The 72,089-nt window shown below is 39.7% G+C and overlaps 1 protein-coding gene across 1 annotated transcript; it reads right to left on the bottom strand.

Annotated features, from left to right (window-relative positions):
* Positions 1–14,568: 14,568 nt before the first annotated feature.
* Positions 14,569–55,259, bottom strand: PCSK1 (proprotein convertase subtilisin/kexin type 1). The gene is made up of 14 exons (XM_081131664.1): positions 54,868–55,259; positions 51,351–51,455; positions 47,787–47,897; positions 45,674–45,820; positions 44,331–44,407; positions 38,919–39,007; positions 36,173–36,345; positions 34,963–35,175; positions 32,169–32,269; positions 24,495–24,728; positions 23,190–23,347; positions 21,431–21,564; positions 19,567–19,728; positions 14,569–18,987 (listed from the first exon to the last, which is right to left on the bottom strand). Exons 1-14 carry the CDS (start codon positions 55,045–55,047, stop codon positions 18,610–18,612), a joined length of 2,262 nt encoding a protein of 753 aa, XP_080987790.1. The 5' UTR covers positions 55,048–55,259; the 3' UTR covers positions 14,569–18,609.
* Positions 55,260–72,089: the final 16,830 nt, after the last annotated feature.

Raw genomic sequence — 72,089 nt, 5'->3', positions numbered from 1 at the left:
ATATATATATCCAGAATCTGACCACCTATCATTACCTCCATTGCTCTCAATCTAGTCCAAGCCATCACCAGTCCCCTTCTGGACTAGGCAAGACCCTGTACTCCTCTCTGGCTTCACAATCTTGTCCTCTTACAGACACTTCTCCACAAAACAGCCAACAAGAATTTTTTTAAGTATTTATTTTTTAAACATTATTTTAAAATTATCTATAGATCATTTAAAGAGTCAAATAATTTCAAAAAGTTGTTACTAAAACAGCAGTCCCTTATCACCACCCTCCCTCGATTTACTGCTTCCCAGAGGTAGCCACTTTGAAGTCCTTTATCTGATTCTTTTGATAACGACCGCATTTTATTAAATCAACAATGTCTATGATTAGATAATGCAACAAATGTCACCAGTTACACTGTGACACACCAAAGGTTGAGACACATCTAATTATGGAAATAATGAAATGTGAAAAAATAATGTGTCTCAAAATTGAAGAAATGTGGTATGTTCATTTCCTGGAATAACATGCTTATATTTGTGTATATGTATATTTACATATATACATATATATATTCTTGGTGCTTGGATTTAGGCATTAAACATTGACTTCCCACTATGAAGGTAAAGATCTATTATGCTTTTATAGCCTCTCCCCAGTGTCCCCCTCATCCACATATAATGCAACTTGATTATATTAATATTCAACATTTTCATAGTATGACTATATAAATATCTTCACAGCTGGGCCATATAATGCTCTATTTATCCTTTCCTTTTTTTCCTTTTACTTTCTCTTTTTCCATGGAATTACTAAGCATCTTTCCATTTTTAAAAATGCTTAAATTTTTACATAATTATTCTCCAAACCCTCTCCACGGAGTATAAATCTCATAAACACTCTGTACTCCCTCACAGAGCCTCCCACCCACTCCATTCTGGAGGAACTGCCCTCTAAGCCCGCTGCAGAGCTGCAAGTGGCATTTCTTTTTACCAGCTTTCTGGGAGTCTTGTTCCCTCTCTCAGCAGGCCCCTGTGCCTTGGATCCTACATGCAGGGTGGGCAAAAGTAGGTTTACACCTGTGAGTATGCAAAACACAGGGCTTATTCTTATATTATTATTTATTAATTATTGTATTTTCCATACAGACAACTTTTTTTATTTGCTCCCTTGTATAGAAACTTGTTGTATTACTTTTCTGAGAAAGTTTCAAAGTAATGTTTTGAAAACTTACTTGTCTAAAACTAATTTTTTTAAAAATATATCTTTATTGATTTCAGAGAGAGGAAAGGAGAGGGAGAGAGAGAGAAACATTAATGATGAGAGAGTCATTAATCAGCTGCCTCGCCTGCAACCTGGGCATGTGCCCTGACTGGGAATCGAACCCCGATTGCCTGCATCCTAGGTCGACGCTCAACCGCTGAGCCACACCTGGCCAGGCTCTAAAACTAATTTTATTCTACCCCTACATTTAATTGCCTGGGTGTAAAATTTTAAGCTGGAAAGAATTTCTCCTAGTACTCTGTAATTAGAAAGTATTGCTCCATTTCCCCCCTAAAGTCCAGTATTGCTGTTATGTGAATCCTGTTTTCTTCCCTTTTTGAAAGTTCTCATTTCTTTGTGGTCAGGATTCTGATACTTTACAAAGCTGTGTCAATAATTGATGATTTCATTCCTCTTCCCAACATTTTCTCTCCTTTTAGAATTTTATTATTTGTGTAATAACACTGTGGATTATTCTCTTTTTTTACCTACATGTTTTATACATTTTTATTGCTGACTTTTATCCCTTTGCTGACTTTTTTATATTTTCTTATATTTGACTTACTTCATGAAAAATTATCATGCAACCTTTTTACTGAGTTTTTCCCTTTTTTTTTAGCAGTTTTTTATTTCTTAGAATTTTTTATCCTTTCAATTTGTATATAAACATTTAAGCATCTATTTCTTCTCTCTCTGAAGACATAAAACAATTTTGATGTTTTCTTCTCCTTCTAAAGTCTTTGTTTCCTCTAAGTAACTGTTTTCGCTTACTGGCTTTGTCTTCTAACCTTGAGATTAGTGGCTACCCTAAAATATCTGATAGTCCCAAGGCCTGTTCATGTTGAAGCACTGGATACCAAAAAGCTCTCTTGGAAGCTTGGCTTCCCTCTGACATGATTTGGCTGAGCCATTTTGTTAACAAATGCCCACGGTGGTATCTTTAGATCTTTCTTCTTAGGGTAGTCATATTCTTCAGAGAGGAGCTCGTGTTAATCTCTTTTCTAATATATAATCATGCCACTGCCAGAAATTTGGGAGCCAAGGAAGGGAAGATGGCTGAGAGCCTCAGCATTCAGTAGGTAACCTTCACTCAATCCCTCTCTTTTCAGAATTGTATCCCTGCCCTCAAGTGACTCTCTATCTCTTTATCCCACTTTCCTTTTTCTTCTTAGTGCCCTTCACTGACTGACCAATTACACTGTCATCTGTTAATTTGTTTATTCTTTGTCTTCCTCAACAAGAATGTAAAGTCAATGAAAACATGGCTTTATGTCTTTTTGTTCACAGCTGTATTCCCAATATCTGACAATAATGCCTTGCACATGAGAAAGAAATGCTCAGCGAAAATTTATGTGATGAGTTAGGTTAAATCATATGAAATTACTGCTATTCAACTGTTTTTTGACTTTCAAAATGTATCTTTATATACTTTAAACTGAATATAAGAGGATCCAAATGGCTAAGGAGTAGCTTCATTTTTCTAGTGATATGAAAGTGATAATAGGAGGTATTGAATATCTTTTATTATAGAAAAATAATCCAATACATAGTGAGGAAACTCAAGCCCAGAAAAGTCAAATTGTTTGCCCAAAGGCTATGTTAGGCGGTAATGGAAACCAGGCCCATAATGTTGTATGTTGTATGTACCAGACACTCTTAGAGGCTCGGGGATAAACCGTCAACTAAAACAAACATGGTCTCTGCTGAGTATTTCTGGAGTGAGAAAGAAAAAAACACACACAAGCAAACAAGTATAATAGGGTATTGGGTGGAATTGTTTTTGTTATCTTGCAATTTCAGTTAAAGGCCCCAAACTGGGGACTACAGACAATAAGAGCTCTCATAAACTAGAGCTGCCAAACACCCCTGCAGGGCCAGACTGCTCCTTCACCTCTCACCCCACAACTGTATCCTTCCTATATACTCAGAATACTGAACTTCACAGGGAAAGGGGCACTGATTCACAGTGAAGGGTAGGCTTTATCTGTGCCATCTCCATATTTGGGCTGGAAATGTGGTAAAGAATTCAGATTGTAAATGCCCAGGCTGACTGCTTCTACTGCATGGTGCAACTATTACTCCCGAGAGATTTAATGTGGTGAAATTATGAGGCCACATAAATAACAAATCTTCAAGCAAAGTGATGAAACAAAACACGTATTCCTATGTATCATATAGAAGAGTGATGCGAAAGCTTGAGGCGCTGAGTCATATATTCACCTGTTCAGGGTGTATTTGGAATTGGAGGGCTTTCCAACCATGTAGGCCTTAAAAAAGAGAGTTGATGTCCATAGCACACTTGCTTACAATCCCAATTCCTAATATCTATGTTCATAGTTAAAGGAAATGAACAACATTCATTGGGCAGATGGCAGTCTACATAAGGACCCATGAAATACACCCGTGTCTCACAGGCCACAGTTGCAATGCAAACAGCTGTTGACCTGGACTAGCGTGTGTTAGTTTTCCATTAGCTCACAGTGTTCACTAGGCCATCTGTATCTCAGAGCTAAGTAAATGGAGTCATATTCCCTTGGTTGGCCCAATTCCATAGGTCGTTATGTAGAAAAGCTGATAAAGCATGGTTGCTTCAAAAGGGTAGGGATCCCTCAGAGATTCCGCCAAAGTTTACAGGAAGGTCAGCATGAACAAGGCTATTCAATAAACTCTGCCTGTAGATACTTATTAATCCTGTGGCAGCCTGTGGGGGAGGGAAGGTCTACTTGGGTGGCTGTCAAGTGTCATTGAGGAATGGGGCAGAGGCCTGGCATATTCACATTTATTTTATATTCAGATGGCACACTTTCTCCTCTCTCTCTCCCTTCCTTTGTTTCTTCCTTTCTTCACTCAAAAACCTTTTTTGCCAGTGATGTGATGAAGAAGTATTTCATAAGGTGACTGAACTGTCAAGATGCAAAATGGCACTTCCCTGCAATTATCTTGCAGTAGGAGGCTCTGTGTCTCTTTCACCTATTGAACTATATAAATTTCAACCAGGAAGGTATGAGGGAAGCCCCTGCAGGGATTGTTGCTTCCAGGAAGGGAGAAACCATCCTGAGTATTGGGTCCTTGTTGCCTGTAGTCCCCAGTTTGCCTGTCATAGCACATAGTAGGTGCTCAATAAATACCTATTGGCTGAAAGTATGAAAAAATTATATATATATATTGGGAGGAATTTTGGTCATGAACCTAGATGACCAATCTATATTAGTCTTTAAATAGCACACCAGATTTATAGGCTGAAAATAGGTAAAAAAATGAAGACAAGCAGAAAAAATTTTAAATAGAGAAATTTTGTAATCAATATAGAGGATAGGGCACTTTATATTCTAATACTAAGGCAGTATACCTGGCTGCCTTTGTTACCTCTGATATAAATTCTTCTTGCTCACATTATGATGTTTTTCTTCCAATAAATTGCCCTTGACTAAATTTCTTTTAAGAAACTAACATTTATTAAGTGAAGACCCTGTGCAGAGATGCTTTACATTCGTTTTGTCCTATCAATTACAGGAAACAAGATCATCACTATTTGGGAGATGGAAAAATTGAGGCTCTGATAATTTAAGTAATTTTCCTGCAGGGGGGTAAATGAAATGGTTAGGATTTGAGCCTAGGTTTATTTGACTGCTACAACCCACTGTCTATTAAACATCAGATGGTTCCTTCAGTGAGCCCTAGATATACCACTCACATTTCATTTAGGATAGAATTTCCTGAGAACTTTGTTATTCAATCCTTCATTTTTTTCTTTTTCCCACGATTTGATGACACTTAATTTGCACCCATGAGTTTTAGAATTTCACTGTAAGAGCCAGAGCTGGCTCTTATATCCAATGAGGACTATAGCTGTCTGCAGAAGCCGAGAGAACCTACAGGGGGATAACTTTGGGAGGATGAGCCCCAGTTATTCAAGGACACAGCTAAACACTCCTTGAGACACTAGATCTGACCAGAGAGTGCTGCATTGGCCATGAGTGTGGATATCATGGACTTGGGTGGGGGATGAACAGATGTGATGCCAGCTGAGGGGTAGCCTAGGGCCCTAGCTATCTCCAAATTTAAATGGTGTCCCTATCTCTACAAAAGCAACAGACCCTGCTGGGGCTTCCCTCCTACCTTCCTGGTTGAAATCTGCAACATTTCTGCCTTTCCTCAGGCTGCACCTTGGGAACCACTCTCTTATTTACTTCCATTATCTTCCTTGACCCTTCTTCTTTGCTTTAGTAATGACCTTAGCCGGAAGCCCCATCAATGCACACTGAAGAAAGCTCATTCTATGTCATCATCTTAGAAGATTAGCTCCTGGATGTCTCTTACATCAAGTTATACTCAACCCAATGAAACAGAGCTTTACTGATTTCCTGACAATCTGTGTCTCTGCACCTCTGCCCAGATTTTTTTTTGTTTGTTTTGCTTACTCCTCACTCAAGGATATTTTTTCCATTGATTCCCAGACAGAGTGGAAGGGAGGGATGGAGGTGGAAAGAGAGAGAGGAGGAGAGAGGGAGACATCGATGTGAGAGAGACACATTGATTGGTTGCCTTCCACATGTGTCCCGACTGGAGTTGGAGATAAAACCTGCAACCAGTGTATGAGCCCTTGACCGGAAATTGAATCTGAGACCATTTGGTGCACGAGCCAATGCTCTAACCACTGAGCCAGCAGCCAGGGCTCTGCCCAGCTTTTGCATAACAAGTGTGGCACCATTGCCTAATGCTTCCTGTGAGCTCACAGTTACTCTCAGTTCCTCACATCACTGAAACTACCCTTCCAAAGCCCATCCTTCTCTTTGTTCTTCATGATTAGGCTTCTAAGCAGAACTGTAGCAGTTTCTTCCTCAGTGGCTTTGGCATTTTATTTTGAATTTATTTAGTTACAATATCCAGGCACAGCTAAGAAAGGAAATTGTTTCTTAATTAGAACATGCCTCCCTCTCTCTTTTGAGCTGATTGTCTAATTTTTTGCTTTCTTTATCGTTAAAGAATCCTTAAAATCTGCTTGAATTCAAACATGCATCTCTTTCCACTGTAATCCTTTTCTTTCCATTTGACAGGCAGGGCTGTCTTACAAGGAAAAGCTGAGCACTCTGACAGCTGATTACGTTACATGTCTTTTAAAATTTTGCTCCTCAAAGAACACTGGATGACAGTGATGATGACCTATAAAAAGCAATTAAGGCTTCAGGATCATTTCTACTTGTGAGCTGGGGATGAGATGGCAGAGAGCACCAAGAGGCTGTTGGTAATAGATAATAAATAGGCTCTCTGGGTAACGTACAGAATAGGACGTGAAATATCTCAGGTGTGTAACGTGGTGTTGTTTTATTCTGCCAAAAGAGTGAGACAAATGCAATAAAACTCTCTAATGCTGATAGATCAACTTAATCTTCTCTACTTTTGCCAAAAATATTCCATAGAGAGTGTAGCCATTTTTCTTTTTCAGGAACAGCAGATTTTCCTCTTTTGCTAAGGTATAGGGCTTCTAGAAAGTTGCTCAATATACTGAAGATTTGCAGTCCTGTGGACATCTTCATAGGGAATAAAAGCAGTAGCTTCATCGTCTGTGAGGCTGACTGTGCTAGGTATGGAGCATGTGATTTCATATTGGTGGAATCTGAGTTATTGGAGCAATGGGATGTCTTGTCATTCTCTGAATCATAGGAGGAAGTCACTTTGATAGATTATTTTCCTAACTCAAGTAGTAGTCACAAAGCTTAACAGAAATCTCAATCTACCAGGATTCCAGAAAACTTTGGCCTTACATACTATCTTCTTGAACTGGCTGGTTTTGCTGAAAAGAGTTGATATTTTGCATATTCTAAGCATGGGCAGGAAGATTTGCTGTTCTATTAGCATATGAAGTGATATAAAATGTGTAAAAACATTAAGGTTGGGCTCCTTATGTAGAGAACTTGTTCCGCTCAAAATTGGATAATTGCCAGCTATTCAAATATGTTTGGTAGAAGAAAAGATGAGTTTCCATGACACCAAAATAATGTCTGCCTGAACCATATGTTTTGCAATTCAAATACAGGATTGTTGTTATTAAATCCAGAATGTTCTCCCTCTTTATTTATCTAATTTTTGCTAATCTGACAAGTGTGAAAATAGCTGGAAATACTTATGACCATATAACACAGATCCATTTCCAGAAAACAAGCCAGTTCTTTAAAAAATGACATCCCAGAAAGAAAAACAACAACAACAAAAAACAAACTCCTTTATATGCCCATGAATATTTAATCTATTCTGGACTTTTGACATAGAGAAGGTATAATGGAAAGCATATGGACTAAAATAATTTCTGATTTCCACGCTTCAAGTGAGGAGAGGTAAGAGTGCTGCTCAATGAGAACACTGCCCCAAGCCTTCTTTGTGCCTCGCCATATTACCTGTTTCAGTCTAAACAGTCCATGTGCTGGTGTGTACAGTAGGCATCTGTGGCTTCTCAGTATCTTTTGAAAATACTCTCTTATGTCTTCATAGTTTCCACGTTTTGAGTCCTGCATCAAGATATGATGCAAAAGACCGCATCAGAATCCCTTGATGCGTAAGGTACAAAAGCACATGACTTTGATTTCCCCATTTGGGGGCACCTGGATGAGATATAGCTGAAGAAAGGAACAATGTTAAGATGTGGTCCCACGAAGATCCTGGCAAGTGTGGTGGCATAGGGTTTCTAGTTCTTCTGAGTGTGTGGTGGTGGCATGTCCGGCCACCGGTGTGCTCAGTGCGGAGCAGTGGAGGGTGGCAGGAGTGGTGTTTCAACAGGACATTTCCCCCCAGGTGGATGGGCGTTGTTTCCATGTGCTTTATTACTGGCTACTTAGCATTTTAAGACCAGTTCTCTGTATCAACCTGAGGTTCTAAAGAAGTTCTTAATATACTTTAAAAAAGAATATTTTGCTTATATTAGCTAGAAATCATCCTGTGATTTGCAACTAAACCCCTGATCAGAACAATGGAAACAACACATGGTAACAGAGAAGTAGTTTAACTTCAGCTCAATAGATAAGAAGGGCATTGAAACTGGAAGACTCAGAATGTCCATAGAATAAAATAATGATAGATTTCAGAGGTCTTTAAATTTGGAAGTTCTTTTTTTTTAAATTAAATGGAATTTTCCCCACTTTACCTACCCATAGCTGTACAAGGAAAGGCACTAGGGGAAAAAAACTTGAGTCTTTTCAAGAGTTTGTAAAATAGCATAAAAAAATTAAAAGCGTCCCAAATCATCATCTTGGAAACCTTATTATTAGCTCCCTCCCCCCAGCTTTATTGAAATATAATTGACATATAACAATAAGTTTCAGGTGTGCAGCATGATGATTTGGTATATGTATGTATTTTGAAATGATTACCACAATAGGATTAGTTAACACATGTATCACCTCACATAGTGATCTGTGTGTGTGTACAGTGAGAACTTTTAAAATCCACTCTCTTGGCAATTTTCAACTATACAAATACAGTATTGTTAACTATAGTCACCATGTTGTACATTCAATACCCAGAATTTACTCACCTTTTAACTGAAAGTTTGTGCCCATAGACCACCTTCACCCATTTCCTCCCACCAGCACCCTGTCTTTGTCTGACTTATTTCACTTAGCTTAATGGCCGCAAAGTTCATCCATACTGTCACAAATAGCAGAATTTTCTTCTTTTTACGGCTACTCTCCCACATATATATCAACTTTTCTTTATCCATTCATCTGTCAACGGATACTTAGGTTGTTTCAATGTCTTGGTTATTGTGAATGCTGCTACAATGAACGTGAGAGTATAGATAGCTCTTCAAGTTAGTGATTTCATTTCCCTCAGATATATACCCAGAATTAGAGTTGTTGGGTCATATGATAGTTCTATTTTTAATTTTCTGAGGAACCTCTATGCTGTTTTCCATAACAGATGTACCAATTTACATTCCCACAGTGAATGAGGGCTCCCGTTTCTCCACATCCTCACCAGCACTTGTGACTGCTTGTCTTTCTGATAGTAAGTATTCTAGCAGGTGTGAGGTGATATCTCATAGTGATTTTAATTTGAATGTTCCTGATGGTTAGTGAGGTTGAGCACTTTATCATGTATCTGTTGGCCATTTATATATCTTCTTTGGAAACATGTTTGTTCAGTTATTTCGACTATTTTTAAATCAGAGTGTTTTTCTTTTGCCATTGAGTCACATGAATTTCTTATATATTTTGGATATAAACACCTTATCAAATACATGATTTGCAAATATTTTTCTCCCATTCCATAGTTTACCTTTTTATTTGGTTGATTGTTTCTTTTGTTGTACAAAAGTTTTTTAGTTAGATGTAGCCCCACTTATTGATTTTTAGTTTTGTTGCTGTGTTTTTGGTGTCGTGTCCAAAAAATCATTGCCCAGAACAATTTCAGAGATTTTTCTCTATGTTTTTTTTCTAGGAGTTTTATAGTTTCAGGTCTTACATTTAGGTCTTTTTTAAGTTATTTTTTTGTGGGAGGTATAAATAGAAGTCCAATTTCGTTCTTTTGCATGTGAATATACAGCACCATTATTGAATAGACTGTCTTTCCCCCAGTGACTATTCTTGGACCTCTTGTTAAATATTAGTTGACCTTTTATGTGTGGATTTATTTCTGGACTCTTGATTCTGTTCTGTTGGTCTATATACCTTTTTTTTTTTTTAAATGCCAGTATCATAGTGTTTTGATTACTATAGCTCTGTAGTATAGTTTGAGATCAGGAAGTAAGGTGCCTCCCACTTTATTTCTGCATAATTAATTGAATCAATATTTTCCAAATAACAATGCATGCTGTTACAAAATTATGTGTGGGTAAAAGTTCTATTTAAAAATGCAAAGGTTCTTTGGTTTTTTTTTAACGGGAAAATATTTTGATATTTTGTAGCACAAAAACAATTAAACTGAGACAGGTAAGAGGAATATGAGGGGATCTACAAAACCATACATTATATTGCCTTAAATCTTTTTCTCTCTTTGTTAAAAAATATATCTTTATTGATTTCAGAGAGAAGAAAGGAGATGGAGAGAGAGAGAGATAGAAACATCAATAATGAGAGAGTAATTGATCGGCTGCCTCCTGCATTTCCCTGACTGGGGATCGAGCCCACAACCTGGGCATGTGCCCTGACCAGGAACCGAACCCCGATTGCCTGGATCCTAGGTCGATGCTTAACCACTGAGCCACCCCCAGCCGGGCTATTGCCTTAAATCTTGACATAACCTAGATGCTGAAAATAAACAAGTGTCCTATCAGCAGATTTCCATTTCCCTCTCAAAGGCACAGTCTGGGTGATACATCCAACAAAGAGATCTTTCGTGGGCTCCAGCCCCTGAGTTGTCATTTACTGGTACTGTAATATTTGAAACCACCCATCTCTGCAGATCCAAATGAAAGTCTATCTGCCTGGAGCTCACTGCAATTGCTCCTCACGTCCTTTCAGACAGGACTTCTGATTTCGTCTTTCTTTCTGACCCTGAATTCAGACGAGTGTCTCCCTGAGGCCCTTCTGTTGCCTCAGTTTCTCTTCTTCCTTCTACTTCACACTGAAGTGTTTTTATTGTGCAGATGCCATTGCTCCTTGGCCTTCATCTTCTGACAGTGCACCGTATTCAGGGTAGACTAATGGATTTAATTTTAAGAGAGTGTCTGAAGTTATTTTGATAGGGTTTCAGGGTCTACATTGAAGGAACTACTTGTTGAGTCTTAGTGTAAGTATACTCCTTCCTTTTTCAACTATGGTGTGTCCCCCCAAAATGTATCCACACTTTGAATAATTATTAATTCCAATGGGTAAAATCTGAAAAGAAAGAAACATCAATTGAGCTATCAGCTGTTAAAGTGTGTATACATTTTTTTGAGACACCAAAACTGTGTATATCTATGTGAGGCTTCGTTTTCTTCATGTGTTTCCACCAGTGCATTCTGTAGCAGGTTGAATGCTGAAGTAGATGACAAAATCTAGTTTTCTTCTATTAAGTCAGATATGAAGGAGATTTGCAAAAGTATAAAATGATTCTTTTCACTCATTTTGTTATTTATATTAGTATGCAATCAGATTATTATTGTAATTTTTGAAATAATAAAGATATATATTTTTTCAATTTTAATTTGAAAACATTTCAATATATATAGGCCACATTAACAAGTGATATTGATATTTACTGTGATATTGATTTCAAAAACTTAAGAACTGCTACCCTAATAAATTATTCTTGGGGAATTTTGCATGTGGACACCAAATAAGTTAATGTGTTCAGCACTAGAGTAGGATGACCTCCTGATTTGAATGTGGAATGGGATATAGATAAATAATTGATTAAGAGAATTCAAAAAGAAAAGAAAAGCTTTAGAAAGCCTCTTGAATACTTTGTTATGTGCGCTGAGACTGCTGAGCTTGGTTGCTGCCCTGTGATAGTGACTGCAGCACATGGTCTCCTAGGCAAGCTGTTTGCTTTGCCACGTCAACACACAAGCGCTGTTTTGATCTCAGCTCCTAGTCTTCTTTCTGTCTGGCTTCCTTGTGTTTAATCCATCTGACATATGGTCTTTTTCTTTATCTACCTTTTATTATGTTATTTCATCAGGGTACTTTGAAATCAGTATGGGGAATAATCGGCAGACTACAGTTCAATTTTAAGTGCCTTTCCTTATCAGAACACATAGAATTATAGAGCAGCCTTAGGACTCACTGCTTCCACTGATGACATATAACATAAAGTTGAACAAAATTATATAGCCTGACATAGCGAAGCCTATTATTACCTGATATAGAACATAAAAGCTGAAGAGGAAAGGGTGGACAAGATCTTCATGGATAACTAAGCAGCTGGGTGAAAACAGCCAGAGAAAGAAAAGATGTTTTCCTGCTGCTTTTCTGATGTCAGTGTTTTCCTTGCTGAGCTTTGAATGTTTCCTCATTTCCTCTCTCCCTGGGACTCTGGATTCTCAGAGTTTGACAGAACTTAAGGGTGCAATGCATCTTCACCACCTACTAGCTATGTGACCTTGATCAAGTGACTTCAGCTGTTTGTACACTGTTCCCCTTTCTATAAAGTGGCATAATAACAAGTGGGCCTACATCACTGAATGACGATTAAGTGAAACAATCCACGTACCACATTCAGCCTTCTGCCTGCTACCCAGTGAGTCCTCTATGAGGACTCTTCTCCATGACTCTTCTCTACTTTTACTCATTGGCACTTTTGTCTTAAGTGTATGTTACATGGGTGGGAAAATAAAGAACTATATTAGATAATTCAACAAATACATATTAAACTATTATATACCAGGTACTGTACTAGGGCTGGGGATACAAAGATGAATGAATGCCCGGCTGGGCGTGGCTCAGCCATTGAGCGTCAACCTAGGATCCAGGCGATCGGGGTTCGATTCCCGGTCAGGGCACATGCCCGGGTTGTGGGCTGCAGCCAGTCAATGACTCTCTCATCATTGATGTTTCTGTCTCTCTCTCCCTCTCCTTTCCTCTCTCTGAAATCAATAAAGACATATTAAAAAAAAAAAAAGATGAATGAAAACAGTGTCCGTGAGGGTGGAGGCCATGTCCATATAGCACTTTACTCTGTTTCTGGCCTCTGGTAGAATACCTGGCATATAGTAGATGTGTAACAAATATGTGCCAATAAGCAACCAACCAACCTTAGGAGATAAGTATAATTACTCTCACCATTTTATGGATGAAGAAACTGAGACTTAGAAAGACACATTAGCAATAAGCAGGAAGGCCAAGGAGCTGGGGGAGAAATAAAATTTCCCAGCATAGTAGAAAACTCCTAGAGTCGGAGCCCAGGCTGCAGTGTCCTGAGCCTGCACTACACATAAATTCATCTGGGGTGATTCTTGCTCCCAAGGATTTCTGAGCTATTGGGTTGGCCCCTAAGAGAAGAGCTTTGGTTCATTTGAAAATAAGTGAAGCAGTGATGATTAATGAGGACAATGGCCTCTCTCACTTTTAAATTCCAAAATTTGAAGTGAAAAGGTTGTGTAAAATCTATCTTGTTGTTCCTGGAAGCAAGAGGTTGCCTATTAAGACACCAGTTTGAAAAATGTGGAAGTAGAGCTAAAAAGTGAGACAGAGTGGCTCAAGGACATGCAAGAGGTGGTAGAGCCAGGATTCACATTCCCTTGTGGCTGACTCGAGAACCCACACCTCTAGCCACTTTTTGTTGCTGTTACATTTTCAGTTCTCCCCCTTTAATAATTGGAACAATATAATTTATATCAACTAATTAGTAAGCGAAAATCTTGTGTCTTTTTCACTTCTGGAAGTAAAAATAGCATCATAACAAGATGGCATCAGATTCAGGGCCATTCATTTGTGTTATGAAAGCTTAGTGAATGCTGGAGCCAGGGAATGGATGTTCAGATAAGCAAGATGTGCTTAATCCACTTGCTGGAACTCTGTTGAGATGGATAAGATCTCCCACGTGGGCTTTCTGCATTCTGGTTCTCTCTGACAAGAAAACTTGAAACAACCCATACATTTCTCTTTCATCATAAATCCCCTTTACCTTAAATTTTTGGTTCAAAATTTACACTACCCAAGGAGCATTTTGTAAAGACTATAGTAACTCTTGTCCATACATTGATGATAGAGCAATGTTTATATAATATCTATATGTAGCAATATACAGGCAATACACATTGTACAAATGTATAAACTGCAAGCCAAAATGCAGATGAGCAAAAATTACTTCATTTTTTTATAACAGAACTTTGTTTCTGTTAAAAGTTGCCTTTCTAATAAGTGTTGTGAATGTGCCATCAGCCAATAAGTTTTCTTCCTTTACCCTAGGATTGCATCTTACTTCTGAGGGGACAGTGAGGAAAGCATGTCTGTTCTGAGTTGTCTTCTACCAGTGCCATTACTGTGTTAGGTGAAATGTCCATTCTAGTCTTTGTTACGTCTTGTGCTAATCTATGTTACTCCATGCTACTTGTGGGTATATGTGAATCACTTCTGCTCTCTGCTATTACCTCCTAAATAAACTACCAGTACACAAGTCATTCGTTATTTGTGGCTCTGCTTACCAGAGGAACTAAGCTAACACAGATCTCTAAAAATGAAAATTTCACAGCTTGGGCAGGGTCTTTGTTTAGCTATGGGATGAGCATTAAGAGGTATATGATTAAATACTGGCTTCTTTTTTTTATTCTAGGCTCACCAAGGCACAGTTTGAAAGGGGTGGTATTGGTAGTGGAATGAAAAAACGGAACTTCTGTTTTATTTGTGAGTCTTGTTAACATAGTAAGGCTATGTAACAAATTACACTCAAACTCAGTTGCTTACAACAAGCATTTATTCTCATTCTCACAAGTTGCCAAGATAACAAATTCAGCTTGTTTAGGCTGCATTTATCTGGACAGCTCTGTTTCATGCTGTCAGTTGGCTGGGTTTGGTTCCAGAATGTGGATCTGCTACATATATACATTTGTTCTGGAAACAAGCTGAAGAGGCAGTAGGTGGTTCACCGGATCACGGAAAACAAGAGCCAAGCCAAACCGTGCAAGCACATTTAAGGCCCTTGCTTGCATCACATCCACTCATATTCCACTGACCAAAGCAAATCATATGGTAAAGCTCAACATCAATGGGCCAAGAAAGTACACTTTATCCACAGGGGCAGAGGGAGTGGAGGGAATAGTAATCATTATCATGTGTATTAGTGCTATACCTTGCAAAATTATGAGGCAGTTAGAAAGCATTACTCTTCCTCCTTGCGGGTTTAAATTTGTATTTAAGAATTAATGTTTACCCTTGGGACATGTGTGAATTTGTGTCTGTACTCACAGCTTGCACATGGTTGAAATAGGCATTCAAAGGGAAACAGAGGCGTGTCCTGAACCCTTCCGGTGGGAAGACTTTGAAGATGGCTGTATGTGGAGGGTAAAAGCACGTCAGAACAGCCTTTCTGGAATTCTTGAACAAAATATTTTAATTTGACTGAATAATTATGACTTAGGAGAAAGGAATGGAGTCTGAAGGAAAACCACCCACCCTGGGTAGGAAGGTCATATTCTGAATTGGGGGTGGCAAGTCCAGGGATGGTTTGAAGCAGGAGAGGAATTCACACAGGCACTAAGAAAGACTGACAAAAATATTTTTTGTCTGAACAATATGCTTCAGGTTGGAAACATTAAAACATGACTTTATTTAAATATTAAAGCTTCTCTAGAGTGAAGCTTTGGGCTGAAGGGCAGGATACCAAAGTTGGGCATTGGGGGCTTCTGATGAGGGGACCTCTGGGAAGGACAGATTTAATGCTTAGCTACTATAATCTGGCTATAAACAAAATCATGTTTAGTAAACTGTTGCAAATCATTTCTCTTACATGTAGTAAGTCCCTTTAGGTTTTTTCCCCCTTCAACACTTCAATTAAGACTCAGTCATACAACTTTTTATGTTGTCAAAAAGCGAAAGACTGAGCTATAAAGAAAAATAAAATATACCTATTCAAGTAATTCCTAAATTGCCTTTAAGAAAGCCCCCCCCCTTTTTTTTTACAAAGGAATTAAGTTCTTAATGTTAACCTTCAACTTCTTTTTTTACACTTCATTTGGGAAACACAATAAATAAGAGAAGATCCTATTTTTGTTGGAAACATGAGCTTTTTTTCTTTTTGACTTAGTGAGAAATAATTTATTCTTCTGATTTATAAGCATATTTTACATATTCTGGTTAATACATAAAGTGTATAATATGGGAGTTCCCTTAAGAATGCTAAGACCACAGGTTAAACTCAGCCATACATTGTGCTAGCCTATTAGACAAATGTCACTTTTAATATCACAACACATATATATTGTACTTTTTTTTTTTTTACTGACAGAGGAACATGCCTTTTCAAAAAATATTTTATTGAATGGAACCTTCTTATTCTCAGGAAAATTTTGGTTCTTTAATATAATTTACTATGCCTTTTAAAATTCTGTTTGATAAAAGCATTGCTACATTATAAATACCTGTAAAGAAAATATATTTAAAATTTTGAGGGAAATATTATATGTTTCTTCTTTCACATTTTCACAAAAATTCACACAGGCACTAAGAAAGACTGACAAAAATATTTTTTGTCCAAACAATATACTTCAGGTTGGAAACATTCAAACATGACTTTATTTAAATATTAAAGCTTCTCTAGAGTGAACCTTTGGCTACAATCCAATGAGTTGGTCGGGGTTTTAATCGGAAAAAGTACTGTTAGAAGGATGAAAAAGAAAGCTTCATACAATTAGCACTAGGCTAGGAATGGGGAAAGGATACATTTTCATTTATTACTGTTTATTGTCCTCTCTAGGCCTTAGCTTTGTTTCTTTTTAGTTGAAAATTTATCTCATAAATCCCTGGTCCTTTTTAGTTTTAATACTTTTTGATGTGCTGCAATTTTCAAAATTCTATCCAACACTCTATATCCAACAGCATGTGAAACTTCCAGGAACACAGTGATACTACAATTCTTTTAGGAGAATATCCTCAAAGCTTTATGGGTATTGCTCTGGAAATACTCTTATTCTGCACAAATTCATATGGTAGAACAGGAGGTAAAATTTGTCTTACTAACCATACTTAAAACCAGAACAAGTGACAGACTGGTGTTCTCTTAAAACCAGAGCAAGTGACAGACTGGTGTTCATGTGTAGCCTGATAAAGTTCAAACCTCATGGAAGAATTGCAAACAGCGAACCCAAAGGGAGAATGCCATTGTAAGCGACTAGAGCATTTGTGAGCATATAGAGAATGGGGAGGTAAGGGGTTGGCAGTTAGTGAATTAGCATAAATGGGCAACCAGGGGAGGTGAGATTAAATGAACATCTCAGAGGTACTTTCCGGGAATCTAAAATACTATTTTGGGGCCAATAATTTAATCAAATCATGGAAAATTCTCATAATTATTATAATACATATCCCTCCTGAAAGAAGCTGAAGATATTTTTTCCTAATGCATTTACACTTTGAACATGTTCATAGTGCATGAGTGGGCAAAATAAATACCTATCAAGTACTCACCAGTAAGGGGCCTGCTGTAAGCAGCATGGAGCAGGGAGCCTTGGGGGCCTGGCACTAAGGTTTAGCTGGGCAGTTGCTACTTAGCTCCAGGCAACTGTTGGCATGAGGGAAGATAGGTCTGAGAATCAGGTTTTATGTGAAATCTCACATTTTCAGTAATCACTCATATTTTTAAAATATTTTGCATGCCGAACAAAATCTACCCAAGGGACAAATGTGGCCTGTGGGCTGCCAGCTTGTGTCCTCCCAGTTGAAGCTCAGAAGCCTTTTAATGATAATTTAGATACTATCAGCTATAAGATTGAGAAAGAGCCTTTAGTGGCAAGGAATGAGCACTCAATTTTAAGGATCTGGGAAAACCTATTCTAATGAATACAATTTTAAAAACAAACTAAACCTCCCATTGGCTCTCTCCTTATGAATATTTTACTGTTATTGTTTCTTTGTGTTGTGAGTGGTTTTCTGTTATTATTGCTAAAAAAAATTATGACTAGGAATTTGCCAAGTCCTAAGCGTAAGTTTGTTCTAAGAAAGCAATATAAAATTGTTCTCTCAGTATTAGTTTGCGGCTAAGACAAGTGAGGAAAACCTTCAGAAGGGGAAACAGAGGAAGACCAGAGCACACAGCATGAGTCTCAGCCACCGTTACATCCAGAGAGGCCTCTTATGTGGCACACCAAGCAAAGAACGTTCTAAAACTGCTCAAACCAGATAATGCAGATTCTGAAGTCTGTTTATGGATCTAAATAACCCAGCTTCCCCCACAAATGACCAGATGGACACTCCCTGAATAAGTAGTACTTTGGAATAGAAAAGACAGAGTGGGGATCTAATTGTGAGGACTTTCATCAGAGACTTCCCAAAGCTTTCTTTGGCATCAAAATTCAAAGAACCACAGGGCAAAGACAGGAGACAAGCTACCAGAACAGATTTCTTTCCTCTCATTCTCTGCAGATTACTTTTCAAATTAATCTATTGCCTAGGTTATGATTTTTCTTTTGAGAAATGAAATGGGAGGGCTCAAGGAGGTGTCCTAATGCGGTCCGAGGACCAGGTGTGCACTGTGGCTCTAGAAGGAACAAACGCTTTACTTGTGTAGGCAGAGAAGAAATGTTTTGAAAGAGCTATGACCCATTCAGGAAGTTGGATTTACTGTTTGAATTCATCCCTTTCAAATGTCCAGTTTGGGAAGAAAAAGAAGAAGTATCACAAAGGATATTATAAGCATAGGAATCGATGACAAAAGCAACCACTTCAGACACAGGCAAAATCTCAGGGTAAGGAAGAAGCATGAATATTTCCACCTCAGGGTCAGACTTAGTTTTCCTCCCTCAGAATGTCCACCAGAGCTTGCAGCAGGCGGTCGTCTCTGTGCTTGTAAGGTTTGGTGTTATAGAAAACATCGACATAGTCGTTATACAGACTGTCCCCAGGATCTTGAAGGTGGGGAGGTTTGTTCAGCTTTTCCAGGGCCTCGTAGAAATTTTCGTAAGGGATACTGAGCTTTGCACTTGGAGACGTCTTTGGTGATTGCTTTGGCAGTGAGTTTTTGCTGAAAGCGTTCTGCAGGAGTCGCAGCATGGCCTCGGATGGGGCTCCCTCCACCAGTTCCTCCCTTCTGTTTCCCACACCACTGCTGCTGAGGCTTTTTGCAGCCAGGGGGTCCTCACTCAGCCTCTCTTCTGTGGGCTTCTCCTAAAACACAGAAATCCACCAACAAAGGGAAGAAGGCTCGTTACTTAGTGCCCAGCAGGCCAGCTGCAGCACGTGCCCACTGCTTGCCCCTCAAGAGGCGGTTGGGCAGCAGAGAGAGCACAAGGCTTAGAGTTACACTAACTCAGGTCTCGGTCCTCAGTCTTCCACTTGCTGATATATCCTTGGCACCCGTTTAATCTTCCTAACTCCGCCTGTAGAATAGGAATAAGAGTGCCTCCATTTCTGGGGGTTTGAAGACTGGGTAAGATAACGTATGTAAGTGCTTGTATTTACTGGTCTTACTGTGCCTTCACTTTGATAAGTGAGGTACGATTCATGTTAAGGGAGTTAATAATTTTGAATTCATTAATTTTAATTTCTAAATTCTGAATGAAAGAGTAAATGAATAAAACAAAAGGGTTTCATCCTATGAAAAATAAACAATTTATGACTGCCACTCCCTTTCCTCCTTACCCATGTTTGACTCCCTGCCTAAAAATTAGGGACAGCTTCACTCACTACATGGTCAATTTACAGTTCAAACAAAGAGCAGGCCAGGAAGAGCACAGTTGCACAGACCTCGCCTGAGTCCACCACCTTCTCCACCCCTCTTCTGTCGTTCTGCACGGTGTTGTAGGACGTGTACACACGAGGCTGCTTCATGTGCTCTGGCTGAGAAGAGGTCCCGTGCAAAATCAGCTTCCAGTTCACAATTCTTCCTTCATTTTGCACCCTTCCAGACTGATGAATAAGCACATGTAATTTTAGTGTGTGTTCTAACATAAAACAACCTCCTTAAAAATATCCGAAAAGGATTTCATAGTTAAAATCTAATTTAAAAATTCTGTGCATTCCATGTGTAGAGCTCTGCGTAAAAAGAAATACATCACTGGTGGGGGATAAGTGGTGATGGAAGGAGGCTTGACTTGGGGTAGTGAGCACACAATACCATATATAGAGGGTGTATTATAGAATTGCACACCCAAAACCTATATAATTTTATTAACCTATGTCACCCCAATAAGAAAAAAGAAAAATATTTTTAAAGATAATTTAAAAAAAGAAATAAATCACTGGATTCACTCTTACTATGAAAATTGACAGTTTAGAGGCTCAAGGACTTAAAAAATGGTTAATTGCTTCATTTAGTTAAAAAAGCAGAACTCTCTATATTAACCTCTATATGGGGTGTGATCTTGAAAAGTTGACTGTACCTTTTATAAATAGAATTATATTTACCAATTATCAACCTGTAGAAACATTCCGTTGGGGGAAAAGGCAGCCTCTACGGAGCATTACAAATAGCCTTCAGCATTAATCAGCCCTTAAAAACCATACATTTATAGGAAGAGTAATGCTTTTCAGAGGCTCAAAAACTATGTTTTAAAAATAATGTGCTGAAATTTGAAATATCTAAAAAATATTTAAAAGTATAGAGTCAAATTTTGCAGACTTATCTTGGTAAATAGATTTTCTTAGCTTCCTGATGTGAAACTGAGTTAGAGTGGAGGCTACGTTCAAGAATAGGACCACCTACTAAGAACATTTTCTTCTCCCTGTGAGAGCAGGAATTTTTACAACTTCCATTCATAAATTACAATTTTAGCTGTCTTTAGGAGAAAGCTATTCTCAGAGAAAGAAGTAGCAATAACTGTAGAATTTGTATTAACTTAATTGACATCTTCAGGAATTTAAAATCATTTCTTCTCAAAAAATTATTTAGACATTGAAATACGGTGCTGCTAGTGCTGCTGATAATTAATAACATGTCTCTCTCAGAAGAACTCAGACTGAAACACCACTTATTTATATGCTCACATATAGGAATGCTGGAGAAATGATGTAAAAATAATTCAGCTATAAAAATAATTTGGCTTTTTGCTCAGACACTCCTTGCTTTATTTTTGTGACTGTATGATATAATTATAGAAAGATACCAAAGAGTGTTAGTAAACAATAAAAGAGAAATGCTTTTCAGTTTGTTTCATAACTGAAGCAAAACAAAGTAATATTAAACAAGCAAGCTATTTCTAAATAGCGACTGTAGTAAATATTTTTAATGGTTCCCTCATGTTTCTCCAGTGGAGTATCATAAGCAAAGCTCATCTAGCATTTAACTATGTTTGTGAATATAGCTCATTCTGGTGAGTAGGTCATGTGGCTGGCTACATTCTGAAATGGGACACTTAGATTTGTCCCACAGCCTGTCACATTGTATATCAAAATATCTTCTCTTCTTCTATGGCCAGTTCCTAATTTTTTTAATTTTTTATTAAATCTATGTAGCCAAAGGGCAGGACTTGAAACACTATATCTTTTCAGTACTCAACTCAGGAATGATCAAAGTCCTTAGGACCCTGATTAATGATGACACCAGCCTTAAAACTCCTTCAGTGTGTTTACAAGTAAGCTTGTGTTTCTGTAGCCTTTCCTTCTTACTTACCATGTCTGCAATTCGCAAAGTCCAGGTGCCTATGGGATTCTCTCCCCACGAGTGAACAGACATGAAGTCCCAATTTTTAAAGCCATTAGGAGATGTATCCCGCTCTCTTTCAGCCAACAGAACAGTGCTGGTTCCTATTTTCATACAATAAACACAAGTTAATAAATGCCCTAACAGCTCTGATAGGACCCACTCTAGCATCTGATAACCGAAAAGGAAAGCTGGAGAGATTAGCCCTCCAAATTTTCCTTTTGAGTATAAGAACAGGATAGAGACATCCACAAAAACAAAAACAAAAGATGTTTTTATCCACAGTACTTTGCGCATTATCTGACATATAATAAGCTCTCAATACATACTGTGGAAAAATAAATAATGAATATATTAATATTTATTAGAATAAGGAGAACTCAGGAACTACATTTATAAACTACATTAAAGAAGAGAGTCCAAGACCTAAAATACATTTTTTTTTTAAATGGAAAAAGGTTTTATTTCCCTGTGATGAGAACTCTTAGGATTTACCCTCTTAACAACTTGCATATATACCATACAGCAGTGTTAATTACAGCTACCATGTTATACATTACATCCCCAGTACGTATTTATCTTATAACTGGAAGTCTGTACATTTTGACCACCTTCACCCAGTTTCCCCTCCCTCTGCCCCTGCCTCTGACAGCCACAAACCTGATCTCTTTCTTTGAGTCTTAAAATATATTTTAATGGAACTATAATTTTGAAATTTAAGAGGAAATTTTGAGCATTCAATAGGTGCCTGAGTCTATAATCTTGTGTACACATAAAAAAGTAAAGTAATAATCTCCTGTCATATAAAACTAGTAGTTGGAGTAACTCTAAATTTTCAAATCCAAGATCTCTATAGATCAGGAAATAATATTCCTTTCTAAGTGAAAGGGTCAGATTAACTATATGGCCATCAATGAAAAAGCAGCCCACCAATATTTCAGGCCAATTCCAAGATATCTATAAAGTATAACTCCAAAATTACTAGAACCTGCTCCAAACCTCTAAGAAGTTCATATCATGGAAGCACATTACTGAGATAGTTCACCTTTCCTCACACATCACCTATAGACACTGAATTTAGGCAGAGACTGAATCCTACTAAAAGGTAGAAGAGCGTTGGGACAGCTTCTCCTGGTTGAATTATGGTTTGTGTTCACAAGCTCTTTGCTCTTTCCCATCCAAGATCTCATCTGAATTAGTATCCTCTCAGGAAAGAGCAAATGCCCATATATCATATGGTCTTAATCATGTCATTATGGAAAATTTGTTAGTCTTCTCAATCCTCTTTCATGGATCAGAATTCTCAGTTTTCCAACTGATTCCTTGAATGTACCTGATGCATCTGTCAGCTTTATTAATGAATTATCAGAGTAATTTTCACTAACATACTACGTGAGAGAAAAGAATGATAGATCACCTGGAAAAATGAGCACAATTTGAAAATGTATATTAAGGTATTAATTAAACTCCAGAAAGGCTTATTAATTAAAGTTATTATTTGAATAGACCTAATTCTTTGCTTATCTAAGCACCCATGTGAATAGCAGGGCAGAATTCTGATGTTAAAAAAAGGAAGAAGAAACATAATTTTTAAGACCTGAAAATATCTATTGGGAGACTTAGTTCTATAAAGATACAAAAACTCATTGATTTGAAATAATTGAGTTCACCTTTAAAAATTTAAATAAAATGTTTTAAAATAAATTTTTAAAGTTTTAAAAAACTTTACCAGCAGCAGAAGTGAGTGTGACATGAAGGTCTCCTCTTCGGGAATATTCAATTGTTGCTTCAAATTGTACATGTTCCAGGGACTTGATAGCATTTTCCTGTTCTTCACAAGCTCTTGTTGGAATTTCAATGATAACTTCTCCATTAGCTTTCAGGGCTCTAAATATATTAATGAATCATCACTGAATAAAGTCTATCTCTTTTTCCTTGCACTTTATGCAAATATGTACATATCAATTTTGTCTAGATGTTCAACTAAGCTTGTTGTCTATCCCTATTATGAATAGAACCCAATTCAGGATTAGCTACAAATAAATTTTAATGCATAGAAAGTGGTAAGGTTTTTACATCAATAGAAAAAACACGCAATCCTAGTTACGGAACCACAAAAATGTCACAAATAGCCAAATCAATCCTGAGAAAGAAGAACAAAGCTGGAGGCACCATACTTCCTGATTTCAAAATATATTAGAAAGCTACAATAATTAAAACAGTATGGTACTGGCATAAAAACAGACATAAATGGCCAATGGAACAAAATATAAAACCCAGTTAAGTGTTCTTACCACAATAAAATAAAAAGAAAATAGTAAAGAACACAGATTCTTGGAGAGGGGATGCTATTTACTATGGAATTGAATTCAGGCAGGCTTGCCTTGGACCCATCAAAAAGTGGCCTATTATTGCAGTAGACATGTCCCCACACCTTCTGCCCTTAGGTATTTTGTGTGAGTGGGTCTTCAGTATAATCATGGTTGTCGTGATAACATCAACAAAACAATCATAGCAGATTCTGCTTCTGGGGCTAGATGTGGCGAGTCAGATGTAGTCTGCATGAAAGCACTATGATGAAGATTTTTTTCATGGAAGAAAAATGAATGAGGAGTCAGCCGGCACTGTGGTATGAAGGGAGGCTCTTGAGTTTTGGATAATACTGGTGGGTAAGTGCTATATTTCATCAATTCTAAGATGCATTTTTTTAAACATTTTATCATCTTTGAATTCGGGATAAACCTTAAAACTGATGAGTGATAATTAGCAATGATTGTTCTTAGTGCTACATGAAACAATGGTACACCATAAACTTAATGCTAGATGGTAGGTAGGCTATGAGAGGAAAATGCAAATATGCTAATATGATTTACAGATCTTTGGTCTCAGTATTTCCCCTGGACTCACAGGAAACACTGGCAAATGCTACCTCCATCTACTTCAGAAAGGCAGGTGACAAAAAAAATTCGGCCAAATAGCAAACATCAAAGAGTGCCATGGGCACACATTTGTTCAAAATTCCTGAGACATTTACCTGGGCTCAAAGTCATTGTCCTTTACAACACATTCTTTCTTCTCAGGCACACTCTTCCAGGTTCTCGGATCAGCTAAGTCCACCAGAGCTTTGGCATTTAGCAGCCCGAATCCAAATCGACTGTTCACCATCAAGCCTGCACCATTCTTTTTCCACCCAGGGTTATTGGCCAGTGGGTCATACTCAGAGGTCCAGACAACCAAGTGCTGCATATCTCGCCAGGTGAGATTTGGACTGCATGGAAAGTGACCCAAAATATCTTTCAGGAACAAAATGAAGTTCCTTGCAAAAGCAAGTGCTAAAAACAAGCATCTCTATTCAAATATTATGAAGTACCTTTTGCCATTGTATTTATGTAATTCTAGTTTGCATTACTATTCATATGTCTTTTCATTCAGAATTCAAAATACAGTATGGAAAACTTCTCCATGTGCCATGTAAGTTAAGCTCTTACCATGAGTAAATTTTGCGTTCGGCATCGTAAATGTAGGACTTGGTTCATGATTTCTAATTAGTTAAATTTAACTGGAGCAAAATTAAAAATGACAGCACTTTGTCTTCCAGTCTTTTGCTGTCCTTGGCACTTTTAGCATTATTAACTTATAGATAAAGCCTTGGCTTCCTTCTTAAAAAGACTCAGGTTTTAAAGATGGGCTGGCTACCTACTCAAATACTTTTTGTTTCTATGTATCAAAAGTGTCAGGAAACTCTTAGCTACTTGAGTTTGCTATAGCAAGGCACTATGCTTAATACTTTGGGAATATTCAAAGAGGCAGTCCTTGTTTCTAAGAAGCTTACAGTTCACTAAAAGAACTAAGTTTTTTGTGTGTGTTTTTATATAACTGTAATATATCTGTTGAATGCTGTGTTTATGGCATAATGTACTGTAGAGTTTAGAGGAGAGAGAATTCTTTTGGGATGGGAAGGCCTAAGGAGGCTTTGCTGGGAGGAAATACTTGAGCTGAACTTTGAAGAGTGGGTAAAATGTCAACAAGGAGAGTGAGAGGAAAGAGAATGAGGCAACAGAGCAAAACCTGGGGGAGGAGGTACAGGATGTGGCCCAAGTACAGGGAACAGTCTGGTTTGCTGGAGCAGGAAGAGGTGATAAGGAGTACTGAGCAGATGGTGAGGGCCTTGACTGCCAGGTAAGGGGCTTATACTTTACTGACTTTATTGTTTGGGCAATGGAGAATAATTGAGAAATTCTGAGCAAGGAAATGGTATAATCAGAAGTCTTGGTAAAAATTAATTTAGCAATAATATAAAGATAAATCAGAGATGCACAGGATTGTTGGATCTATTACAGTGCAGACAAAGCCTTTCCTGATCACCCTATTTAAAATTTCAGTTCTCCCCACAAGCTCCTGAGCTCTCCGTATCCTGCTATACTTTTTTCTTTAATAGCATTTATCACCTTCTAACATACTGTGCAATACATTTGTTTTGTATACCATTAATGTCCATCACCCTGCTAGAATTAGCCATGAGAAGAGCTGAGATTTTAATCAATCTTGTTCTGATATGTACCTAGCACTCAGAAGAATTCAAGGCACAGAGTATATGCTGAGTAAATATTAACTGGTTGGATGATTGAATGTGACTTCATGTTAACTAGCCCCAAATATAATTTTAAAACTTACTGCTCTTAGTCATTAGAGTCTTTCAAGATCTCAAGCTTTCTCGGCTTTGAAACCTGCATTGTTTCCGTTAAGCCAATCAAGCATTGTTTAATAAATAAATTCCTCAAGGTTTCTATCTTATCTCTAGGTTGTGAAACAACCCTCAGGGAAGTTTGGTTCAATTGCTGTTTTCTCCCTAGAGCCTTTGGTATACTGGTTAAATTGCCCCCTGGTAGGTATTGCAAAGGCTAGCTGGCAGGCCTCACAGGAAAGCTCCCTCCTCACACCAGCCTGGATGCACAGACCATGCATTCTGGTCTGTCTAGAGAGTTTTGGTCAAGGACTCAGCTCCCCTCCTTGGTCAAGCTCTTCCCATATTTACATTCCTAGCTCCTCATATCTTCATCCTTAGGTCTCTTTATCTGAGGCCTTGGGCAGAGATCTCCTCTGCTGAGGCCTCCTTATGGGGGGAGTGGGGAAAACCTTGAAGACATTTTCCCTAGTACTTCTCCACTCCTAGCCTTCCCGAAGCCCTACCACCAACCCAGAGTCCATAAAACTACCAGACCCTTTTGTTGGGGGTCCCTCAACAATGAGAAGACCCTCATGAATGCAGTGCTCCACCTGACCCTTGACTGGTGCCCCATTCCTTAGGGGGAAACGGACCGGGGAAGTCCGTGTTTCCTCTCGCTTTAGACTCTGGCTTATACCATCATATCACCTCAGTAAGCAATTAAAGGCTTTAACTCTTTCATTTTTGGTTTTTTGCTTTAATTGGCTACTCTCATGCCAGCAGCTCAGTAGGCTCTCTCTCAGCTCAGCTGAGCTCCTGACAAACATAACCAGCCAGAGAGTGACTGATGGAAGCCTTAGAAAGACTCCAATTCATTGATTCTCATGGGTTCCAGATTGCTTGCACCATATAATCTTGTAATTATGGCACACTTGTAAATATTGAAAATTCCCGAGTCCCATCCGAAACCTACTGAATCAAAGTATCAGGGTGAAGCATGATTTTATATTCATATTTGCAAAATAGTGTCTAACCAGCTCTATGTTACAGCTAAAATAATAAGAGTTGAAAGAAAGAACACAGCATATAACTAAGACAATTAGAAGTCATTTCAAATCATGGAGGTCAGAATAGGGAGTAATATAAGGCATATTAAACTACATTCTACTACCAAAGACCTGTGTGGCCCTAAGCAAGTCACTTCATGTCCCTGGGCCTGAGCTGACTTATTTATAAGAACAGAGGGAAGAGTATAATAATTTCCAGAATTTCTTACTATTCAGACCTCCTATCTGTCCAACATCATAAATACCTTATTGTAGATCTTTTCTCTACATTGGCCATCCCACATTCAGGAATAATTAACAAGCTGAGCAGAAAAAGCTATTTTCTGAATGTAGAAATTAATTCTGTCCTATAAAGCATTTTATTGAAATTCTTGCATCCTTCCAGTCTTTTAAAGGGAGTTTTAGGTAAAAGCCTCTTATCAAGGTGGTCAATGGGCAACACACCAGTTTCCCATTTGGACCATCAATGTGAGCAGGTGTTTGGCGGTAGGGATGAGAAAGTATACTAAGGAGGCATAAGGCAGGGTCTTGATAATCAAATACAAAGCATAGACTTCCTACATTTCCTATAGTAGAGCATTTGTTTTGCATTTAGTTGCAAGTTTTATTGGTTTTTATATTTTCTTTTGCCTATTCTTTTCAAAATAGTCAAGGGGGCTTATTGCCATGCAATTTGGAAAATTAAGCCTATTTTCCTAACAGAGTTATTCTTCATTTGTGTGATTGCATTTCATAAGTGTAAAGGAGCTGCTAATAATAGTACATCTCATTCCTGACAGCCTTCTTTTGTTAATTAGTGCTCAACAGTATCCACAATAATTAAAAATTTTAAAGCTGTATTAGGTTGCTAATCAAGAATATGTTTATAGAAAATAAGGGTTGTGGAATTAAACATTGAAATTAAGCATTGCTTCTAATTAGAAGAGTGTAGGTATGGTAATCTGGAAACAAAATTCTAAAGTAAATGAGTCTCAGAGGCTACCTGGTTCAGTCTAATCACACCTCAGTAAGCCTAGTATGTTGAATATTTCCTAACCTGGAGACTTTCCAACATTTCACAACCCACTGAGTCAAGGATTTCTCTGATGTGATTTATCCAAAGGTTTCATGCAGGATTGAAAGTTTATATTCCTTTCTCCAGCCTTTAATGAAAACAGAAGATTGGTTCATCTGTTTATTTAATACCTCCAAAGATGTCAAGGGATTCAATGTTTCACTACAGAATTTGTGTTCTCTATTAAAAATTCTGATTCCTTTGCTCTCTCCACGGAAGACCGAGGTTATTGTCTGCCATCTTGCTAATATATCACTCACTACATGACAATAATGGCGCCATAGGCATATATCCAAGGAATTCCTGTCTTTTTAATGCCTATTAAGTACCCAAATGGGCAGCTTCACAATTATGGCTAGATGAAGTTGCAGGGGAAAAAACAGTTATAAATTAACTCTTCATAGCAGTGTTTCTCAAAATTTGGTTAAGGTAACTATTAGCATTCAAACTGCCAAGGATATTTGCTAAAAATGGGATCCTAGGCCAAACACCAGAAACTTCTGAATCTGAGTTGATGGCAATAGGACCTGGGATTCTCTGCATACTACATAAACTCCCAAAGTGACTATTATGTAAGCTGGTGTTTGAGAAACACTCTTCTAGGGAAGAAAATTCCTCTATACATATTTGAGCCAAAAACCATTCTTTTTCCTTCCCTCTCCTCTTGCCATTCCCCAATGCTCCAACTAAGTCATATTTAATGCAATATAGTAGTAGTTTGCTCATGACAAGGAGTCTTTTCTGAGGAAATCATAAACATATGAGAGTTAGGATGTTCCTTCATCAGCCTCAATCTTATTAACTGCCCTTTGTTTCAGAGGATGATAGGCTACCATTCAACATTTCCTCTCCATTAGGTCCATGGGAAGCAGCAAAGCGTAGTTGCTGATAGTACAGACCTGAGTTTGAATCTCTTTGTGGGATCTTGGTTACATTTCTCAACCTCTCTAAGCCTCAGTTTCTTCATTTATAAAGTGAAACTATTAATTTCTGTGCCACAAGGATGTTGTAAGGATTAGAATTTGTATTGTATATAAAGAGGTTAGCACAATGTCTGATTCATGGTAAGCACCTGACAAAAACTGAATGTTATTACTCTCAATAAATTTAGCCCAGAGTTTTTCTTCAGTCTCCAGTTGTTCCTTGAGCACCAGCACATAGTTAATTGATTTTCCCAATCTTGATTGTCTAGGGACAGTTCCAAAAATTCTGGCATTCATATTTTCTGAAATAATCGTCTTGGTACATAGATAACTGAATATAGTTCAGAAAGCTGTCCATTTGAGAAGACATCTCAATAATCTCTATGTACTTTGGCAGAATGCATATAAATGTTAAGATAATATCCTTCTTACTCATGATTGAATCAAAATAAAAGGAATTAAATTCTTATTATGTGCACCAGAAAGATTATAGAGTTAATGTCTCTTAAATTATGAACAGTGTGGGAATCTGATGGAACCTATAAACCATTCCCTAAAAAACAATGCTATACATGCATTCACAAACAATTCTGCAACTAGTTTCAAAAAAGTTCATGGGCTCCTGGAAACTCATCCATGTATTTAATAGTAATCCATGGAGCCCCTGCTTTATAAATAGTCCATTAGAAATTAAATGAGAATAATGAAGCTAGATCATTCTTAGATCATTTTCTCCTTGTACAGAAAAAAGTTTGAAATTTTAGAAATCATAGATTACAATTTTAAAATTTCAATTTTTAGGTAAAATTAACATTAGATCTATTCACCTAGATGGGTGTTTCTACTATTGATCACTGGACAAGGCTAGTTATATTTCCATGCATCTGATAGGTGTTGGGTAGAGAAGACTTAATATTCTAAGGATGGATTTCTTAATAGCTCCCTGGAACTAATAGCTTATATCCTGAAACTGAATATCATAAGCTTGTTTTACCACTTGTAACAGCTTGCTTTCATAGGACCTTATTTTTTCCACTCAGAACCACTTATCACCAACCTCAACAATTCATGTTGGATGACCTATATATGCTGATACCTTCAATTTCAAATTGGAGAATTTCATATAGGAAAGAGGTTTGAAAAAAACCATCTGACCTGATCCCTCCATTTTATAGATGGTAAATTGAGCCCTCATTAGAGATTAACTTACCTAAGGTCACATAGCTCATGATATGCCTAGAAATGGAAGTCAGTAGTTCTTTGCACTTTTCACTGCTTAGATTACTTTTCCTCAAATTTGGTTTGAATCTGCTGTTGCCAGTCTTAGCTTAGGTACATAGGCTTTGCCCTCTGTTCATCCCCTTCGTGTTACAAGTGAACTCAGATTCTAAACATAGCTCTTCTATTGGGCCCAAGAGTTTTAAATGTTCCTTTGTTTTCGATTGAGCTCTTCCCAGATTTGCTCTTTCCTTACCTGACATCTTCCCAGCCCATCCAAGTCTACCAAGGTAGACTCTTGGTATGAGCCTTGCTAGGCCTGTCTTGCTTAGCCACTGTGGCCATCTCATAGGTATGATACCAGGAACTAAATCATAACTCCATAGGTAGCCCTAGGGCTCCTGGAGCTACTCTGAATTCTCTTGGACAAAGACTCAGCAACTTCCGGGCTCTTCCAGCTGTGGCAAGAGTCAATGTGTTCTTCTCTTCTGCTACTGAACATGATGTGAGGGGTCAGCTTTGTCCTCTCTAGAGACTATGGGTGTTCTCCCAGGACAGCCTCCTTACTGGGAAGGGTAACAGTAGTTTACAAGTGTAATCACTTCCTTTATCATGCAACCACAGCACCTGACTTGACATTCAAATATTTCTCACCACAACAGAAACTAGAAATGAAGATGAATGACAAGCTGTGGATATACAGTGTGAGGCAGCTGGATTTTCCCCTCTGTGTTAAGTATGAGACTGTTGGGTAATTATTATGAGGAAAAAACATTGTTGCTAAATGCCTTTTTAACATCATATGCTAAAATTCCAGGGAGATTTAGGACTTAAAAATGGCAAAGGAATCATAATAAAAGACATATAGGTAAATGTTTATCTCATTTTGATAAATATAAATATAAAATATTGAGCTTCATTAGTAATGAAATAGAAGTGTGTGGAGATGAGATACCATTTGCATGTATCAAAATAGCAAAAACTTTAAAAAGTAAGTAACAAAAGTAGCTTTCATAAGGGTTTAGGAAAATGGCACTTTCACACATATAATGCTGGTGGAAACATAAGATGCTGTAGTCTTTCTAGATAGATAATAACTTGTCAATATATATCAAAATCATATTAAAACATGCATGCCCTTTGACCCAGAAATTCTAGTTGTGAGTGTTTATCCTGAGGAAATTATCGGAGATGACAACCAATATTTATGGACAAGGGTGTTGAAGCATGATTAGGTAACTTTAATAAAATCTGCATTTATATAATAGAATACTACAAAAAGATAAAAATCCTGTTTTTAATTCTCATGTCCTCTGACATGTTATATCAGCTCAAAGACTGGGCTTATATAATATGAAAAAAGGATGTTTTATAAACTTGTCATCCCTAATACTTACCCACAAGAAATTATCTGTACAAAGTCTTTCCTGGTGGGAATAAATAGAAGTGAGAAGGTCTTGCAGCTGAGTGGGAGGAGAATTGGGAGGAAAGCACAAGTTTTTGAAGGTCAAGGAACATTGATTTAGACGAGAAAGTGCTCATACCATATTATAGAGTGGACTTTTTAAAAATCACAAAGTAATATGTATATTAAGATCCCAGTTTTGTAAGATATGTGTATACTAAATCTACTTTGAGATGTTAACAGGAAGAGGTTTATTTTCTTTATTTTTTCTATTTTTTCTAGTTTTCTGCTGTAGACAGGTATTCAGAAAACAGTGTTATTACAAAGAAGGAGAAGCAGCTTAGTAATGGTGATTAGAAGCTTTCTGGGCCTTACTTTGCTTCCAGGGCCAGAGCGAAGATGCCAGCAGCCAGGGGTGCAGAAGCCGAGGTGCCTGTGTGGGTCTCTGTGCAGTCATTGTGCAAGTCAGCACTCGTCTGGGTGGCATCAGGAAAGAAAGAAACACGGGAGAACATGTGAGGAGTGTGATTCTGTCCCTGGGGCTAACCATACCAAGGGCCGCATCTGCTATGATCAGGATCAGGAAACTCAGCTGATTTGAGTCCCTGCTTCCGCCTCTGAACCACAGACGGATGCTTGCCATCTGCTGATATTTTAGTTCACTTTCCTCTACATGAAACTTATCTATAATTCTGGCATCAGGATGCCTTTTCTGGGGATGAAGTGCTCCCACTATGAATATTTTCTCCTCTGAGATTCCCAAACGAAATGCTGTCTGTAAAAAAGGGACTGTTTCAAAATCACTGTGAATCATGCTGGCCCATTAATCATCAGGTCCATTGTGCTTGGTCTGGCATATTTAGAAATTCTGCCTCATGCAAAATTCCCTCTTGCCTTCAGATTGACATTTGACTGTCTTTTCAGTACAAGAATATAAAGCCATTCTGATTTTGGCCACTTGAACGACTTGTACAAAATTTCTCTAGTGTGTAGTTTGCACTCACTGTTGTAATTTGATGCCCATGAGTTAGTGTCCACATTTGCACACTGAGGAAAGTAGCAAGTTTTTCAAGTAGCAAGTGTACTAGACTTAGATGTGGGCCCGAATTATAAAACTACTATTCAGTAGATGTGTCCCAAGGGCAAGTCACTTGGTTTTCCCATCTGTAAAATGAGGCTGACATGAGATCCTGTCTGTGAAAGCATTTTTATACAATATTATTGAATGTAAAGAATTACCCAGGCTAATTTTAACTTAATTGAAGAGGTTGCCAAGATGAAGGGAAGAAATAAAAAAGACTCCCAATCCATCTGCCTTAAGGACCATAGTACTACTGGTCGAGCGAGTAGTTGGGTCAAAGGATTACTAACAAGACACCCACCCAGACTCCTGCACTGTGGTTTTTAGCTAGAGATTTCAATGTGTGGGAGGGAGGTGTAAAAAAATAATTTGTTCTATTATCACCTCCCTTGGCTTCCCACTTGGAGTGGCTGAATTTCTCAAGTTTTGGTGGCTCTGCTCCTCAGAGGGTTGCGGAAGCAAGGTTGCCCTTTTTACCTGTTGACGCAAGTGAGCCCCCAGAGATGACTGTGCTGGGGAAGAGGTTTGCGTAAGGCAGACTGTGTTATTGCCATGGTCTCAAATAGAACTCACCATCTGTCTCTCCTATGATTGATTTACCTAAGAAGGGATCTTTACAAAGATGGACATTCTTCCTCCTACTTCAGAGCAAAGCAGCTCAGATGAGAGACAGTCTATGAAATGGTGACTGAAATGCAGTAACAGGCTGTTTTCTCAACAGCAACTCTGGATACGCACAGGGACAACAGCCAGGAGCTCTGAACACAAGAGGAAAACATGTCTGATATGCTCCTTTCAAAGGCTATAAAAGATGCCCACCGTAGAGCATCCCTGGGTAGCCCTGGCCAGTGTGGCTCAGTTGGGCATTGTCCTGTACACCAAAAGGTTGTGGGTTTCATTCCTGGTCACCGCACATGCCTGGATTGTGGGCTCAATCCCTGGCAGGGGGCATGAGAGAGGCAGTCCATCCATGTTTCACTCTTACATCGACGTTTCTTTCTCTCTCTCTCCCTTCTTCTTTCTCTAAAAAATCAATTTAAAAATATTTAAAAAATAGGAAAAATCCCTGGGTAGACTATCACTATTATTTGTACATTTGAGGATATGGACCTGAGAGGGAGGACAGTGCTTTCAAGTTGAGACCACAGTTTTACTGTCTAAATTAGAGTAGGTTACCAGAAGCAGACAGAGTTCCAGAATAGTGATCCTGTATGAAGGTAGTAATTCTGACAGTTTTGGTGAGATGTTATTAGTATGCATTTTAAAACATTTCAAGGTCTAATAATTATGGGGTTCACCCACAATCTAATCTAAATGACCTGTTATTTCATTGAGATTAGAATATATATACTTTAACTAGTTGGTTCTTTCTGTGTCAGAAGTCAAATTTGGGCCTTTAAATTTTTAAATTAAAAGTGCCTCTCTGTTCTCAAAGCCCCCAAATAGCCCTTCCTCATTGTGCCCTTGAAGGGAAATCCAATAATTGTCCTTGGCAGTCTGACTCATGGAAGTGAAGGCACAGCCAAGCGTGGGCTGGAGATGCTCTCTGAGCATATACCCCTCCTGAGCTGCTTATTCGGATGCTGACAAGTTCACCTCAGGGGAAATTTAGACTGTTATTTTCCTGCGAGTTGTTTGTTCTTAGGAGACATAGCTGGTGTATGCTCAGTATTTTTATCATCTGCTAAAGGGCAAGTCAGACCATATCTCTGCTATTAAAGGATCGACAAGTACAGGGTGATAAAGCCCCTACAACCCTGAAATCTCCTTTAAGGCTGTTTTCAGGGAGGCATTGCACAAGCCGAATAGACATTTGGAGTCTCAGCCTTATATATGACAGGTTTCTGGCTTCTCAGGGCTGAGTTTAAAAATGACCCAGAGGCAATATCGTTTTGACAGAAGCATCATTAACCCTGAGTGACAACTTCCCAATATATGCCAGCCTTTCAAGTGAGTAGAGGATGAGTCTTCCCAACTGAGACATCAAGCTTAACAAGTCAGTTTTATCAAAGGTACTGACCAAAGGATTCTTCTGAATGTAAGCATGCTCTTCTACCTAAGCAGAGAGAGTAAGACAAAAGCACGTACGATTCGCTGGTCAGTGTAATCCCCGCTGCTGTATGCAGTGGCCAGGGTGGAGGAGCACTTCTCAGCGTACCAGGGGGAGAGGCCCTGCTGTGAGGCACTGCTGATGGAGATGGTGTAGATGCTGTCTGTGTACCCATCGCAGTCACAGTTATCTCCCTGACGCCCCCCATTCCCGGAAGCCCAGACGAAGATGGAGCCCTTTCCTTGTCTCCCCTAAAAGAAAAAACAGAATATATCACATCTATTATAGCCTATTGGGGTCACTGTCACACCCCAATTAAATCCCCAACAAATACATGCATGAAGTTCTCAGAGACAACTATTTGTGGTCTGTTTCAACTCCAAGTCCTCCAGCATCAATGTTGGAAATGTCATGAGACTTCCTATTATTAAGCCACTGGGTTCTGGCTCTGCCAGTCCTTTCTCCAAGCCCTCTCTGGGATGGGGCTGAGTTGGTGCTTTTCTTTCTTTTATTTACTATGCAGATTCATAATCTGGCCTTTAACATTTGCTCATATTTTTCACCCTTCCTTTGCTAATGTCACTGCGTTTGAATCTTTGAAATTCCTCTCTTTCTGCTTGAATCTTCTAGTTGACTGATAGAATAACAAAATCCGGCATTATTCAGATCTGCTTTGCAGCTGCATTGAAAGGGACTTTTCCAGTGAATGGAACTCGTCAAGGCTACTCTTTCTATGATTTTTCAATTTATACTCTCCAGAGTTTCTACTTTTATTTCATTCTGTGCAGTACAGGCCTTAGAATCCTGGCAAGAATGCAATAAACCCAAGGGACAGAGCAGTACAGCCAAGGCACACATGCTCACCAGGCACGGGCCGAGCGGGAGGTAGCTCTGCTATATTTAAGGATGCATTTTCAGAGCATTTCAAAGAAGTCTGGTAGTAGTTTATCTAGTGTAAACATTCAAAAGCAGCAGGAAAATGAGAAAGGACATAATCCAGAGTATTTTTTAAGTATATGTTTTAATAGTAATGAATCTGTTGAATGTCAGACCCAAATGGGGAAAAATCTCTCAACGCTTAACTTTCATCCTTCTGAAGAATAATTTGGCTCTTGAAATACATTTCAAATCATGAGCAACTATAATAAGTTCACAACCATTTCTTTCCATATAAGCTGAATGTTCTTCCTTTCTTCACATATCCACAGTCAGGTTTCATTTCACGTGCATCTACGTTAAGCATCTCACCTGTTTAACACCATATTCAAACGCCTTCTGGGCTAGTCGACCAGGCCCCTCCACAGTTTTCCCATCATCGTTAGGGCCCCAGCTCGCACTATAAATATCCACATGTCCAGGATTGAATCCGATTGAACTGGCTTCAATAGCGTCGGTTACGATGCCATCCAACATTCTTATGCCTGAACAGCAAAACAGACAATACATTGATGTCAGCGTGTACATGTAGAATGGCACAATGCTCTTAATATTTATTTTTTAAAAGGACTATCAAAAGAGTCAAAAACAGGGTAAGCACTGGATGTTCCAAATGCCCATGACCTGCTATTAACAGCACAAAAGAAACATACAAGTGACTACCTCCATAAACTTTCTTCTCTGCTCTTTAGAGATAACTATGCACTATGCAGTAGCCATGGTTGCTATGGATTACAAAAATGTCCCCCCTCCCTCCACTACCCCAATAACCAGAAAAAGCTGCTCCAAAGTAGCTTTTAGAGACACCAAACAGTCTTCCCTCGACATACCTGTTCATGACTATACCACGAACGGCTGTGATCCAACCTGTGCCATACAAATGAATGTACGGGAAACGGTGCAGCTTGAAAAGGTGTACCCACAATAGAAAATGAACGAATAGGAAAAGAACTCTTGTTTCTAAGCACTGATTAAAAATAACCCAGAGGCCATTCTTTTATGTGTTTGCTAAGAAACATTTTCAAGGAACATGCTTCCTTTTCTTCTAAATAATCTCAAGGATGAAATCATTGCCATGGATTTTGCTCCTGAGGGAGAATCGTTTTTCATCAGGAGAAGGCAGACACAGTAGCTCTTTGTGCTTTCCAACAGGCTGTCACCCACCATCAGACGCATGTACTCAAGAGCCAGGAAGGCAAAAGCAATTTAGACAGATACAGGCAGCTACCTGGTTATTCTGGGCTTTAGGCTGATGATGCAATGGAGCACACAACCTCAGATTTTCACACTATTATTTACAATGGAACATAGGCAAAAAAACATATGTAATTGACATGATTAGTGGAAGTCTTGTTTATTTTGTTTAAAAAGGCATTTGGAGGTGGGGGCAATCCCAGTTCTTCTTGTGATTTTGAGGCAGATCACTTAACCTCTCTGTGCCTCAGTTTCTTAAACTATAAAATGGGGATAATAACAGCTCACATGCATCGAGGATGTACAATATGCAGCTACCATTTTTTAGGCCTTAAACTTATGAACTCATCTATCTTACCACAACCATCTGAGGTAGGTCCTGTAATTCTCCCCATTTTAGAGGTGGAGAGACTGAGGCAGAAATGGACAGTGACTTGCCCAAGGCCACACAGATTTGAAATTGGAAAGCCAGGACTTGAATCCCAGAAATCTGGTACCCAAATATATCCTGTTAACTTCCAGGATACACTGTCTATAATGTGTTGCAGGATAATTGATATACATACAGTAGATTCTTAAAGATGAAAATTATTATATAAAAATGCACTTGGGGGCTAGACTATCAAAGGGTGGAGTAATGGAAAAAAAACAGTATTATATAAAAATGCACTTTGGGGCTAGACTATCAAAGGGTGGAATAATGGAAAAAAAAACAGTAGACTTGGAATGAAAAGTCTTATGCTTTAGTTCTACAGTCACAAACTATTATCTTGAGAATCTTGTTTCTGATTCCTCCTCTATAAAATAAATGGATCAGATGATTCTATCATAAACTATAGCTACTTATTTCATTATGACTTAAAAAGGGAATTCTTTTTCTAGGTGATTACATAATTTGTACTTCTTCTTTCACTTCTGTTAAATTAACATGGCACTTTGAAGATGCTAGTATCACAGTAATTAGTGTGCTGTATTAGTGAGAGAGGCATTATATATGCCAGGATGGATATTTATTTGATTTCTAAAAAGGAAGAGTCTCTGTGAGCCCTTGCAGGTCCAGACTCCACCACCCTTTTCCACAGGAACTGTATGAACAGGTTCTCTTGTCTTCCCACTGGTTTCCACCAACTGAGGACAGCAGCAGGAGGTTGGGGGGTGAGGAGAGAGCGAGGTACTCATTCCCCTGAAGTAGCTCCATGGTTGTACTCAAGGCTACAGCTCCTGTCCAGTGATTCTCTCCTATGGCCACAGCTTTCTTTCTCCAGTTTCCACTGACTCCTTCCACTTGCTCCTTTAGGCCTAAAGGTGGTAACATCTGCCTACATTTGTCAGGCCTTGTTGGTTTCCCTTTAACTCTTGTAAACAGTTCCTTTACTTAATGGCCCTGATGGAAGTTACCATGTGTTTTCTCATAAAGACACTGGCTGAAACAACCAGAGATTCTAAATTCTTGCTATTGAAGATAAGCTTTGGCTTCTTAATATAATAAGTACGGATTCTTTTTATTCTTAAAATCTTTGCTATGAAATAAAGTACAAAATTGAAAGGCAGGGAAATTCTTTGTCTAAATTTACCTCCTCCTTCTGTTCCCTGAGCAAGCACGCAATAAGAAACCCTTCTAAATCAGAACACAGAGGACATTATATTTGGTTTGAAAGCTAGTCAACACTTCCAGCCTCCAGCCCCCTACCCCCATATGTATGGCATATATTCAGCTCTCATTTTCTAGGAATCCAGGTCTATTGATTCATTTGCAAATCACACTCAAGTCCTACAGCAAATTTTGCATGGAGTCCATGTCTCCCTCAGGTGATGCAAGACTCTAATTACAAGTGCAAACTACAGGAACAGCCCTCTGCTTTACCTCCAACTTTGGAATTATATGCAACTCCGACCCCACACTTGCGGTTATTTGCTTGCATGGCAATTTCTCCTGCACATCTCGTGCCGTGCCTGAGGATTAAAAAATGGGAATTAAAACCATGAATGAGGACAAACATTTGTTCTGCACATGAATCCATGGTACAGGGACATATTGGCTTTTTGTCTGCCTTTTCTCTGGTTTCTTCCTATCAGCATTAGATGAAGTATTGGTATCATATGAAGGGTATGGGTACAGGAGCCAGAGTATATGAGCTCAGGTTCTAGCTTCTGCCACTAACTAGTAGTGTGACCCTGGGTAAGTATCCTCAAAGGGTTGTGAGATCACGATGCTGTGTACAGAGTACTTAGAATAGTGGTTGGCATATAGTAAGAACCCAGTAAATATTAGCTGTGGATACTATTATGAGCAACTCTGACACTTTCAGAAATTGTTTCCAAATGGCTTCTGCTCCATACTTTCTGGGAGTGAAGTGACTTCTCACTTTCCCCCTTAGGGACTTCCTTGGATTAGGTTATCCTGGACCAGCCCTAGTAGGACAGCATTCCCTCTCAAAACATACTTCTCTCCTCTAATGATACACCATACATAAAATATCTGAGGGTTTTCTGGTACCAAGAGGAGTTTGAGATTTTGAGAAGACACTACAGGCTAATTGGGAAATCACGGTGCTTCTGCAACGTTGGTTGGGACAAGAGGACTGAAAAAGATTGGGTTTGCAATCAGGCAAAAGGGTAATAAATGATTTCAGAGTATTTGGAGGAAAAAAATCCATCTCTGCAACAGGCCAAAACCCATCATTAAAGCATCCATTCTGAAATTCTGGGGATAATAATTGTCTTTTCCCACCACTACCAGACCTCAGGAGGGCCTGTAAATCAAGAGAATGTTAGTATAAGTGTGTTTATTTTATGACTGTATTCTATTATGCAAGCACTTGGGAGAATTGTGAAGGCTGTTGGTGCCTTGGAGGAGCTGTTGACCAGATATGCTGACACAGAGGAAAAGAGAAGAAGGGTTAGTTGGCACTGACAATCCTTCAGCCAGAACCTATCACACTAGACATCTATTTATTTAGCCTGGTAAGGAATGTAAAAATGTAAAATTAACTGGGTCATTCAAAATAATTCTATTTCATTTACCTCTTTTTCCTAAAGTACCAAAGATGATTTTCCACTAAATGATATTCCTGCTTCTTCCAAATATTGGCTAGGATTCCTGAGTCAGAACAATGAAATCATCTTTAATTCAAGGTCTTTCCTAGTGCAGCGGACATTCTTTTTCATCTTCTAGAATTTTCCCTTTTGGGGAAATGACCCTCCCTCACTCTTTGTGATTCTCTCTTTTATAGGGCTCCTTCTCCCAGGCAGCTTTCAAGGATTAATGCAGATTCTGCGGAAGAGATTTATAATCTTTCTCCAGAGTCTTCAGCTTTAGGTTCCATCGGAGCCATGTGGATCTTGTTGCCAGCCAAGATTCTGTTGAGACTGAAGCTGAGTTAGGCAAGCAGCACTAGGAGGTAGAGACAGAGTGTTTGGTGTCTTGGTGGCGTATTACTTGAGCTCCTGGATCTTTTAGTGCCTGAAGCTAGACCATCCCTTGGCAAAATTGTTTTTTAATCCCCATATTACTTAATCTTTGAGTTAGGATTCTCTCACTTGCAACTGAAACTATCCTGACCACCACACCCATTTCCTAAGAAATGTGTTCACACTGAATATGCAGAAGGCACTTTCTTTGATGAATTGGTCCTCTTTGCTTTTCTAGAAGGAGAAATTCAGTTGCCATCCTCCAGGAAATGTACTCCCAAAAGTCACCACATTTACATAATATGGGAGACAGGGCCCAGGATAGCAAAACCTCTAGCCTGAGCCAACAGGATCAACCTGTTGGGAAACATCCCTGGCACTGTACCTCTGTCCTAAAAATGATGCAATGTGACATGACCTATTATCTCTCCTCACTGAGGACTATTTTCTTGAAAAGTGCAATAGGATCAGCTATAAATAGGGGGCTGGTGTTTTTTCCTTCTCTTATCCTCAGTTCCCACCTCCATACCTTGAGAAAGAAGGAAGATTTTATCAAAGTGGTTCTACATCATTCTTTTTAGGCCTGTAGCTTTTTTTCTTTCCTTAAATCAGGTTCTGAGATAAAATAACCTTCTATTGTCTTAGAACAATGGTAGCAACTGGAGTTTAAACAAATTGACTTTTAGAAAATTATTCCACAAGAAGTTTAAAGACTACTATTATACTGGTTAAAATATCCTTGTCACATATGTTATTTAACTAGAAAAATAATCTGTAATTGGTATTGAAATACTGAATACGGATTCATGCCAGCTTAACAGTAAGAGTTACCTGCACTTTTAAGATTTTATTATTTAGTGATTCCTCATTTGACTTGCAGAGGGAAATTCAAAGGAAGCTTCTATTAATCTCATTTACATAGTAATAAAGGACAGAAGCAACACTGGCAGTTTGGAGCCATAATGCCCTGGAATTGGGAGATAATAGGTCTCTGTTAGAAGGCCAAGATAACATGGGGCCATTCATTTTCCAAACGTGAGGGACTTATTTCTGACAACCTGCTTGAAGGATAATTCTATTTTTTATAATACCTTTTGATAAATGATGAGGATGCTACCTTTTTGGTTGACAGTCAAGAGGACTCTGAGAGATAGTTGCTTATTGTGTAATTTCAAAATAGCAGATTCTGAATTGGCTTAGAAAACTGACTTGTCTCTGCTATCCCCTATCTCATGATAGTATTTTTGTCATGCTGATTTCTCACTGAAAAGAGGTCTACCTTAGTTGTTAACTGAGAAGCCTCGATCATCATCATCATCATCATAGCAAACACTTAACTTTTTTTATGTATCAGGCACTATCCAAGCCAATTATACATATAAACTCATTTAATCCCCTCTTCATAACCCAATAAAGTAGGTACTGTTATTATCCCTTTTTAATAGATGATAAACTGAGGCCCAAAGAAGTTAAATAATTTACTCAAGGTCTCTTAACTACTAGGTGGCAGATCTGATATTTGATCTAAATCTAGCTACAAAGTTTGTACTTAACTGTTTGGCTACTCCACACTAACTGTACTGTGTGGAAGATCCATGGCAGGCTGTGCTCTGAGCTCAGAGTTTTCAGGCACAGAATAGGTACAGTTATACTCATGGGCTACTTCCTTAGGGGCCTTTGGAGCTCTGTGAGTTGGAAGAATCATATTACAAATACTACATTTATTATAAATACTGTGATATGAGAGTTCCCCTTTTGGGGAAAAGACAGAGGGACATCTGAGTCCCTTTTCTCATGAGTAGACTCTAGAGAATATAATTTCACCAAGTGTTACGCAGCCATCACCCATGTTGGATCCTGGGGCAAGATCCAGGGTACACTGCCTAGGAAGGAGGCTTTCCCCTCTAGTTAACAGCTTCCTCTGCTGCACCCATGTGGCTGCCAGCCTATTTCCTCTTACTCTTGACCAAGCAGGTGAGGTGAGAGTTGTCATGTTTACTAAATTCCAAGAAGGGTGCTCTTTCTTCTAAGCATGTAAGCCATTTCCTTAGGACGTTCCTGCCAGGCGGGAAGGAGCAGATGTCTTGTCACTCACTTTAGGAGGCAAAATAAAACAGAGAGGAAGAGAAGTGATGTCCTCATGTCACTCTCTACTGGAAATAAGCAAAGCCGTGATGACCAGCCAGGCTAACACCACAAGGTTGTGCTTCAAAAGAGCAGATGTTCCTCCTGGTCCTGCATGGCCCTGACTCAGAATATGGCTGAACACTTATCTGGGGAGCATGCTGTAAGTTCCTGAGGCATCCCACTTACCACCAAGGGCATCCATCACAGTTCCTGGTATACTGTTACTGGAATGTCTAACCACTAGTGAGTGTTTGCAGTTAACCCCTTTAAGAAGTAAGTCCCAGCCTGGCTGTGTGTGGCTCAGCGGTTGAGCATCCACCCAGGATCCAAGCGATCGGGGTTCGATTCTGGGTCAGGGCACATGCCCGGGCTGTGGGCTCGATCCCCAGTCAGGGGCATGCAGAAGGCAGCTGATCAATGACTCTCTCATCATTGATGTTTCTATCTCTCTCTCCCTCTCCTTTCCTCTCTCTGAAATAAATTTAAAAAAAAGGTAAATCCCAGAAGAAGTTAGTGGTGCTGAAAGAAGCAGTGTCCCAGGACCCTCCCCAAGCCTCCTCTTCCTCCCAAGGAAGAAATACACACCCAGAAGTTGAAGCCAAGTCCATGAGCCCCACCCCCCCTTCCTGAGTTTTGTTGGCCCTCTGGAGGCCCACATGGGAATTCCGAGAGAGAGAGGAGAAGGGAGAAGGAAAGTAAGAGAGAAGGAGATAAGAGGAGAGAACTTGATTGACCTGAGTTGGGTAACAGCCCAAGAGAGAGAAAGCCGTACAAAGAGGAGAGGGAAGCCCTTCACGAGGCATCCACACAGCTTTTTGTGGCTTGCTCTTTCCATTCCCACCCCTAGCAGCAAGCCCCAACTTTTGCCTTGGCTTTGGTCTGCTTTGGTGTAAGTCTCTTCAGGGTAGAGCAAATGAAGAAAGTGTGACTGTCTCCTTGAAGTCTATGAGATATATCATTATGCTCAAAGATGGGTTCGCACATGGACACAGACATTTGAAGCCAAGTGCCTGGAGGGTGAAGTTTCTTTGGGGTTATGAAAGAAGGCTAAACTTTCTCTTGCCTTTGGGTCTTTATTTGGCTTCTTGCTTTGGCAGGTCTGGCTCTTGGCCTCCCTCATCACTACCCTGTGGCTGCTACAGAGAGTTAATTTAGGAGTCGAAAGATATCCTCTCTTCCCCCGCTGTAGCTTAGAATATCCAGCAGGAGCTCTGGAACAGGTTGCTAACTTAACCAATGCCCCAGAGACTGTGTTGAATTTGAGGACCAGGCGTCGAGGTACTTTTCTCTTGTTTGGTGTCTGACCATGCATTTCTGAAGGAACTGCTGAGCATGGTTGTGGCCACCATAGGAAGTTGTGGGGATTTGTTATCTTGGGCATCTATATTTCTTTTCATGACTAACATCAAGCATGTTGTTAATAGCAGAAGACAAATAGAGGAATAGGGGGGTGGGGTCGGTGGGGCTGAAGGTTATTACTCTTTATGTCCCAAGCATTGTTTCTAAAGCTATAACTATTCAGTAACATTTGAGGGGAATGTTTTATAATATAAGAAGAAAGTTTAATTGAAATATAGTTCTATAAGCCAAAAGGAATATAAAAAGAGAACTTTGGGTTTCTGTTTTAAAAGCAGCAACATATTGTGGCATGGATGGTGTACATGAACATTTCTGAGAGCTCAAATAATATAAAAACATTTTAAAGTGCTACCCCCACCCACAATCCACATTTACTCACTTGTTCTCATTTGTGGGATCATATCGGGGAAATGGATCATGGTCATTATCATTAAAATCATAGCTAGCCTCTGGATCCTGAAAAGACAACAAAAATAACACAGTAGCATCATAAAAAAATGACACAGCACTTCCCAAGCCTTCTCTCCCTACCCCTTTCTACCCTGGTTGATAGCTCAGAAGTCTGCATTTCAGAGTTTCTGGGCCAGTGGCTGGTTATTTATTATACCCATAAGCCAGGCAGAGACAGAAGAGCAAGGCAGCACCCAATTCTCAGTGAATGTTACCAAACCCATAGCTCATAGAAGCTCATAGGATATTAAAACCAGAGGAACCAGTTCAGTTAATTCAAACACCTCATTTTTCAAATGAGAAACTTGAGGCTCAGAGAAGTTGAATGACTTAAATAAATTGTAGAGCTAGTTAGCGACACTTTGACACTCATCGCTCTTATGAATGTAGATGCAGAGAGGTAGCTCAGGTCCACATTGATCTCTTTCGGCTTCCCCAGGTATACTTAAATAAACGTGTAATTTAATTAAAGAGAGTGTGCTTGAAGTTCAAGACAAGCTCCCAAGTTCCACCCCCTTTTCCAACCAGATTGCCACCCTTAAACATCTTCCACACAGGAATTCTATCACCACTACTGCCACTTCTCTATATTTTCCATATCTTTTCATAATTCCTACTTTATGCTGATCTTTATCTCTTCTTTTCCTTCCCCTTCCCTTTGCTCTTAGCTGCAGGATGTGGATGAGTGGAAAGGATGAGATAAAGATAAGGGACAATGTTAAAGATGAAACAGAGACTCTTCTGATCTAAGTAAGGCCTAAGCTATTATGGAGAGCTTCATAAACAATTAAGTAAATACTTTTCATTTACTTATTTCCATTTCTAATCAGCTTGTCCTTTTTGCACTGTGTGTTCCACACTTTGAATTTGCATGTAAGGGATCCCATCACATAACTTCACAGTGTGAGAGATGCTGACCCATAAGGGAGGTGAGGCGGAAGACTGTGAAAATGACCTTGGGCATGAAGCTTGACTTAATGCAGCCAACACTGAGTGGCACAGAGTCTGAAGAGCTTGTAATAATTTAGTTAGTGTAGGTGCCTTTTCCCAACCCCAATGCACATGCTTTTGTACAGTCCTTAGCTCTACTAAATTCTTTCAGTGCTTCCTGATACAATAAAGTCATATGGGCTGGCAGGGAGGTGAGGGAAGTGGTCCATCATTCCCTGGGCCAACATCCGAGCAGCCTCCTGCTTGAGGAAAGGAAACCCTAACTGTATGTCTGCGTAGACAGCTCCCTAAGCTGCAAGTTAGGGGAGGGGCCAGACTCACATAATTGGCATAGATGTCCGTGTGATTCCACTCCAAGCCATCATCCAGTACAGTGATAACAACCCCCTTGCCTGTGATGCCTTTTTGCCAAACAGGTATCACATGGAGATCCAGCTTGGGCAGGGATGCGGTCATCCTAGTATCTTGCTGGTAAAGAAATACAAAGAAACATTAGTCAAATCATAATTTGTTTGCTGCACACTGAGAATTGAAGCAACAGTCTGGAGACCCATCTTTGTTTTTCCTGAGGTCACTCTCCTCTTTAGAAGAAGGCAATTAGGTGAAATAAAAAACAAAGTTGAGGGTAGGGCCAGGTGAATCATCAAGGTGCTGCTCTTCCCGATTGTTCCAATGGAAAATCACTCCAAAGAATGAGTCACCCTGTGCCCCTTCTCTTTGAGCTACGTGGCTTTGAAGATGTTTGTCCCTAAGTTTCTTTCATTTATAATGACATGCTCCAGCTTTTCCTCTACCTAAACTTTATCTGATATCCTATGTTTCCATCTCCCCCCAAATCCCAAGCCTCTATTGCCACAATGAACCTACTTTATATTGTCTGGTCCACAGTCATTTGTGGGTGTTCTTTATAACTTTTCTAAAAGGAAGAGCAGAACCTGGAGTGCCCAGGAGGCTGTGGTCTCACCAGGACTTGCAATTTAATTGCCTGTTTACAAATACGAGTGATTCAGGAAACAAGTATCTGTGAGAGGAGATTTGGGGTTTTCTTTTTCAGATAGCATTTCCGATAGTTACAATGTGTGGGACCGTAGGAGAGAAGAGCTGGACAGCAAGGGAACACAGATCTGAGCACACCCCATGCATTTGAGAGAGATGCATTAGAAGAGTGCCAGGGTCCTGGTAAAGGGGTCAATAAGAAATTTGTAAATAACAACAATCAAAAGTGTCAGTGAATGGACTGCCTTCTAGCTGATGCTCCTCAGAAAGAGGTGGGGGAAAACAAGACCTTACTAACCAACATGAAGCTAAGTTACAGGAGGCTGAAACTACACACAGATTGTTGGCTAAAGCCAGGGACGAAGGCCTCTCTCAGTCTCAAGAACAATCATAGAACATGGTTGTTAAGACTAGGGCCTCTGTAGCTCTCAGTCTCAAGAACAATCATAGAACGTGGTTGTTAGACTAGGGCCTCTGTAGCTCTAAATTATAAGGCACTAGTAATCATGTGATTTTGGCAAGTTATTCAGCTTGCCAATGTCTCTGTTTCTTCATCTGTTAAATGGGCATAATTGCTATATCTACAACATAATGTTGTTGTAAGAATTAAGTGAATTAATTCATGTTAAACACTTAGAATAGTATTTGGCACATAGTAAAGCACAAATGTTAGCCAATAAGTCTCTTCTGCCATGAGCAAGCAATGCTTAGGTTAAGAGAGAGTCGAAAGGAGTTGACACTCTTTTGGGTCCATATGCAACAAGAATGTCTAACTTTAGTTTATGGCTGTCATCAAAATTTATCTTTCATAATATTCTTAACATACATTACTACTGTAGAGGCTTTATATTAAAACAGAAGGGAGAACACTTTAGAGGCTAGCAGGAACGATTACAATTTCTCCACTCAATGCCCACATACCAATAAGGATTTGGTAACTATCTTAAAGGGGGAATGGTTTGCAAGCGTGAACATCTGCAAATATCTTTTCTCTTTCCTGTGTTCCTTCCTTTAGCCTTGTTCAGAAATTCTCGCCTATAAGCATGTAAGAATTGCCACTCAGAGGTTTATATAGTGAATTATGTTTACTGTATTCTTTCAGTGATTTAAAGGGTTCTCAAGAGTAACTTTGACCAAATGTGATATTTGCCATGAATACTGTCTTGGAACTCGAACTTGCAAGACATGATTCTTTTGCATGTACTCCAAGTAAGCTTAAGAAGACAAGAAGGCAACTCCTCCCCACCCCCCATAGCAGCTGAAGATCTGCATTTCAGACACTCTCACCCAGTAAAACAGAAGATCCAGATCATGGAAGGGCCCATCAGCCCTAATCTCCAAGTAACATAGTCCTCTGGTGAATTCTCCATCATTTAAAAAATCTATTGTGCAGACGTAACAAAAAACCAGGGTCCCACACAGTCCTGCAGGTACTTACCAAGTACCACTGCTGATTCCACATCGGATCATTGAAGAGATTTACTGCTGAGTCTCTCAGAACTGAACGTTTACTTCTCTCCTTTTCATACTGTTGTTCAGCCCATCTCACCTGCAAGGAGATTTATAGTAAGAAAATCAGCAGTCAGATAGCCACCTCTGTGTAATCATCTTTCCTCTAACGAGCTCCAATACCCTTCCCATCAGAGCTCAGGCAGCTCCGTGATGTTTTTGTTTAACTACAGATCAAACTGGCAGCTCAGCGAGAAGGGTTAGCCCACTGGGGAGATGAACATTTCCTCTATTACAGTAAAGTGTACCTTTAGGGGGAGGAGACGGAGTCAGTGAAGTGACAATTGCCTCAAATTATTTACCCTGTGATTACAGTGGAAATAGAAGTTCAGCCTGCTTTCATCAGCAAATGGACCATGATACTCATTTTTTATATTGAGATTTCAGGGCTCTGTAGCTGAAAATGTGTTCATGTTCATGGAATGAGTCAACAAGCTAAGAGGTCCCAGAGACTGTTTTTATGATGCTCTTACAGCTTAATTTCTCTTTCTTTACACACAAAAGCTAGAAGTTGCAAACGTTACGCAAGACAAGAAAGGTGCTATGTCTTCGCAAATCTGGCTCCCTTGTGCTTCAACCTCCTGCTTAAGAGTCTTTAATATAAGAAACAGATCCAGGGTGATGAATGAGCACTACTGACCACGCACACTTACCATTAATTTAGTCTCATGCATTATGCAAAGAGATCCGACAGTACAAAAATCACCTGCCCCACATTTATGGCATAATCCTATTATACTTGAGGTCCTGAGAGGGTGATGGGCTGCCTTGTGGTTATATTCATTATGAGATAATACCCTGCTCTTATTTTGTTGGCAGCGTGACGGTTTCCTACCCAAAACATATCCTCTCTGTTGCCCATGTGACAGCAGTCCAGTGTGTGGTGGGGTATTGTTAAGGTGAGGAAACTTATGAGTCAGATCCAAAAATAAAAACTGAAAAATAATTTGCAACTATAGGGTAAAGCCATCCACTAAGACTGAATTTTCAATTAGAAAATATACTGCAAACCAATCATAAATATTGGAGGGGCTTGAGAGCTAGAAATCAGTGACTATAATTTATTTTTAAAGTGCCTGTATTTTCAAGCTTAATTGTTTTGGCTTAAAATACCCAAATGCTTGGAATATACTGCCTGCATCTGACTCGGTCTTTGAAAGCTGGCTGCTAGGGAACAAGAACTAATTTTTGAGGAAAAGAGTAACTTACAGTTGGAGATTTCATTAACAGTCTTATAAAGATGGAGGATTGCTGCATTTCAGAGGGCTAATTTGAAAGGATTTTATTCCCCATAAAAAAAGCAGTAAAATGGCAATCAAAAGCAATTTTTAAAAAATGGAATAAAGAAGAGGCACTCTGCCACCCAATTGTTGGAAACGTGATCAGTGTCACTGACTGAAAATCCCATATTAATCTCTATAAAAGCAGGCCATATGAAACAGAACAAATTGGTGGTGTCCTACTCTTATGTATATAATAGGTATCATATATTTAATTTTGTAAATAATCCTTTTGATTTAGAAAGAGCAGTAAACATCACTTAGTCCAACCTTCCACTCAAGCTGCTATGGGTTCTAGGATTTTGCCTGCAATTAAATTATTCCGGAGATAATTTTTTAGGATCATATGGATTTCTTTTTTCATGAAGAGTAAAATTTAGCTCTTCTGCACTATTCCTTGAGATTTTTTCCCCCAAATCAACGATTAAGGAACTACCTAAAGAATGGAACTGGGGCATCTGTTCATTTTAGTGAGGTTACTTTAAGTAATAACAAGTTAGGTATGCTCCATTCTGTCCAGTTTTCTCCTATGAAGATGAGAAGGGAGGTCAGTTTGATTTCCTATGAAGATGAGAAGTGAGGTCAGTTTGTGTGTTAATGTTAGGCTTGCCTTTAATAAGCAAGAAAATCTCTCTCTTGTTTTGCCCAAGAACTGAGCCTCGCCAGAGTCTTGAAAGTTGTCCTACCTGTCAGAGCCCACAGATGATAAGCCATCTGTCTTGGGATGGTGAAGGAAAGTCTTCACTGGACAAGAAACTTTTAAAGTAGTGTTCAGGGCCTCTGATTTGGTCTCCATATCTAGCCATTAACTTGCATAAAAAGCTAGCAATGGGTGCTCATGAGCTGCGGGTCACTGTCTGGGGTCCTGAGATAGCATTCTTTGTCTGGGTGTGATTGCTTTTTTATATCGGACCAGTAGTAACCCAGGTTCAATCATTCCCTACCCTCATAATCTGTTTTATTCTTTTTAAAAAAATTCTCTTAATCCTCACCCAAGGATATGTTTTTATTGATATTTTTGTTTGTTTTTAGAGAGAGGAAGGGGAGGAGGGGAAAGAAAGAGAGAGCGAAAAACATCAACTAGCTGCCTCCTGGAGCGCCCCTACTGGGAATCGAACCCACAACCCAGGTGTGACCCTGATCAGAAATCCAACCCACAGCCCTTTGGAACGTGGGAGGATGCTCCAACCAACGGAGCCACCTGGCCAGGGCTGTCTTATTCTCTTTCTAAAATTCTATTAGTTGTGGAACAAATGAAAGAGCAAATGTTTTCATAGGGTTTATGAATTCCATGTACTTTCAACAGTTCTATCACCTTTCTTTCACTTTTACTTTTCTTTCTGGGAAGTTGAAAGGTTGTGTTCTATCTCTCACAAAGCTTCTATAATTCTCTAGATTGTCCTAGGCAACAGAAACCATGTTTATAGATATCAGGCCGGCCAGGATAAATTTCCATCAGTACGCACATTTTCGAGAAAAGGCAATATTGTGTATGCAAACTGCAGTACTCCCAATATAGTCAACATTTCTATTGACTTTAAAACAGACTTCAGATATCAATAGGTATATTACACATACATTCAAATTGTCCCCAGACTATTTACCTATATTCATTCTAGACATTTCCTGCTGTCGTCTAATCACTAAATATGTGTTTGAACCAGGATAAAGAGAGATCAAATAGGATCAAACAATGTAATTAATACTTATGAAAACATTTACTTGTGAAGACATGGATTTAAAGCTCCTTCATAAACATTAGTTTCTTTTATAACCAAACCAAATAGAAATGGCAGAATGTCATTTTCAATTACAGTGAAATGTTATTAAAAGCAAGGTTCATATATTACATTTCTTTGGCATCCCCACATCAGATATTGAAGGGCTTGGTACATAATAGGCATAAAATAAAAGGTTGTTGATTGATTGTATTGTCAGACATTTTAATTAGTGCTGCCACTTTATTTTCAACATTTACTTTCATGCCCTCAGACTGGATTTGTAAGCTACTAATATATATATACACAATTTAGTTAATTCAACCAATTCAATTTAATCTAGTTATTATGTACAATTACAACCCGATGGAAATACCAAGAAACACTACAGATGAATAACTGACCACTATAAAGAAGAAGTGCTTTTGCTCTTGTTGTCAATCATAAGGAAACAGATAAGTCAGGTTGGTCTGAAGACAAATGCACAACACTTACCCGATCATCATCAGCTAATCTCTTTGTGATGTGAAGGGCACTCCTTCGAGCCCTTCGGGGATGGTTTTTATGTCTGAATAAGTAATGATTTTCGAGTGATCCGATCTATAAAAGAAAAAAATTAAAATTAAAATCCTCTTTCCAAAATATGTATTTATGGATTAGATTGGAACCCAACCAAATTAGAGACAGCGTTTATTAAGCCCGTTCCTTGTACCTGAAGTTAACTTTTTTCTTCATGAGGAAGATACTGACCGAAGCCATCCCTCTCTGGTTAGTGTGTTGAGTGCTATGAGCCTCATGGAATTGTTCCTTGGGCTCCCACTGTACTTGGGGGCTGGCGGTGCTTCTGTTCCACACATTTCAGAGGGGCTCCTTTTGTTTTTCTGTGTGACAATATTGTGTGGGTAGACATTTCTTTTTTTAAAACCCATTTTATCAAATTCATTCTTTCAGAGAACAACAATTTGCAGAAAGCAAGCAAACCCTGTGGGTACTATATATGGTCAGTGCCACATTCAGCTGAAACAATTTGTTGTTATAAAATATAACCATTCAATCCATAGTGCAAATTGTTATAAGCTACTAGCAGTGACCGTTAGGCTTTCCAGCAGCTGAAGGCTTTGGGGGAAAAGCCAGCTTGCTACATTAGGGCAGGTGCAAACTTCTTGGGGGGACTATCAACACCTTTGGTCCATTTAGAACTATGTTCATTATTCTTTAAGCTCGTGTCCCTTTATTCAAAACAGTACCTAATTTAAAGCCACCAAATTCTCTAGATGCCCTGTATTTATTTTTAAATTAAGAGACAAATAATTGAAAATAGGTTATTTCAGAAGAATTGTATTCTTTTTTTTTTTTTTAAAATACCTTTATTATTGAAAGTATTAGAATTGTATTCTTTAAATTGGTGGTTCTTATCACGTAAAGAATTTTTTTAAATTCTCACCCAGGCTATGCTTATTGATTTTAGATAGAGGGAAGAGAGAGAGGGAGGGAGGGAGAGAGACAGAGGAACATTGATGTGAAAGAGAACATCAACTGGTTGACTTCCCTACTCGCCCTCATCAGGAGTCGAACCTGCAACCTTTCAGTGTGTGGGAGGACACTCCAACCGAGTCACACCGGCCAGGGCATTACCTAGAGAATATTTAAATAGAGATCCTTAGGCCCTGCTCAAAGCCTGAACCTCAGGGAGTGAATCTGTTATAAGCTCTAGATTGAGTTGGGGAGAAAAAAACCAGTAGCTACAGAAAAGTTCACCAATGCTTAGCTCTGTTTCTGCTTTCCAACTGGTTTTGGTCACCCCCCAATCCTAGCTTTCTGCTGAGGCCTTAAGGAGCTCAGGATAGTGATGCTAACTTAGTGTAAACAAAGGGAGAAATAAGCAGAACCAGGAAAGCATTATTAGTTTTTTACAAAGAATTGTTATTTTTAAAGTGTTTGTTAGTAATGCCACTTTAACTGGAAATGGCTAGAGAAAATACAGCATATGCAAATCATGTGTAAATATAATGTTTTTTCCTACTATTTTTTAAAGCTTGTGGCTATGCCACCCCTTCCTTGAAGATCCTACCAAGAATACTGACTTATTGTTTTTTAGTTTTAGAATTTGTGATTTTGAAAGGCAATTTCCATAATGAATGGTCCAGGTTTGGATGAATGCCTGAGGCTAATAGGTGAGAAAAGGAAGAGGGATTATCTTTTGCTCCCTCCCACAATCTCCTCCGAAGTCACCAGTGCTATTTAGCTGTCCAAAGGATACAGGATTAAGTCCCTAGTCCGACCCCCATCCCCACAGGACACACAAGATTTCCACGATGCCCACGGTACACACCAGTACAAGCCCACACGACACACTCTCTCTCTAGATCCTCACAATCCCTTGCAGTTTCCAAATTACTGCTCAGCAGCTTTCTTTGTATCTCCCTGTTTCCCACAAGCTGTTTTCTATGTCGGGAGTGCCTCCTCCAATCCCATCATGTTCTCATCGAACCTTTGCGTCTCCTTCCTAAACGCTGTGCACGTTTCCTCCTTTGTGCGGTCTTCTCTCACCCCTCCCCAATTCCCCTCCGTCTTCAATCAACAAATACTGAGATTCCAGGTACAACTATTACTACACCTTACATGCCATTACCACCATCTGTTTCTAAACCAGTCTGCTCTAGATTCTTGATTTTTTAAGTCTTCCCTTCCTATTAGTCTTCACCCCTAACACGGAGCCTGGCACAGGATTAGGTCTGAACAGAAGCAAAGGTCTCGGTCTGCGCCTGGGACACGGAGAAGTCAGTCTGTGCACTGACTCTCCTGCTGGGCGTCTCAGAGACGGTTTGGCTTTTAAAGCTGGAGAATGAAGCTTCTGGCAAACGGAAGGCTATTCCCCAGCAGATTCGATCTGCGGCTGAGCCACCGCCCACGCCGATTACTCATCTGTGACTTCAGCCGAGTCTCTACCACCACCTCCAGAAAAAAACCGCGCCAAAATGTTTTACAACTCCCTCCTCCCCCCTCCAGCTTCCAAGGCAAGGGGTGAGGGCTGGATGCTAAGCCAGGGGAAACTTGATTAGAACGCACACCCTGCTCCCCGCCCCCCCCCCAACTGCACAGCTAAGCAGCCCTCCCCCCATCAAAGCCTTAAAGCCCCTTCCCCGCCCCAGCTGCCAATTAACCCAGCCTCACTCGGAGGCAAGTTTCCCTCAAGCTGAAGCCCCCAGGGAAGCTATTATGTATTCGGCTGAGGAACGGGAAAGAAAGAAATCCTTTCCCCGCCGTCAATTCCGAAGTTTGACCCTGGGGGGAAGGGAGGTGCAGGGGGAGTGCTGACCGAGCAAAGTTGTGAAGCTCGGACTTCGCAAGTTCCCGGTGAAATCCCGGGGCCCTCGGTAGAGGCGTGAAGAGTCCGTCCCTGCCTTCCACCCACCTCTTCTCTCGCCCGCTCCCCAGGCACCCCGCGACCCCCGGCCCCGGGTCGCCAGTCCCAGCCGCAGGCGCTCCCCCCGCGCCCAGGGCGCGCTGGCGGGGGCTGCGGCGGACCCCTCCGAGCCCGGTCAGCCCCTCGCAGCAGGACGTGGGGCTGATGCTGCCATATTGAAAGGAGGAAACAGCCGGCTCCTGACGCAGGCTGGCTGAGCCCGGGGGACGCGGCGCGCTGCCTCTCCCGGGGGCGCTCCGTCGGCAGGAGCCTGCGTGCATCTCAAGTTCGGTGAATAAGCGTGGAGGGATTTTTTTTTTTTTTTTTTAAACCGTGCGGGAACGGATTTCAATTTCAGAGCGGACGACAGCAAGAACAAGCTCTACCCAGCTGCAGCGGCTCGGTTCAGCGTCGCTGCGCCCAGCCCAAACAATAAATAATGCAAGCGTGCTCGCTCCCAGCCCGCAGGCGGGGGAGCTGGAGGAGCTCCCGCGCTTCGCCACAGGGCTCAGGAGAGGGCAACCTGGGGCTCGCTTGGGAGATCGCGCTTTCGTCCCGTCCGTCCCCTTGGGCCCCCAAAAGTTTCTTGAAAGTGCAAACTCTTACCTGACCCAGAAGGTCGTAGCCCAGCTCCTCGGCTATGGCCGAGGCTGCCTCGGGTCCCCCAGGGATCTCCGCCGCCCATTCGTTCACGAACTGCCTCGTCGCTTTGACACTGTTCGATGCACACCAAGCGCAAAAGAGAGCGAAAGCGGCGCACTGCAGAGTCCAGGCTCCTCGCTGCATGGCTCACACACACGCTCGCACAGAAGTGGGAAGCGGGGGGCGGAAAGAAGCGAGACAGGAGCAAAGCCAGAAAGATTCGCTCTTTCCACCCTCGGGCTCCGGACCACTTCTCCCCCCCGGTTGCTCTGCGAGGAGATAGGAGGGACTCGAGGGGAGGCTGGGCGGCGGCGAGCGCCGAGTGCAGCTCCTTGGTCTCCCGGCTGAGCGGAGCCCCAGCCCTTCCCAGCTGGAATGGAAATGAGTGTTTACGCGTCAAATCTACGAAAGCCATCTCTTGACGTCAGATCTACCTGGACTAAGATCTGGATGGTATTCCTGGCGGGGTGGAGAAGCGGCTAAAATAAGCAGGGAGAGATTAATAAAAGGAAGGAACCGTTCGCTGGGATCAGTTAACTCTGTCCCTGTCTGATCCTAAATTCTGCAGCGGTGAGGAACACCTTCACTTCTGAAAGAGAAGTGCCCCGTTGGAATAGGACTACCCAGAACCGAAGGCTGAGACTGCAGCACACTTTCCCTCCATTCTGTCCGTTTTCTTTACGTTTATTTGATTATCTCTTGGGGGGGGGGGGGGAGGAGAAGGATTCTTGTGATGGCCGTGGGGGTGTCAGTCGGCACCTCCTATAAAGAGCAGGGCTCTTCAATCTTTCAAATCGGACAGAGGCTGGGAGGGCAGGAGGAGAAAAGCTTCTCTACTCCCCAGATTCTGATCTAAATTGCCTAAGAAAATGAGCGCGCCTGGAAAACAATGTTACAGCAGTATTTTTAAAAACTGTATTTTAAGCCATCTTAATGAACAAGTTTACTTTTTTCTTTCCTCCGCCTCTCAATCTCAGTAAAACTATATCTAAAATTCTATCCCGGACATTGCAGAGCCCAGTATCCCTCACTTTACAATGCTTATTAGAAAAATGATTAAGCACATGATTTTTTTTAACAGAAAATTATTTTCTTTATTCACAAGCCAGGGGAGTCTAGGGACCCACATGCCCTTACGTTGACTCGGGAGAGAAAGGGCAGGTTTCATTAACTCGTAACTTTCCATTTTTCCTTCAGGGTTGAACTGAAACTATGCTATTACTTTCCCATAAAATGCACAATGTCTCCTTGTGAAAGAATGTTTTTCAGTGGAAAGCGAATTGTAACAATGTCTAAATGAATCCCTCGCCCCCGGGAAGTGAGCCTAGTCTGCTGTGGCGCAGCCGCTTCCGAGAGGGGGCTGAGCCCGGCGGGAAAGCCCCGCGTTCCGTGTTCAGCACCGAGGCGTGGACAGCGCCCCGCGCGCGGTCCGGCCGCCCGCCCTTCTGCGCCCCAGGACTACCGCCCTTGGGCAACCCGCAGAACCGAGCTGGTTTTCTTTGGTCCTGTGCCTTTCTCCTCTTTTAAATAGAAAATAGGAAATTGACCGGAAGGGAGAAGTGTGGTGAGACTCATGATCCTGACTGCTGACATGGAGCTCCCGGGGACGTGTTGGACTGAGCCCCAAAGTAAAATTGCAGGGGATCAAGCCTCATCTGTGAAAGGTTTTTTCACTTTCTTTTTAAAAAAAAACACACACACAAAAAACACTCCCAACCTCCGGGGGGCGCAGTCTATTTTAGAGAAGAAAAGGAATAAGATTGGGAAGAAAGGAGGCAAAATATATCCTTTACAGGAAGCAAATGAAAGTACACTTGGTGGAGAATGAGGCTGAGTGGAGCTCATTACTCATTCGCCTCCATGTTTGCAGAAGTTTGGGCTACATTGATAATTTCTTTAAACATAAAGCTTAACAAAAACAAATGCAAGTGTTAATGAGCCAAGCGATGCAGTTAAGTGTATCACAATAATGTAACTCTCACAGGAGATGGTGTGGAATGGTCTCAGGTTGGTAGCTCTTCTGTTTGCTCTGTAAATTCACACGCGTGAGTGTTGCTGGCTGGGTGAACTGTCTTCTTTTTCCTTCATTCTCAGCTTGAATTGTGGCCGCAAGCTCTCTAGGGTGTTTCAGTAGACAGATGTGATGTGCTAGCATAGCAAAAAATATATATATATATATGGCAAATGTTTAATAGTGATAGGTATGGTTAGAGCAGGAAGAGTTTGCCCCTTTCTTATTACCGTTCGAGAAAATCACTTTGGCAGTATTGGCAATGAGACCAGGTCTCATTAATGAAATACTTGTCTTAAATGGAGCACCTCACAAGCCTGGAATAAACATTTGGTTTAACTGGGTAAACTACTTCTCATAATAAGAAGGGACTACCCCCATCCAAACAATATGTATCAATAATTTATTCTGTAATTGTCTGAATTTTATCCAGTGGGCATTATTTGCCACAGTTTCTGGGGTGTAGAAGAAATAAATGTTTGCTGAGTCTAGGGGGTGCACATATAAATGTAGGATCCATCTTAACTTTAGCAAATTTAGGACTAACTAGCCCTATCCTGCTGGATCACAGTAATAACCTGTAGGTCCATTAGTGTTAGATTTATATCATGAATTAGAAGAGCAAAGTTAGTTTTAATAGCATTTGCTTCATTTGATTAATTTATATATAAAACAGGATAATTCAGAAACTGAAGAGGATTGTATTTCTGTTGTGAGTTATCCAGTGAGTGTCACGTCTTTCATGACTGCTCCCAACTGTCCAGTGATACAGTTAATCATTGATGAAGTTTTCTTGGAGAATAATAGGAGCAAGGTGAGCATGAGCAGGAAGTAAGAATATGTTCAAAGATTTACAGGTCACCATATCTCTTTAATCTTAGAAAACAAAACTTTAAACCCTTTGTTACTGCGAAATAAAGTATATACACTAAAGTGCACAGAACAATGTGCTCAATAACTTATTACAAAGTGAACACCGTGTAACCATTCAGGTCAAGAAAAAGAACATTGCTAACCCTTCAGAAAAATATTCCAAGATTTTCAAGAGGCATAGGAGAAGTGAGGACATAACTTAGGTTTAACAGACTTACTTGTTTCCTTTAGGTAATAGTAACTATATATTAAGACAAATCTGTAATTGATTAGTTTGTAATTAAACTAGAATTTGGTAACAGAACATATTATAGAGGCAAATCTACCTATAGCAGTGTTTCCCAACATAGAAAATAATAATGTTTATATGGAATGCTAGGGTAAACTGGAAGAAATTTGGAGACACCTATAAGGGTCTTGGTAAAGAGATTCATTACATTTTCTTTATATAAAACAATTTTAGTTAGAAAGTAAAATATAATATTTGGGCAGTATATTAAAATTGAATATAGATTATTTTAAACTGAGAAATATGAATATGCTTCCATCCATAACATTTTGTCTCAAGTCAAGTTTTATGCTTGAAAACCTATGTACCATTTTTAATCAAAATATTTTTTAAAAAATATGTCTTTATTGATTTCAGAGAGAGGAAAAGAGAGGGAGAGAGAGAGAGAGAAATATCAATGATGAGAGAGTCATTGATCGGCTGCCTAGCCCTCAACCCGGGCATGTGTCCTGACCGGGAATCTAACCCCGATCGCCCGGATCCTAGGTTGACGCTCAACCGCTGAGCCACGCCCGGCCAGGCTTAATCAAAATATTTTAATCAAATCTTTTCAAATTCTTCATAGCTGCTCTCAATGAAAAATTTTATTTGCACAAATAAAGAATAAATATTTTGAAATAACTTTTACAACCATTAAAACATTTGCAATATTTGATTTTAAATATAGCAACTCTTCCTTTTATTTCCTTACCAAATTTACCATTGGAATGTCATAAAAGAAGGCCATAGGTTTAAAATCTACCTAAATTTTGAATGTCAAGTATTACAACTTATATTGAAATTCTAAATTTAAAAATACATACTGTTGTCCATGTGCATGAAAAATTTAAATTTAAAAAAATACACATACTTTTTAGAGAAATTACCATGCACCTACTTTGGCACAAATGGATAAACATGTTTAATGTATGGAAAGACTAATATTGGAGCCACCAAGTAAAGTTACATGGCTGACTTTCTTATCTTCCCGTGGCCTAGCTTTGGTGGGCATGCTATGCTAGTTAAGCACTTAGACCGTGAACTCCTCCAGCAGGTCCACAGATCCTTCTCCATGATGGAAAAGGCCATGCTAGTTGCTGAAATAGATTTCAAGGTGACAGACATTCACTCAGCTTGGCTGAGCTCACTGCCATGAGGCCAGACCAATGACCGCAGGTATCACTAATTGTGATTGGCTGATTGACAATATTAGTCTTCTTCCCAGGAGCCCAGGATCAAGCAACTTGCCTGACCTTTCCAAAGGATCAGAAGATCAATACCTTGAGGGACATCTATAATTCCATCAGCTGGGAAGCTCTTCTGTAGAAGTGGAGGTAAGAGAATCATAAAGCAAAGTCTATACACTGAAAATCTCTGAGGTGGGTAACATTATAAAGAATTTTTGTTGAATGAACTAGACAGTCTTGAATTTAATATATAATTGAATTATTAAAATTGAAGAAGTCAGTGCTTTTAATTATAATTATTGAAAATGAACAGTCATTTCTAATGAAAGTAGATAATTAAATGTAGTCATATACAGGTATTTATTAACAATTTTTCTTTCTTTCGAATAGGTTATTTTTGTTTGTTTTGGTTGTTCATTTGTTGCTTTTTGTTTTATATCTCACGTATGAGTGAAATCATACAGTTTTTGTTTTTTTTCCATCTGACTTACTTCACTTAGCATAATACTCTCAAGATCAATCCATGTTGTCACAAATGGCAACATTTCATCATTTTTATGGCTGATTAGTATTCGATTGTATATATGTACCATGTCTGCTTTATCTAGTCATCCATCCAAGGATGCTTGGGTTGTTTCCATGTTTGGGCTACTATAAATAATGCTGCAATGAACACAGGAGTACATATATCTTTACAAATAAGTGTTTTCAAATTTTTCAGGTAGATGCCCAGAAGAGGGATGGCTGGGTCATATGGCAACTCTATTCTTAATTTACTGAGGAACCCCCATACTGTTTTCCATAGTAGCTGTACCTATTTACATTTCCACCAGCAGTATGTGAGGGTTCCCTTTTCTCTACATCCTCTCCAATACTTATTATTTCTTGTATTATTGATAATAGCCTTTCTAACAGGTGAAGTGGTATCTCATTATAGTTTTGATTTGCATTTCCCTTATAGCTGGTGATGTTGAACATTTTTTCAGTTGTATCTGTTGGTCATTTATACGTCTTCCTTAGAAAACTATCCATTTGGTCCGCTGTCCATTTTCTAGTCAGCTTTTTTTTTTTCTTGTTGAGCTTTATGAGTTCTTTATATATTTTGGCTATTAGCCCTTTATCAGAGATATTGTTTGCAAATATCTTCCCCCATTCAGTTGGCTGCATTTTTGTTTTGTTGATGGTTTCTTAGTCTTCAATCCATTTTGAGTTATTTTTGTGTATGGTGTCAGATAGCAGTCTAGTTTTGTTCTTTTGCATGTGGCTTTCCAGTTTTCCCAATACTGTTTATTGAAGAGATTTTTCTTTCTCCACTGTATGTTTTCGGCTCCTTTGTTGAACATGAGTTGCTAGTATATGTGTAAGTTTATGCCTGGGCTCCCAATTCTGTTTCATTGGTCTGTTTGTCTGATTTTCTGTCAGTACCATTCTGTTTTGATTACTGTAGATTTGTAGTATAAAGTCAGAGAGTGTGACACCTCTGGCTTTGTAGAACAGGTTATTTTAAAATACGTATTTACTGAGTGAGTTTTGGAGTATCCCTGCTTCTGTTTCCAGGCAATGCTCCTGCTCCCTTTATGCTCTCAAGCACTGCCATTTCCACATGGGAAACCCAGTATACAACTGCTTTCTCTGTTCCTGAAGTCTGTTTTCCCATGAGAAGAGATTCTCAGTATTAAAAAGTGACTTTATGAGCTGTCTAGTTCTTTGCTTCTCAGACTGTGGTCCACATACCATCATGCTAGGTATCACTTTGGAGCTTGTTAGAAATTCAGTCTGTCAGTCCCCACCCCAGAGCGCCTGAATCAAAATCTGCATTTTTAATGAGTCCCTGGTGGTTCATATGCAAACAAAGTTTGAGAAGCATTGATTTACTTAACATTACCCTAAAAACATGACAATCCTTGGGAATACTCCTATCAAGTGGTTAGGTAATTTAGGGTCTCCCCAAACAGCCCATTCTTTGGTTCTGATTGGCTTAAATGATTACGAAGTCCTTCCTTATCATAACATAAATCTTTCCTCATTACCTACCTATAGTCAAGCATGTTAATTTTGCCCTACCACACTGATAAGTCTCTAGCTCTTTTCTGTATGACAGTTTTTCAGACTTTGAAGACAAATTATGTATTGCCTAACTTTTTTTCTACTCTAGGTTAAACATCTTCAGTTTTTAAAAATAATTGCATCCTAGTTACTCTTGTCTAGACAGGGTCTTTTTAACATGCATTTAAAAATATGGCACCCAGAATTAAATGCAATTGGCCACACTTGTGCTGGTTAGAGCAAGAATTTTACCTCTTTGGGGAACTATCCCGCCACTATGGCCTAGAATTGAGTTAGCTTTATTTTTTGTTATTGAAATAATAGTTTACTAGAATCTCTATTTGTAATCACATGTGCTGCAATTAAGTCACATTTCCACCCTGACTCACACTGTTTTTATGTTTCTGTTATCTGTGTGTATGGAGGCAGAGGCTAAGTGTAAGACTAATTTTATTTCCATGACTGAATTTCAGCCTCTCAGGATGTCTGAAATCTTGATTTTATCATCCAACAATTTGCTCCTAGCTTCATGCTACATTCAAATGCAGTCAGCTTTTCACTGCTGTCTTTATTCAGGCTGGTTTTTTTGTGTGTTTTTTAAATGTAACAAGACAGAAGATAGGGCCACCAGAAACTTCCCTACAAGAGAATTGATCTAATAATCATTATGCTTCAGAAACAGTTACTAATTTACCTTACCAATGACTGTTCAAAGGATAGCAGAAAGACCTTGTCTCATGATATGCTGAAGTCCAGATTTATGGAGGCTGTAACTCTTGCTGGCAATAGTATGACTTCCTCTATGTCATGCTGGTACTAAGGATCAATATTTATTTTGTCAGTAATACAAACTAAATTTTTTATACTACATTCTGAAATTCATGGTAGTCCACTGATCTAGTTCATAGAACTTACCTACCTTTCACTCTTGGAACTAAGGATTTTTTACCGTCTCTAGTCTTTCAGAACTTATCCTTGTCTGCTTTCTGATATTCCTCAGTGACCTTTGACACTGGTTCAGGTATCTCCCTTTTTGAATAAGTTTTAAAACTTACCCATATCTCCTGTCCCCCTCCTCTGAATCAGCCCCAAGAAGTACTGATATAAACAGTATCATAATATGTATATATATATCAAGCCATCTTGGATGAATCAAAATTATTTGGTTTCAAAAGGCAAAGAGCTGTATTCTAACTAAAGCTAGCTTAAGCTAAGTTTTAGAAAAGGGGAATTTAGTGGCTTGTGTAATTAAAGCATGAAAAAAGATATCTAGACCTGGCCAAGGAGACTGGACCAGAGACTTAAATACATTACATCTGGCCAAGGAGCTTGGACCAGAGACTTAAATAGCATTAGCAAGTGTTCTGTCTTTCTCTTTATCTCTTTCTCTCTCTCTCTCTCTCTCTCTCTCTCTTTCTCTCACTTCTCAGGTTCTACATCTTTGCTGCTCTCATTGCTCAGACTCTTCCACAGGATGAAGTACATAACTATTGGCATTTCTGGGATCACAGCTTTCCCGTTTATAATGCAAAGAGAGAAAAAGGGCTTCCTTTCCGGTCTCAATATGAAGATCCCAGAGAAGAACTCTAGGTATAAGACTTGGTCAATAGGTTCCCCCTGGACCAATCCCTGTGGCCAGAAGGTTTTAGTATTATTGTTGGCCAGATGTAGGCTATGTGGTCAACCAGGAGTTTGAAAATAGGAGGAAGATACTAGCTTTCCTATGACTTGCAGTCATCATTATTTCAGTGTTTTCAGTAAGGGAAGAGCAATTCCCCAAAGGAAGTGTGAGGAGGAGGTCCCATAATAAAGGAAGGAAAGTGTTAGGATATTTAAACAACAATCACCATGCCTCCATGCCCATTAGCAGACAGAAAGCAAGTAAAGAATAGTCATTGACAATCTATATTTTCCCATTCTGAATATTATTCCTCCTATAATTCACTCATTTAAGCATCATTCAACATTTAAAAGCAAATATCAATATTGAATTAGTTAACTTAGACAAAATAATAGAAAGATAGCATGTAATCAATTTAAATCCTTTAAAATTGTTTAAAGTAGACTTAGGGGGTAGGGTTATGAAAAAAAGATAATTTATTTTTCTAACTTTTTGTTGTGAAATAATATTAGACTATAAAAGTTGCAAAAATAGTACACAGAGCTTTTGTATACCCTTCACTCAACTTTCCCAAATGTTTACATCTTATGTATCTATAGTACAATTAGCTAAACCAGGACGTTAGTATTGATACATAATAGTAGCTATCCTATAGACCCTCTTCAATCTTTCTCATGATTAGTTTGGCAGTGAGCATTTTTTAGCAAAGAGTGATGGTGTGCTATTTCCCTGCCTTGTTCGGGAGGTATGGATACCCACATGTCTGATCCTAGTGATCCTAGCTCAGATCACTTGGTTAAGGTGGCATTGGTCAGGTTATTCTCGACCATAAAATTACTATTTGAGAAAGAATATTTATATTCAAAAAATAATTGTTGAAGTCATGATGAGAAGAACACAGTATACTAATAATAGCCAAATTTATATTTTTTTGGAGAAAATGAAAGTTTTACTTTCATGGCCATTTGTGTTCATGACCCTTGCTACTTATTAGTCCACACGTCAGGGGACTGCTCTTCAGGATTGCTTGTCATATCTGGGATCAAGGCTGGCCCACTCTTTTAACTGCAATAAGAAACAATGGTTTGAAGCCTGCCTTCTCTTGCCTGTTTACTACAGCTTTGATACAATTCTTCAAGGATTACATTTATTTAAACAATAAGCAGATTAATCCCAGTATTCACTAGAGAGAGACGAGAAGCGAAGGTAGGTTAGACAGCCCATTGTAGTTTATTCTTCAGTGATTCTGCTACGAAGAAAGCCTGAAGACGACTAATCCTACAGCTGATCCTGGGAGGGCTGGAGGATCTTAAGCGGCTGCCCACCGGAGCACAGACAGCTCTGTTCTCAGTGCTTATCTCTCTGCTCTGCCCTCCTGGGCTTCTTTGACCAACAAAAACTGGAAAGAGAAAACACATCTGTGAAAACAGAATCGGTCCACAGCACATTACTTTAAAAATTCAAAATTGGTTTCTGACACCTAAACTCAGGAGATGTCGTATAAAAATCTGGTTTCCTGGCTTCTTTTAAAAATGGAAAATATGGGTCTGAATTCCCTTACAGCAGCAGTCATCCCAACATCCTCAGACATTGAGACAAAGTGTCAATTTCTGCAATTATGTTTACACCGCTTTTTTTTCTTATGGTAAAGTGTAGGTATCCTTAACTCTATCAGAAGTGGGAAGACAATACAGCAGAGGGAATCAAGTGCTTGAAAACAATGTGCTCTTACACCCGACTTACCTCTGTTTCCTTGTGGCATCTGCTGTCTCCTCTGGGCATCTGTCTGCAGCTCTTTCCTTACACCTTCCTGCAGACTCTTTCCAGAACTGTTCGGACCTGACCATGCTGTAGCCAAAGCTCTTTATTCACAGCAAGAAAGAGGCAAAGACCAGAGGGTCCGGTCCGGTATCTTAGGCAAATGAGTGATGGTTCGGTTTGAGTGGTTGTGTCCCAGGGAGAAACTAACAGGTGGCAATAGTTCATTCCCAGCCCTGGAACTTGGGAAGGAGATAGACTTGTGTGTGGGAGTGTGAGAGATGTTAGGAAGGCGAAGGGGTCAATTTAAGACCACTCATGTTCTTCTGATTCTCTAGTCCAAACTAACCAGAAATCTAGGGTAGGGCCACACCTGTACATGGGGAAATGTGGGGGGTTGGCATTAAAATGCTGGGGGGGAAATGAGTCATAGAAAGTGTTTTGTGGGGTACAATGGCTGGTGATCCAGTTTCTCCTTTCTTGGTGTTCTGTTAATAGACAAAGCAGAAGCAGTGGCTTTAATTTTATTTGCAATGTGAGTTAAAAGTTGACTGGAAAACTTGCATCGTTTGAAAAACCTGAGCCCAAACTCTAGACGGACACTGTTTTGAAAAGCAGTAATCACAAAGATAAGCGCAGACTCTGGAGCCGGAGCGCCAGGGATTGAATCCCAGTTCTGCCACCTATTAGCTGGGAGGTTTGGCCATGTTTTTCACCCTTCTTTGCTTTAGTTTCCTCATTTGTAAAATGGGGCTGTAATAATAATTTGTCTGATGCAGTTATTATATAAATCATGCCTACAACATTGTCTAGTGCAAGTAAATGATCATTATTTTTATTGAGAAAATAGCACCCTGGATATACCACAGTTTGTCACTGAAATATTTTTCAAGTGGGGAGCAAGTTGTGTGTTTGTTTGTGGCTCACTGGATGGGGTGATGATGTCAGAGCTTAAACATGCCTGGCTCTGGCACCCAGTTCTCATGTCTCTCTCCTCTTTGCCTTCTCATTAGTTTCCAATGTGCTCCCCTTCCTCATTTCTTTCTATCAAACTCTTGCATATTCTTGGTGGATTTTCCCCATATGCCTGCTGAGAGAAGCAGGACAGGTTTGATTAGCTCCAGTTCACTGAAATGCAGATCAGTGAAGAAATTTACCCAGGGCTCACACAGCGGACTTCACCAATTTGATCAGCTGGATTTGATTTCTTGGTGAGAATAAACGGTGACTAAGGGTAATAGGAAGACCTAGAGGGTTGCTCCTTTTAAACATATTCTCTAAAAATGACACCTTAAAAAAAATAAGGTACTATATTGACTCAATATCATTACTGGTAAGGAAGATGGAAAAGTCTTGTGTGAAAGCATGAGTCCGTGTTTCCAACAGTCAACATCAGCGGTGGTGGTCAGGTCTGGAGGCTCAGAAAATAGTCAAAGAGGGCACCTTTTTAAAAAAATTGCTTACTTTTGCCCTGGGTGGGTGGCTCAGTTGGTTGGAGCATCATCCTATGCACCGAAAGGTTGTGAGTCTGATTCCCCACAGGCCACAAACCTAGGTTGTGGGTTCAATCTCTGGTTAGGGCCTATACAGGAGGCAACCAATCGATGTTTCTCTCTCTCTCTCTCTCTCTCTCTCTCTCTTTCTCTCCCCCCCCCGCCTCTCTCTCTAAGATAAAAAAAAAAAAAATCCTCAGGTGAAGATGAAAAAAAATTTACTTGCTCTTCTACCTTGTCCTTGTGATATTAGAATCAGCCTGTGATTCTACCTGTTTCCATTTCCTAAGTTTATGTGGGAACGTTTAGATCCAGCCCATGTGCACCATGATTATGGGAGTATGATGATAACTGACATTTTTATGGTACTTTATACTTTTCACAAGGATTTCACATCTACTGGCTTCTCATTACATCATTATTACCAATCCCATTTCATAGACAACTAACCTAAATCCCAGGCCGGTGAGGCCATCAGAGTTTGCATAATTAATACGACAGACCTAAAACTGGAACTCAGGCCTGCAGTGCTTCTATCTCCACTTGCATGCAATAGTTTGATATTTAATAGTTTGAGCAGTTGAGGTATGCATCCTCTCTGCCCCTTATTAGTACTACTGGTGGAAGTGGGGTTCTTGGGGTACTTCTGGGATAAGCATTTCCAGGGACCCCCATGGGAGGATGAGATATGGTAGAAAGATTTATTTCTATAGAATTACATCCCTTCAGTAAAACTAAAATCAGAGCCAGTGTCCAGAGTTTCCATTCCACATTGCAGCTGGGTCCGGTACAGCATCAGGCTAGTTACTGTGCATTGTGTGTGGGGTCCACATGGCGTGGGACATGTAGGCGAATGCAGGAGAGCCCCACAAGCCCAGAGTCACACAAATCCCAAGAGTCCCAAGAGCAGCAAGAGGAACTAAGAGTGCGAACTCCTTTGTTTAGGGAATTAAGTATTCCAAATTTTGCGCCCTTGCAGTGGTCATACCCATCCTGGCCAATGACCTTTGTTCTCAGGTGTGACTGACAACAAGCACCTACCCTATGCCACCCCAACTTTACTGGGCATGCATCTATCTCCCCTTTGTTGGACTACTGGGGAGTTTAAAGTTGTAGCTTCCTGGTGAAGCTGCCCAAATGACATGCCTGTAATGTCTGGCCTTCCCTTTGCTTCTTTCCTAACTAGCTAATTGCAACAGTATTATTAGCATTTGTTAATTAGCCCAATTTACTTAACCTGAAGCTTCAACTTTTTCATCTGTGAAGCAGGGGAAATAGTATTGACTCCTATGTATGAAAACCGAAGGTGCCTAAATCATGTACATCAGTTAGAACAGGACTTGGCACACGTTAAGTGCTCAGGAAAGACCAGCAGTCATGACTATTGGTCTGTCTTCTCTTGTCACAGTTTTGGCTTTGCATCAAAGAGAACTGCCCATGGTCTGAGATTAATCCCAGAAGCACGATGTCCCTGGGTTTATATTATCTTAAAATATTATTACCCTTTGTTGCTTTGGTAAGACTGGAAGCTTAAAAAATAAAGAATTCAATTGGACAGCACCTCTAGCTTTAGTACCCAGCATATTGTAGGCCAGTAATTTTCAGTTTATCATGCATAAAACTCATGTGGGGTGCTTGTTTAAAATTCAAATTTCTAAGCATCCCTTTTCCTATTATGATTCTGGGATAGTATGGAGCATAGGAATCTGCAAACTTTAATAAATACCCTTGGAGGACATAAACCCTGTGAAAGGTGCTTAACTAGTGTTGGCTCCTGCCCCACTGTTGCTGTGGCCTCCCCTCACCTCCGCCTCCTCTCTTCTTCCCTCTTCCTTCTTAGTTGTTGTGTAGCATCTCATCTCTTCTCTATCTTCTCACTTCTTTCTTCTCCCCCAACCACTTCCCCTTCTCCTTTCCCTCCTTAGCATTTCAAAAAGACTGCCTGGGGTTATTTTCCACGATTAGGTGAGTTCTATTATTATCTCTTTAGAGAAAATGCCATTGAGCCAGGGGGAAAAATACAGAGTAATTACTGAAAGAAAAAAAATATATATATAACTTCCCTGGAGCCAATTAGGAAGACAGTCATTAGGCTGAAGTGATGATTTGCTCACACATTGCTGTAGGGCTCTGGCCCTCTCACAGAGTTGAAGAGCCCGTGTTTCCAGAGCTTATTAATGTTGGGAGCCAAACTTAATGCACTGACAGTAAGTTTTAAAGTCTTTCCTATAAAGATGCATAACTAGATATAGGATTATTACCCATACAAGCCAAGTGCTCAATAGGAAACCACTTAAACTAACAAGGTATAGTCATTTATTTGTCTACATAGTTTCAAAGAAAGTAGGTATTTTGCTATTATTGTTGCCGGTGGAAATAGGGTCCTTGCAGTGTTTTGAGAAAAGCATTTTGGGGCCCACGCATGGGCGGGTGAGGTATGATGGTGAAGATGTATTGAAGCTGGAGCAAACTCTGTTGAAGAAGTCCAGCCTTGCCTTCATCAAGCCCAGCAGAAAGGCCAAGGTCCAGAAATTCTGTGCCACGTCAAAGGCCAGCTCAGCCTTTGTTCCTGTCCAGCTGGTATAGTCTCTATTCCTAGTGGAGTCTTGGCACTGCGTTATTGTACCCAGGCTCACGTTTGGAGCCTGTGCTTGGGGCCCACAGGGCTGCTATGGAGAGAGAAAGTGCTAAGGAACAGAGCAAGTGGGTGTTACCAGGAGGGAAGGAGAGAGGGAGGGAGAAGGAAAACTTGCCTCTATTAGGCCAATTATACTATCTCAGGCTTGGGAAGGACCAGGAGCTCTTTCAAACTAACCAATCAACTTCCCAGGTTTTTGAGGCTGCTGCTGGGTTTTCCCCCGACTAATCCGTTTCCTAGACCTTCCAAGGTTCTGTGTTCCTTACCCATCCGAGCCTTTCCCGAGGCTAGACAGGCCAGCCTATATGGTCACCATCTGGGCTCCTACTGCACATGCTCATAGTGGAGGCACCTCCCCGTGCCACCTTGGCTTCTACTGGGCATGCACAGAGGAATTTCTCCTTTATTGTTTGATCTCTCCCTTGGTAATCCTGGGTAATGACTGCTAATGATCCTTCCTGCCCACTTCAGGGATTGGGTCCAGAGGGCAGAGGATGCAGCAGCTCCTGGGGGGGGGGGGGGAGCTATAGCTTCTTAGTGAAGTGGGCTTATTGTCTGACGCAACTCCCTAGTTTATTAGGCTTAATAATGTCTGATTCCCTTTGCTCCCTTCCGTTATTATCTAGCTACCTACACTAACATGGCCAGCTTTTAAAGAAATACAGTCAATCCAAAGTATTATTTAGCCCAAATTATAGATTTGATTATCAGTAGTTGTCAGTTATTGTTGTACATTAGAATCAGTGCCAGTAGCTTTTAAACAATACTGATGCCATGGCCCTGCGCCCAGAGATTATGATTGAATCAGCATGGTGTGGACTATGTTTAGGTGTTTCCACTGAGCACCAAGGGATGAAATGACTACTAATATACCTGGATCAAATTTACTTGACAAGCCCTGGCCAGGTAGCTCAGTGGGTTAGAGCATCATCCCAATACCCCAATTTGCAGGTTCAATCTCTGGTCAGGGCACATACAAGAAGCAACCAATGAATGCATAAATAAGTAGAACAACCAATCAATGTCCCTCTCTCTCTCTCTCTCTCTCTCTCTCTCTCTCTCTCTCTCTCTCTTTCTTCCTCTCTCCCCCTCCCTCCCACTCTCTTTAAAAATCAATGGAAAAAATATCCTCTGGTGAGGATTTAAAAAATAATAAAAATAAAATAAAATAACTGAGCAATACTTTTGTTGAGTTTACTTGGGAAAATTTGACCAAATTTTCTGATTTTAGAAGGAAATGTGGATTTATAATAGAAATTAGGTTTACTTGTAGAAAAGTAAAGATGTATTTTACCCATTGGATGCTTACTCGGGGGTGGGGTTGTGCATTCATACATAAACATGCACACGTCTATAAAAGTTACATGTCAGCTGAGGGGCTCTGCCCTTTGATTCTAAATTAAATTGGCTAAAATGCTGTCCATGATGTAGTGAGACCCCATATCTTTTCTAATCTGTCCAGAAAATATGCAACAAGAAGTAGCACCCTGCTCTGCTAGAACAGCACATTGCTACATCAGTGGTTTTTAAACATTTTAAGTGGTAGAGATGTCATTTTGAATGGAATTCTTTTATGCAAAAAAGATAAAACTGGGGCCATTCTGGCTGAGCAGAGATGAGGGACCAGAAATCAGCTCAGGGCACCTGTCTTGAGTATTTGCATGGAACTGAATTGCCTTATGAAGAAAGCCATTTTGAAAACTATCACTCTACTCATTGCCACACTGGGAGTGTTACAGAAAGTGTATTAATGGGTGTGTAAGCCATAAATCTTAAAGGCCTAGGTTTAACTCCAAATGGAACAGGAAATTTATTCATGAAATGCTTCTAATTATGCCCCTTGGGCTTTTGACTTTAAGTCCTTGCCTTGCCGGTTTTAAAGTAGAAGTGAAAGCAAGTAACCAGATATTTCATGCTGGAATATACAGACTATTCTGTCAGCTGTCCAAAAAGTAATTTAAAGTAATTTGCTATATTTCATTCATTCATTCATTCAACAAATGTTTTCATGATTTTACCAAGTACCAAGCACTGTGCCAGCTGCTATGAAAACAGCTTCCCTGCCCTCCATTGACTGTTACAGATGCTTAGAATGACAGATGCTTCTGCTGCTTGCTGCCTTTTCAGATCAAAACAAGCTGTGGATTTTTGATGTGTTTCTGTCAGTATTTAAACTCTCAACCTCTTGGTGGGTGTAGTCCCTTTAGGAAGATCAACCCCAAACTATAAACATCAGGAGCTTGTTCAGGTTGTCATATCACATGAGAGAGGACTCTGGTCTAAGACACTGGGACACAAAGATCACATCACTGATCAAAAAAGGTAGCCAGCAGAGACCTTCAAAGGCATTCCTGTTTGCTGCTTAATTGTATCAAATGCCATTAAAAAATGTAACCATTCTCTAGACCTAGACTCTCTGGATAAATTGTTAGGGAAAATAGTACCTTTAAAAATATTTGGTGTTTTATTTGTATCAAGGTATGTTTATAATTAGATCAACCACTTCTGGTAGGTGTGGAATGAAAAACAACAGTCCTCTGCCTTCCTCAGTCTATCCCATTCCCAGCTCCTCTGAGACAGCCCTTTCTACTTTCTTAGCTTTCAGTATTTTACCTTCATATTATTTCTTCATCTCTAAATACTATTATTTTTCTTTTCCTTGATTTTTTTCAATGTTAGGCATTATCTAGTCTAAAAGCATCAAGCTCTCTTTAACTACCATGGCACTCCAACCATACACAATAACTTCTGTCTCTTCATGAAATTATATCAGAATCCTACTCAAACATCTATTCAGTGTTTGCATCATTAGACCATCCAAAGTCTATTAACCCCGGAGGCATATTGTCTAGTATGATTGCTTTTTCCTTCTTATATACTCCGTCATGTGTGTTCTTGGCTTAGTTTTCTGTATACTTATCACCAATTCATCTCTACATTCGCGCCCATTTGTCTGCATCTCCTGTTGTTACGTTCAAATGCATCAACTAATCCATCAATCTCATCTTCCTGGGAACATTTTCCCAGAGCCTTCTGGCCTGTCCTATCTGGACAAGGTTCTCTTTATGCCCAGTGCACCTTCGAGGTCCTTCATCATCATCAGTGAGTTGGAGCCATTTTCCTGGATCCTACATTTTTCCCCACTCTTGGTGTTTTAATTTTCCCTGGAATATTGTAAACATTGTTCCAAGGTCTTATTGTTGCCAGAAGTTCTGTTGAAAAGACCAAAGTTGTTATGATTTCTATTTTCTGTATTTTATTCTGGAGATCTCAAATTTCCACAGTGTTCTA

The sequence above is a fragment of the Miniopterus schreibersii genome (genome assembly GCF_964146895.1).
Source record: "Miniopterus schreibersii genome assembly, chromosome: 3".
NCBI lineage: Eukaryota > Metazoa > Chordata > Mammalia > Chiroptera > Miniopteridae > Miniopterus > Miniopterus schreibersii.
Note: the sequence above shows the minus strand (reverse complement) of the source record. Positions and strands in the feature narration are given on the sequence as shown.

Excerpts from the sequence above, each read along its gene's own strand:
- PCSK1 (XM_081131664.1), bottom strand. The coding sequence starts at position 55,047 with ATGCAGCGAGGAGCCTGGACTCTGCAGTGCGCCGCTTTCGCTCTCTTT. Across the intron at positions 36,346-38,918 it reads ATATAATTCCAAAGTTGGAG|GCATAAGAATGTTGGATGGC; the intron begins GTAAAGCAGAGG and ends TTTGCTGTTCAG. Across the intron at positions 19,729-21,430 it reads CTTTGCGAATTGCAGACATG|TCTGGAAGGGTGCAAAATGA; the intron begins GTAAGTAAGAAG and ends CTTATTCATCAG.